The following is a 60,948-nucleotide window of genomic DNA, read 5'->3' as shown; positions in this document are numbered from 1 at the left end:
AATGGCTGTAGCCAAGCTTGGACACTAAAAAACTTGCATCATATGGATAGTAAAACAACATATATGTGTGGTGCTCCGCTTCCTCATTACAAAATCTGAAACAGTGGAGACTTTCATTTTACACATGACGGTATTTGCATGATGGGATGCTTTTGATCCCCCTGAAAAGACTCTGTCTATTCTCCATCAGTGCAATATGTAGACTACATATGGTATAAGCTGATTATAATTCTGTTGATAGTGCACCGGCCTTTTTGCCCTGCGGATGCCCGAGGCATTGCAGCTGCTATTTTATTGACAGTTAAAGGCGATATAGCCTATTAGTTTCACTTCTGTAACATGAGGAACAAATCAGCATTAGGGGTTGAGATGGTTGTTATTATAATATTTTTTTAGGTAGTTTTTGCAATAATAAAGTCTTTTGCATGTATCTGATATTCTGTGTTGTGCTCCAAGCCCATATAAATGTTCACTGGTGTGATTATATGACCTTCTGTTTGATATGGCCTGCCCTTCATCTAGGTTTTTGACAGCTCCTCTCCTCCTCCTCCTCCTCCTCACACAGCCTCTTGTTTCCCACAATGCTCAGCGAACATCACCACCAAGATGGCCGACGCTATGGAGGAATATGAGAAAGAAGCTGGCTGCGTCCCTATTCTCCATCCCGAGGTATGGAGCTCTGACTTCATTCACACGGACTCACGAACACACACTAAACACACTTCACCTACCTGCGTGTGGATGGCTGTATGAATCGGCCTTGTTGTTTAGGAAACTGCGATGCCCCCTGCAAAACCCCCGGTGGTGGTGGTGGTGGTGGGGGGGCGGCAGGTAGCTAACGATGCTAAAGGTGCTAACGCTAGCTAGCCCCCCCCCTCCTCCTGCTGCATAGCAAAGCAAACGCTGGGCAGCTGTTGGTGTTAATGTTAACGATAAGCAGGGCGGCGTTTCCCCACTATAGAAACACCGATTAGCTCGTACACAAGTGTGCAAGCCATGTGTTTGAGAGTGTAACGGAACTAAAGTAATGTTACTGTTTAATCCTTGCAGCCACACGGCGTTAGCTCTGATGCTAACACTGTTAGCTGCGAAGATGTAAGTGGGTTTACTACCCTGTGCTGTCCATTTAGTGCTCTTAAAACATTAATATTAACAGTAACGAGTGTAAAACATCCTTCATATCCGATATTAACCATGTTATTTTGTTATGTTGTCACCCTCTGCTGGCTAACGTTATTCTAAGTGTCGTCCATTCAGCTAATGTTGTTGAAAATGTGTCTCTATGTTTGTATTTTAATCTTTAATAATGATGGAAATACTGTCTTTCTTTAAGTTAACCAGGTCCTTTGGCTCATCTCTTCATTTGGTACCATTTGTGATATATATGTTGTCAGCAAAATGAAGCAGCGTTTGAACCTATCATTGTGTGTTTTACTTGAATTACTGATTGGATTAGATTTAACTTTATTGTCATTGCACATCTTACCAGAAGTGCATAAAAGCATAAAGGTGCTGAGTAAATTGCAAACAAACATTAAGTGAAATTAAGAAATAAACAGGCACTTAAACTATAGTGTGCATTTAAAGTCACACTAGTTATTGAAAAGGAGAATTCAAAGCCATAATGTAGGCTACATGTTAAACAGATATACACACACATAGTGTAGAAGTAGGGCTGGGTTATTTCCCTTAACCCCACCATACAATACGTATCAGGATACAGAGGCCGAGATACAATATATCGTGATATTGATTTTTGATAATGACCATGCACTACAACAGCTGTTCTTTATTGAGAATAACAGCAGAGGCATATTATGAATCCTACATCTTAAAACACTTCAATTCAGGGATCCTAGAAATACATTCAGATGTTTTAATACCAGAGCTATGACTATGTTGTTATTGTGACCTGCACCTTAGGTCAGCTGTCTTTCAAAACTGTCATCACAGCTTTGCAGCCGTATCCATTCTGTAACATTTGCATTGTTACATGTATTTTCAAGTAGCAAATGATGATATATTGGCATATCAATTTTTAGAGCACAGCCCTAGTATACAGACACAGAAATCACAGAATTAGGTATGACTCTGCAATAAAGAGTGTACAGTAACATTGACAAATATGAATGGGAACTATAAGTCACAGATATGTGTAATGTATATGTTCTAAAAATGTAAATAGATATGGCAGGTATTTACAGTTTGAGTAGGTTATATAAAGTTGATATGTGTGTTTGCTTTCTTTATATTCATCATTAACCAGAGGCTTTGCTTTATACATTTAAATCTTGTATATTTGACTGCACATCTTTAATGCTTGGTTCTGGGTAGTTGTTGTTTTGTATATTGAACACAGCCTGGTTATCAATTCATCTCATCTTTTGTCTGGCGGCCAATCTAATCATCTGGAAGAAACCTGCTTGATAAACACACACGGTAGTTTGCCACTGTTATAGTTCGTTGTCTTCCTTTTCTCTCACGAGTAGGGTTTTGCACTTTGAATTGTAGACAGGAAGTCAGGTGAACTGATTTATTGTTCAGCCTGGTCATTTACTGATGGTAAAACTATGTGTACAGCATATCTTTTAATGCCAAGTGAGTACACAAATGAGTTACTGATTATCAAGAGATTTATAAAGATGTTGCAATTATGTTTTGTCTCTATCCTTGAACTTGTGTATTAACCAATTAAACCCAGTATTATTTATAGCAGGTGTAGGCCTAAATCTCTAACCCTTCTTTTGTCAATAACCCTTGAAATTAAAACCATACTTTTTTTTTTTTTTTTTTTTTTTTTTTACAAGTTATTGTTTTACCGCCAGGATTTTCAGTTCAAAAAAATGAGGTGGCAGTGTCTTCAAAATCTAGATGCCTCTCAGCTGGCTAACAATAAACTTAAATGAAGGTGATCGTCTGAAAGTGATCGTCCTGTCGCGCGTTAAGCCTGTAATGCTCTTCAGTGGTAATGTTTCTTTCCATGATGAGCAGTCAAATTACCACACATGGATTTGCCTCCATATTGATATTGATTTTAGGTTCACACATAGCCCCATAATGGAAAACTGTGGTTGAATTAACTGTAACAGCTGCTTTTGTGGTGGCAAATATGTTTTGTTGATCTGGCGGATTTCTTAGCTTTCCTCTAGATTGTACAAACAAAGGAAAACCAAACAAAGGAAGATGGTTCTAAGTAATTTTACCCTTTGTCCCTTGACACTGAGACTCCTTTGTTTTTGAGGTGATGAGCCTGGAGTGTAATTTCATACGAGTAAACAGCCAAAACTTCTGGGTTTTATGCAAGCGGCAGCCTTGAAAAATTAAGCAAATGCACAAGTGTCTGCTTGAGAATGGCTCCAGGAACCCCTGAAGTCACATACACAACACAGTCAAAATAACTGTTTTTACAGCATAAATCAACATGTTTACAGCCTGGAATAAAAAAACTAAATAGGTCTGATTAGTTATTTTCATCATGGATACACACTGTACTGGGGGGGGGGATTTTGTGGTTTATTGGTCCAATAAACCTGACTTGTCTGACAATGAAAGATAAGTGGAAATAAAGGGGAACTGAAAATGTATTACTGAAGTTAAGAATTTTGTGGTTTGACAGTTTGGTTTATGGAACTGCAGTTGAACTGTGACAGCAGTCCCATGACTCCTCAAAACCAGTCATGCTCAGTATACCCCTGAGAACGTCTTGTGCATGAAGCACGCACTTCAGCCATTGTAGTTAACAGTTTATCTTAACTGGATTAAAGCATCTCTGAGGGGTCTTCATTGATCTGTATACATACTGTAATTGGTTTTTCTACCGTTTTCCTTTAACAAATGTGCACACCTAGCCTTCTACTCATTTTCATTTAAACAACACTAGTCTTTCTCTCTGTGTTATAGATACAATAGTTCCTCTCAGTGGCAGAACACACTGTTAACTATTTAAGATGGAGAGGCAGGGCCTTCTAATTAATGGGAATGTACTTACCGTGTGTTCTTTACTCCCTTCACACTATCAGTTGTTGGTGATTCCTTCCTTCCTGTGTTTGTTTCTCAGAATTTCACTTCTTGACCTGGCAGGGAAGCATGAGAAATGTCAGACTAACTTAGTGTATGTAGTCTTGTTAGTTTAGTTTCAGAGTTCGAGTCTGAGCAAGTGACTCGGGAAGTTTTATTTTCATGCATGGTGTGCAGGTGTTTATTACAGCATAATCCGAATTTGAATCGTGCACCATAGAATCAGTGATTTGGTGTTGTTTTGACTGTAAATACAAGACTTCCACTGTGTCTGGGCTTTTCCATTGGATATTTTTCTCCAATCTTGCATGAATTGAGAGGCACCAAAGCCCCCAGATTCTTAAAGTCATTAAACAGAGACCCTCACAATATGACCTTTTGGCTCCACATCCACTTGTCATGATGAAGGATTACGCTTGAAGGAATTCTTATGATAAATGTTGTTTATTTGCCTCTATTTATCTACAGACTTTGCCCAAAGTTGCTCCTCCTTTCAGCAGGGTGCTGCTTGGAATCTGGGTCATCTTGTAGTTGGCTGTGGCTGAATGTATGAGGCACCTGAATTGGAGCAACAGAAATTTAGCTGAAACCCTCAGAAAGCTGTGCACTATTTTGTTTCTGTGGACCAGTTTAACATGTCAAGTGCAAACAGTTACCCTCTTGAGGAATGTTAGCCACAAACTCCAATGACTTCATTTGAATATGCTAATGAGTGTCCCTGTACAAAAGGCATATAGAGCTAGAGAACCTCAGCCGTTTATTTGATAGTTAACTTTTTGTGCAAATTGGGCTGATGGTTTTTGTATCCTTTGAGTGGTACTGTGAAATCCCTCAATTAAATCAATCATGATTTCCCGTGCTTTCTCCTGACACATGGATACAAACTGTGCCTTGATTATGAATCCATTTGAAGTGTCTCTCATACCAGATAATGGTCATTTCTTGCTGCGTTCTCACATCAGCTCACTCTGACATGCTGCCGAAAAGACACTAGGGTGAGAACTCCGGGTAAAGTCTGAGTGAAAAATGTGGCTGTTTGCGTTCACACACACACACACACACACACACACACACACACACACACACACACACACACACACACACACACACACACACACACACACACACACACACACACACACACACACACACACACACACACACAGCTCTTCCTGGAAATATCAGGAGATTTTCTGCAAGTGTGAAAGCCCTATAACAGTGGATAGTCCAAGCAGAGTCGTTATTGCAGATCAAACAAAAAAGCTGTTATGGTTCATTTATTTAATTGCTTCATGTATTTTTAGGGCTGAAACCTTGGGGTTGATTCAAACCGTAAGTCCATGGGTCCACAATAGACTTAGATCCTGACAATTGTATTTTAGCTGCTCAGTGCACAGAGGAATGCACCACCAAACCGACATGGTGGTAAAAGCCTGTCTCTGTCGCTCTTTGGTGGAGCATCTTGGGCTTAAAAACGTAGCTGCTGCTAACTTGTTCTAGGTGCTCGGTTACTATTTAGCTTTGAGTTCCTGCATCATTTGTGTCATTATCCCCAAAGAGTCTCAGATTCATCCAAAACATGAGAACTCAGACGTATGTAAAACCTGTAAAACACTTAAAGGGATACTTCACCCATTAGCATTAATCTTTGTATCATTAGAAACCTGGTAGTATTTCTGAATGGTCGTGCATCTCTCCCTCATTTTCCCCTGAGATGAGAAATCTTTGTATTTCTGAGCCTGAAAAGGAGCTTCCAGTGACTCAAAATGATGATTTTTGCGTCACTGGAAGCTGTTGCGGTTAGCGGGGTGAAACTACAACGCTAGTTCCTCATATTTTCGACCACTGAAGCTACAGACCAATCACAGATCAGTGGGTGGGAACTCACTCCCAGAATCGAAACTTAACGTCCGCCATATTGCTTGGAAGCTATGCTAACAGGCTCTATGGAGAAAGTTGATCATGGCAAAAAAAATATATAAATATAGCGGCAAGACGACTGCTGCCGACAGGCTGGTCTTGTGCTTTGACTGCTGTGGCCGCCGTGAGCCCGGCCTCTCGACACAAGACCGGCCTGTCGGCAGCAACTGTCTCGTGGCTATATTGCTGCCACCGGCTGCTGCCAGCTCAGCAGCCGAGACATAAGGCCTGCCTGTCGGTGGCTGTGAGGACGAGGAGCCGGGGCCGGCTCGAGCTGGGGCGGACTGGTAGTGTCGGTGCTCTCACTGTTTGTCTATGGACACAGACATAGAGTCTGTTTTCTGACAGGAATTTCCAAGATCAATTCTGGAAGAAATCTCTGAATCAGTTGAGGAAACGGTCTTATGTATTGAAGTAAATATGTCTGTAAATGTTTTTATTTCTATATTTCTACTGCTATACTGTATATTTTGGAGAAACTGTATCGATCGAATTTCCCTCTGGGATTAATAAAGTATTTCTGATTCTGAACTAGAGGACCTTAGTGGGAGTGGCCTGCGGTACTGTGCATTCTGGGATTTGGTGTCTTTCATCAACATAAGCCAAAAAGACACTTTCTGCCTTTTCACGGCCAAGAAGGCACCAACTTCAAAATGTATTTCACATTTCTACATATATGACCCAATGTCAATACAGATTCATGTGTCAACGGGTGACGTATCCCTTTAATGAAGTCGTTTCACTCTAAAAATCCGACTTAACAAGCTGAAACTCAGCTTGTTCTAATTCTGGCAACCTTGCTGAACAAAATCAGTCACTTGCTTGAATGAAAACTACAGCAAAGTGACTTAAGACGATAAAAATAATATGCCAGAAATTTTTGAATGTCCTAAAACCCAGTTATGATTACAAATAGTGATAAATGTGCATCTTAGAGGTAATACATTAGACTCCTGTAGGCTGAGTCGGTGGAGTAAGCCTTATTCTTTTATTGAAGAGCCAAATCGGATGGTACATGGTCGGAGGTACAGCTCTTACTTTTCTGCCAATCCTTACCTTATTGTTGTTGCGAAACAGAGATTTGGTTATCTCTTTGTTCTGGTGCTCTGATTATGATACTACTACTACTACTGCTACTGTTAATGAATAAACATGCATTTTCAGAGACGGTGCTGTCTAGCATTTTGTTGCTCAAAGCACGTGACCTCCACCTCCCTGAGGAGAGGTTACCATCTGTCCCACTGACCTGCTCCATTGACAAAAGCCAGGCCTGCTGCCCCCCTGCTCAGAATGTGTTCCAACCTGAAATCAATACATGAAAAGGATAATATGTTTAAGTGACAATATTACCAGTCCTCCTGTTTGCCAAGTTATTGTATGCATCATATGTAAGCAGGAACATAATTAAGAGGTGAAAAAATCCACTAGCTGCAATTATCACTACTGTTACAAATGCCATCCTCAGCTTTTTTTAGATGACAGGAGGGAGAGAGGAGCTGCAGTGACCGGCAAGGGGTCAAAGGTTAGCTTGAGATGGGGAAAGGGAGTCCCATCTGGTGTGTGAGGGTTTAGAGTCCGGCCCTCTTCCCCCTCAGACAGTCATCCTGTGATGGTGCACGTTTTCTGTCATTAAAATTCCCAGGTGACTTCAGTTTGTCAGTCTGAAGAGACACAGTCAGGGTCCGAAATTAACTTTTTGACTCACAGGCCAAGGTGGCAGGTAGATTAAAAAATTCTTTGTTTGTTTTTTGTTTTATTTGTAGGCAGTAGTAACAGACTTTTTGATAAAACATTTACCGGATAGCCCTCTGAAAAGTACTCGCCAAACGGAAAATCTACCCTATCTATTTGGCGGGTGTTACTTTCGGACCCTGGACACAGTGCAGTCACTATCATCATAAAGAGACTCTTATCAACACTGTCCTCTCTCTGCCAGCTAAACTGGTCTGAATAGTACATGGGGGGAGTTAAAACAGATTGCATAGAGATTCATAAATGACCAAAACTTGGCAGTGAGATGTACAATCACCTCCTGGCAACACTGACACTTTAAAAATACAAGAATTAAAACAGAACAGGAGGGTCACTTACAAACCCCCTCTAACACATCCTCCTCATACTGTAGTCTCTAAAATAAAACCTCTCCTCCACTGATCCTAGCTTCTTTTCCTGTATTTGTCCCTTCTGTTGCCATGGTAGTATCACAGAAAGATTACACTTATTCTTCTTTATGAGCAAAGATTTGTAAAGCTCAGGAGATAGGAGTAGGAATTTAAGCTTGTTCTGCTGTCAGAGCGAATGCATGAGCTTTAGATAACAGCCAACTTAAATTGAAAGAGAGCTGATTGCTGTTATTTCTTTATTTGGCTGTGTTTACGTTGGTGCACATGTTACACATCAAGGCATAGCATAAAAGATTGACCTAGCTTCCAGCGTGGCTGAATAAGTGAGAGACAAACCATTTAAATTGTTTGTTGATTCTGTAATCTCACATCATTTCATCTGATAACAGGATATGCTAAATACGAAACTGGGTAATTTCAGTTAAAGTTTTTAACAACATAGAGCACCTTGCTTGTTACGTGATCTATGAAAACTTAATGAAACAGTCCAGTTATGTACCGATCGTACCTTTTGATATAACATGTTAGAGAAACATAACATTCTCTGGTAAAATGCAATGTTTAAATCGTTGGAGCTATTCTTGTGACATTCTAAGTTTTATTATTGACATTATGCTTAAAAAAAAATGTTGCCGTTCTGATTTTAAAGGAACAATATGTAACTCTGACGCGTAGTGTTTAAAATGGGTACTGCAGTCCAAATTCAAAAACATTGTAGAGAGCTGTCTCCCCCCGCCTCCTCCTCCCTAGAGTCCATGCTCTCACAGTTTGCAGTGTAGCGGACACCGAAAGCTTCAGTGCTTAGCCAGCTCTGCATCTGTCTTCATACCTTTCAGTGTACTGCCGAGGCTTTTTAGGTCAGACAGAATCATTTATCTGAACCAGTTCACTTGCCTACTGCCATCGCTGCAACACCTGTTGGTTTGCCGTTTGCCTGGCAAACTGAGGGGTGTCCAAAACCTTTGTGTGGGGGAGCCTTAAAACCGCCTACCTTCTCTTGTCAAAACAAATGCAGACAGACCAGTCGTAACTTAGAAGGACAGACTGGCTGCTGCATTGATGTCATTGAAGCCAGCACTTCAACATAGCATGTTTCCTTAATGTCTGATGGTAGAGTAAGGTCACTTTATGATTGAATTCAGTAGATATCTTACGGATTGCTCCTTTGAAGTATACAATGCACACTATCAAAATCACAATAAAGCATGTGTAAGTAGTTCTGCAGAGATATCCTGCACCGTAAAACCTTTATTTTTCCACATGCAAGAAAACACAGTTGTTTGTACCAGATGTCACATCATTATGATTTTAATTATGCTGGGTGCAATCATATCTTTGTAAATATTTGAAAGCACAGAAAAAGGCCTGTAGTTCAATTTCAAGAAAATCTGATTTATAGTTGACAACTGAACAATTTGGCAGAGAAAATAACAACAATTACTGGTAGATAATATCTTGAAATAGTTCAGCAGCCCCAGTGAGTCATTTTCCATCCAAGTGTGAAAAGGAATGAGTGTATGAGATTTTGTCCTGCACCATCTTCTTCTTGCTGCTCCACCAGCAATCCCCCGTGGAGGCAGAAACGCTGGCTCAGCCCGTCCTGCTGGCTATGTAGGGAAGCCCGAGCTAAACTCAGATGTTATATGGTGCAGCTTTAAGTCTCTGTGGGCCTCGTGCCTCAGGCTACCCAACAGCACTGCACATGCCTGTCATCCTCTACCCCCCTAGTGGCTTCCTTAATATTTCTTACTGTTATATATATATCTACCAATAGGTGTGAATGCCTGCTTGAAAGTGGAACAAATGTTTTTATAGGTGGTAATGTTGTTAAACTACAGATTTTTTTTATATCAAGGGCATGTCACTTTGAGCATTATAGCTTTAACTCTTAAAATGATCCAGTTGTTTTTTTCTTTCTTTTGTGTATCTCAGTATTTGCGACTCGATTATTTGTGTGTCTCTGAAATTAAATCAAAGCAACCTATCTGGATTGAGCAGGAGCTTGAGCGCTCATTCACAAAGTCAGGAGTCAGAGAGGAAAAAGCGCCCCGCTCTGTGTTTACAAGATGCGTCCCTCGTTTCTAGGAGATGGAGTCTTAATTGTTGTGTCCTTGATGTTACCATGACGACTAATTGAATATGAGCAGCTCACTGCCCTCATGTGTGACAGATTAGATCTTCATCTGCAACAGGACTGAGAAGCCTGTCTTTGTCCTGCAGCCTGTAGTTCCCTCTTTTAATGGTGTAATTAGTCATATAAATAAAGGCTCAGTGTCTACAGAAAAGATATTTATACATGTCATAACGGTGCATGCACTGGAAGAACTAATAATATAAAAGATGGCTCAACTCCAGCAATCATCGCAGTGTAATCCAGCGTTAATAAAGGTATTTCACCTGTGTTTGATGATTCAACACAAGGCTTTCCTCTTGTGTTTCCTGACTTTACTTCCTGTGTGAGACTATGTGGGTGATTGCAGGCTTAGCTGTGAGTCTTTTTTTCTCCTTCATGGTTTTGTTGCACGTTTCACAACATTTTCTTTGTTGTTAGGTCGTAGCTCATAGTGTAACCTTTAACTCCCACTGTAGTTACATCCTAAGCGTAAAGCGTAGCTGTATTATTGGAAACCATCTGTGTGGGTTTGCAGGCCTTCTCACCCCTGTTGATCGATCGTGTTGCTTTTGGGCACAGCAACTAAAAAGGAAAATTATCTTGAAGAATCAGTTAACAAGCAATTATTTGTGCTATGCTTTGAAGATGTAAAACCCTTTTAAGTCTTTTAGTACATCCTAATACCTTTTATTTTGAAGTTCTCAGGGATTGCATTGAGATGTGCCATATCTTTGATCTGGGTCACACACAGACTGTCCTCCTCTCCCACATCTCTTGTGTAATGTTCTGTAGAAAGGTTCCGTAACATGAAGATGCATAAAGACATGTTCACTTTTAAAGAATAGCCATACCTGTCCACTTCTTTTCTCTTGGTGTGTTTGGTGCGGCAATGTCTTCAACCGCCATTTGTCTGACTCAAACCTTAAAGTATTCAATACACATGATCACATTTGTGATGTTCACACTTAATGGCTGTTGTTTGGAAAAAAAAGCAATACAGCCTCACCTACTCATCTTAATCTCTGTCTGTCATTCTCTTTTCAGGAAATCAAACCTCAGAGTCATTACAACCACGGCTACACCGAGACTGTCAGCCGTAAAAACCATGTTGACGACTACAGCACCTGGGACATCGTCAAAGCCACACAGTGAGTAAATCTGTCGCCATCTGTGTGTTGTCGTCTCAAAAGAACATCAGGACATGCTTGCTGAACTGTAATGAGGGGTTTCAAATCTCAATTGACAAACTATGAACACAAAGAAAGCAGCTTGCCTTGTGGTCAAGCAGAGGGGATCTAAAAATAAATTCTTACTTGACCTATTTCATGCCTGATTGACCTTCGGCATGCACGAGTGACCTCAAAGTAAAATGAGCTGATTGACAAAAAAAAGAATGAAGACACATGCTAGCAAAGCCATGCTGATCAGATAATGAAGACACGCAGAAGAAATAGAGAAGCGTTTTAAGAAAGTGATTTGAAAAGCATTTGAAAATAAACAGACTTTGTGAAAATGGTTAACAAAAAGAATCGAGTGGTTGATATCTGCCAACTGAAGAAGGAAAGTGCAGTTACATGACAGAATGTGAAACAGTTCCATACTGACTAATAAATTCCACCAGAGGCGTGATCGGTCCTTCTCCGCTGCACCACATTAACAGAGATGATCTATGTGTGTGTTTCCTGTGGCTGCGCTGACTCTGTCCTGCAGAAGATTAGCATGGTTTCTATTTTTGCATCAGTTTACCACAGAGCTGATCAAGCGAGACAGGAAGTCAGACACGGAAACAACATTAAAACATTTGTTTTGACGGTTCAGAACAATGCCCGTATGAGTGTTTTATACAGTATTATACCACATGATGGTGTATTATCTCGTGCCATTGGAAGTAAAGTTAAAAACGTGATCTGTAGGTGTTAACGGACGAGGAAGTGCAGAGATGTAACAGAGAGGATCTGGTGGAAGACCTGGGTGAAGGGTGACAAACTCTCCAACAAATGATGGATGGATATAGCTGAACACACATGCTCCTAAAATGACTGTACCTCAGTGTTGCACATAACACTACACATGAGTGACCAGTTGAAGGCACCATGTTTGTTTCTGTGGTTTTCTGATTCAGCAGTTACTGTAGGCGAGGAAGAGGAGAGATGTTGAAATGTCTTCCTGATGAGACAACAGAAGCTTTTTCTGAGATGTTTTAAACAACAGATTTATGTTGTTTTGATTTGAGGTTCTGGACTTTGGTTGAAGTGTGGGAGTCTTGTTTGTGTCTGTTTGTGTGTTTATGATTTATGGTGTGTATTTATATTTGCGTTCTGTCAGTGTGCTCAGGTTTTGTTGATTTAGTTAGTTACTTTTTAATGCATGTGTGTATTTACTCTAAAAATCCGACTTAATCTCTCTCTCTCTCACAGGTACGGCATCTTCGAGCGCTGCAGGGAGTTGGTGGAGGCGGGGTTCGATGTTAGACAGCCAGACAAAGAAAACGTAACGCTCCTCCACTGGGCCGCCATCAACAACAGGATAGACTTAGTCAAGTGAGTCCTTTTTTATGTTTTGTTTCTTTCCGAGGTGACAGAGGAAGAAGCAAATAAGTTAGAGACTTGAGCTTGTAGTTAGATGATATGAAGACTAGCTCTCATATGAACCGTCTTGATACGGTCGTTATTTAAAGGTTAACGCAAATTTAGAAATAAAATCCAGCTTTACAGCCTACAGCTGAATGATATCACTGAAAATAAGTCAGTGTGATGCAGTGAAGAGTGTCAGCTGATTCTGAATGTGTGTGTTTGTGAAGGTACTACATATCAAAGGGAGCCATAGTGGACCAGCTGGGAGGAGACCTGAACTCCACACCTCTGCACTGGGCCACCAGGTAACACACACACAGATAACACACCTGCTTTTTAGTGAAAAAATGTATTCCACAGAGCTCTCATTCATTGACATGTGAAATATTATTCATGCCCATAAAAATAAATATCTTTTCTTCTTCTGTCTTTTGGTAATCCACAGTAATGCCAAAAAAATGAAAAAATGGGTTTATTGCAAAGTGGGTTTACACATACAAGGTTCAAGGTTTCTTTATTGGTCTCCCTAGGGAGAAATTTGTCTAGGATGCTGGGAAATTGCTGCATGGACAATACATCGAAAACAACATAAAAACAGTATTTACAAATGTGCAAAAAAACCATTTAACTTCTCCGTGCTACATTTCACCCAAGCGTCTGCTTGCGTATCCACACACACACACACACACACACACACACACACACACACACACACACACACACACACACACACACACACACACACACACACACACACACACACACACACACACACACACACACACACACACACACACACACACACACACACACACACACACACACACACACACACACACACACACTCACTCACTCACTCACTCCGACAGTCACAGGCGCATGCACGTACAGGGATTCATGTTTTGATTTAGGTGCATACCTCTTAACATAAAGAGCAAAGACAAAGAACAAGTAAACCAGAGAGTACTCATACTGACTAGAAACGTCAATAGAATTAATAAATAATGAATTGGAGTGTGAAAGAACATTGAACAATATTGAAACTGTAGCTGTTCTTTGTTGTAATGAAATGGTAAGAGGAATGTGCACGAGGAATTTACCTCCATGGACTGTGGAAAAATGCTGATTTTATGAACAGAAAAGGTTAAACAATATGCAGTCACACACTGAGAAAGACATCCCTGGAGCAATCTTTGAAAAATATCAAATCCATTAAAAAGACATAAAACTAGCTGCTAGTAAATATGAGAATGATTTTTAGATTTCAATTCTTTGAAAAGATCATCTGTGCCAAATGTAGAGCTGCACTGTGTGACCTGTTCCTACTCGGGTTGTCACAATACCAGAAGTTTGAGCTTTGATGTGATACTAGTTAAAATAAACATACACCCCACATACGGTGGCTATAGTCCTCCATGCGGGCGGCTGGGTTCAAGTTCTACCTGTGGCTCTTTTCCTGCATGTCATTCCCACACTCTCCCGATGTCCTACTCTATCCACTGTCTTATTCAATAAAGGCCCAAAATAAATCTTTCAAAAATTCCTCTCCTCTAGACTAATTCCTCTCCATCGCACCTTTCTCATCAAATAAATGTTATTTCTTTTGTGTTCACATCATTAGAATAATGGGGACTGTGTTGTTTTAAAACATGGTTTAAAAGTATCCAAATATCGGACACTTTGTTAACCTTACTTCCTACATACAAACATCCTCCATTTCATGTGTTGATTTCCTCGTTCCAGTCCTTCCTGCTGATCATAGTGACACAAGACGAGTCACATGAGATCCCCCCCCCCCCCCCCCCCCCCCTGACCAGGCAGACATGGGGGCATGAATCTCTCATCCTGAATTATTGATAAGCTTGACAACAGACATTAACAGACACTCAGGAGTCCTGTGTCACATACCCACTTCCCCCCCACCCACCGTTGACCAATAACCTTTAAAAGCCCCCGCAGCCTCCTCTTCCTCTCGACCATTTAGACACCTGCTGGAGTTAAAGACTGGCTGTTAGAGGCTTTGTCTGCTCATGTTCACACACTGCATGCAATAAACGCCTGTAATAAATTGACTCATATACCACTGAGACAAACGTTAAACAATAAGAGAAGACGGGGACTCATTCTTTTAGTATCACACCTGCATATATGAGGCTACTTAATTTATTGTGCAGGCCGCGCTGTTCAAAGCAGTGGGAGTGGGAGTAAGTGACGCCCTCATCTTTGGATTGTTGAGCTTAGCCTGCTCACCCACTCTGCATCTAAGTGGCCGATCAAGTGAGAGTAGTTTTGGCCTTTTTGACCCCGATCCTCTTAAAGTCTGGTGTCATTTGTTCCTGTACGTTACTGCGTTTTTGAATCAAACTACCAACTACTTGGCTGAATCAAAATCTGATCACTTCCTTTTAAAGGAAACGGCGCATATTACAGTTCAGTTTAAAATATGTGTGTTTAGTCTTTGGTAAAGTACGGAGGAGTAGGATATTTATTAGAAGTTTGTTTTGTGTGTGTCTCCTCACAGACAAGGCCATCTATCCATGGTGGTGCAGCTCATGAAATATGGCGCAGACCCGTCTTTGATCGACGGCGAGGGATGCAGCTGCGGTCATCTGGCCGCCCAGTTTGGCCACACCTCCATCGTGGCCTACCTAATCGCCAAAGGACAGGTAGGGCACAGCAGGATTAATCAGCAGGAGAACTTTCCTTCATACAGTCGTCTTTTCTCACAGCATCAGATGTGGAATAAGATTGATTGGGTCAGAAATCATGATTTATTTGTTATTTCTTACGGATCTGAACAACATCCATTCTACTGATGTCTCTGTCATTTGAGGTTTTTCTGCCAATGTGGGTCAAGTCTGTGTTTTGAAAGTACCGGTGCTTCCCACCAGGGGGGGCCCTAAAGCTTCTCTTTCAGACTCTCCTTCGGCTCCTTTTAATGCATCTCTCCTTTGTTACAGGACGTGGACATGATGGACCAGAACGGCATGACTCCTCTGATGTGGGCGGCTTACAGGACGCACAGGTGTGAACGTTTTAAGTGTTAACACAGTTGTTGTTAGAGCTTTGTTATGAGTCGCTGCTCTGACTTGTTCTGCTCTGGACAAGAATGGAGACTGGGAAACTAAACTTCGAATAATTTCAACCTCAAATAAAGAAACTGATGCCAGGAAAAAAGTCTGACTATTAGGCCACTTCAAAAAAAACGTTCCTGAACCCTCACACAAGCTGGAGCATGCTTCTGCTGACTGCAGACACACAACAACCTTGTCATGTGTAAATGTGCGGTCATTCATCAGACAGACTGCTTACACGGGGAAACAAGTCCCAGTGCTGCTTAGCGTTGTCTGAATTTTCCCTTATGAGCTATTTTTTCAGCGGGAACATCTCTATTTATACTTTAGTGATGTGATTAATCAATCTATGAATCGAGGGATTTCATCATTAGCAGTGAAATATAGCTTTAGCATGTGTATGAGTTTCAAAAATTCCATATATATCATGCTCATTTTTTTTCCTCCTCTGGGCGACAGTGTGGATCCAACCCGGCTGCTCCTGACCTTCAATGTTTCTGTCAATCTGGGCGACAAATATCACAAGAACACAGCGCTGCACTGGGCCGTACTGGCTGGTAACACCACTGTTATCAGCCTGCTACTGGATGCTAACGCTAACGTCGATGCACAGAACATCAAGGTAATCATGTCGTCATGGTTTCATCCACTGGTTGCCCCTATGAATGATGGACAAGCACGTTTTTATTTTAATGATGGAGGATAAATACAGACTGGTCTTCTGTTGGTGTTTAGGGTGAAACCCCGTTAGATCTCGCCAAGCAGAGGAAGAACGTTTGGATGATCAATCACTTACAGGAGGCACGGCAGGCCAAAGGCTACGACAGCCCGTCCTACCTGAAGAGACTTAAGATGGACAAGGTAAACACACACACACACACATCACATTGTACAGTAAACCTTGAAGCTTTTCAAGAAATGTCCAAAGGTAGAATCAAGTGTAACCACCTAATCTTTCACACAAACACACCTCTGTGTGGCTCGCGGTGAAACCCCTCAGTCACCGCTCACACTGACGTGCTCACACAGGCCTGTCCACGCTGAACTTTTGCACTGCAGCAGCGATGTCACGGCATGTCCGGGGGCTGAGATCGCCTTTCAGTCTAAACATGTCACTTTGACAGCCGTTTACTGCTTCTCAAGTCTGCAATCAGACAGTCTGACAGGAAGGAGACGACTCGTAAACGATAGGCTTAACACTACAACTAAAGGAAAATAATGGGACAGGGTAACTGCTGCACAGTCCGGTCCGACCACAGAGGGTTATTCATAGCAAGAGCTTTGAACCGGATTCAGTGTGGAGGTCCCATCCTGTGTTTGTTTGTTTTTATCTTAAAGAAAGCATTCCTTTGGCTGTCTATAAACTTTTGCATCAGACACACAACCACAATATTTATACATCTTTCCCAGGTGGAAGACTGTATAGATATTTCTACTTGTGTAATTTTTTCATTGAAGACCTTGAATGCATTTGTTGAAACTTTAATGTTTTGTCTTTCCTCTCGTTTGCTGGGATGTCATTAGTTAAAAAAGGTAAAGTGTTGATCTAGAGGGATATACAAATAGACCTCTGAAGTCTTCCTTATTTGTTGGATAGAGATTTAAGTGTTCATACAAATGAAAAATAGATTGTAGACAATTTATAGCATTACATGTAGATCTGAGGTTTGTCTCACAGTTAGTGGAGCCCCTCAGTGTCAGACCCATTCTATAGCAGGTAGAGCCTCACAGGCCGGTCGTAGATTTTTGGCATCTCACTTGGTTGGATTGCTGCTAAATTTCCTTTTTAGTGATTCTGTATCTTAGTCAAACTAAAGTAGCAGATTTCAGTTTTGTATTTGTATGTAAACTAGAAATGTGTATAGCTAGCCGTAGGAAAACATCCCTCATCATAGTCAGGCAATTAGACGTCATAACATCCAAATATCTATTTGCAAATGTATGAGTATGAGAAAACTATGAGTATTTTAACTGACTTCCTGAACTCTAGATTCCATTAGAGACTAATAGAAATCAAGACTGTAGGTGATCCCCCTGCAGGTAGATGTTAATCACCATGACTTCTATCACTTTTGAATCAATGGATTTTATACCTTTTATAGATACAAAAGTCTGTAGTCTCTTGTTCCGGTCTGTCTCCTCCAGTACTTGTTCGTCTCTTCTCTGTATCTCCTGTCTTGTTGTTTTTTTTATAACTCCTGCTGATGTACCCTCCGTCTCCCTCCTCCTCCTCCTCTTCCTCCTCCTCCTCGTGCAGGAGTTCAGGCAGAAGGTGATGCTGGGAACGCCCTTCCTGGTCATCTGGCTCGTTGGATTCATCGCTGACCTGGACATCGACTCCTGGCTGATCAAGGGCCTCATGTACGCCGGTGTCTGGATCGCCGTGCAGTTCCTCTCCAAGTACGTCTCTATGACACATCAATTAATGAATTTAATCTCGTATATGTCTTATCATGCAACTCACAATAATACTCTGATTGCGATTTCCTAAAAACAGACGGTCTCGATGAGTTGAGTGATGAACATGCACATATACCTGCGTGCAAACACACATGTCATTTCTGACATTCCACACAATGCATTGAAATAAACATCTTTAAACACACACACTGCACACTCTGCTTTAACTCCGTCACTGCAGCCATCTGGTCCTGCTGGTGTAGTTTGTTGTTCTCTTCAGCTCTACACTACAATAACACACATTACCCAGCGTGTCACCTGAACATCTAGTGACATTCTTTACATAACTACTTGGATAAATAACACTTTGTAACAGTGAGGGCTGCTGAGGGTTAACGTTTGGTTTATTGTTGCTGCTGCCAGACTGAACCGTTCAGATCAAACACTCAGGTTTGCATCTGTCCACATGTGAAGTGAACACATTTAACATCTGCTGGAAGAATGCCTTGATGTAGGAAACGGAGATGATACAGGCTACGCAGTATCTGCAGTGGGAGGGAAGCCAGATTCTAAAATTCAAACTTGCTATATTTTTACAAAAACAGCAGCAATTAGAGCCAAGACTATTTGTATGACAGTAAATCAGAAATACAGGCTTTACTAAAGAAGTGGAAGATACCACTTTGACTGGGAACATGTTGATCTCTGATGTAAAAGTTGTTTTCAGACACAAGTAGCCATAGAAAGGAAGAAGGTGTGACCTTTTTGATCCCGTAGATGTCAGCCTGGTTCTCCAACAGGAAACCAAAACAAACTGCTGTTTGGCCACGCCTCCGCTTACTCTCGTTCTGAAGCCTCCGCTCTCCTCCAGCGACACACCTCCAACCCACTTCCCCCGCATTCTCACAAATGAGTTATTATATAGAACGCACCATTAAGCGTAAGAGGCAGACAAAATTGTTCTTGACTCGAGATGCAATTGCCTAAAGCCTGCATTGTTGTGTTAGCAGGCTAATGTTAGCACACTATATATGCAATATATTTTTATCAACTGGAGGGATAATCATTTTGATAATTCTGCTGATAACTAACCTCTCTCTCTCTCTCTCTCTCTCTCTCTCTCTCTCTCTCTCTCTCTCTGCAGGGCTTTCTTCGACCACTCCATGCACAGCGCTCTCCCTCTGGGGATCTACCTGGCCACCAAGTTCTGGATGTACACCACCTGGTTCTACTGGTTCTGGAACGATATCCTTTACTGTCTCAGACTGACGCCATTCACACTTCATTTGTCCTCAAAGAACTGTCTATGTTTTCACTGAGAGTGGGATAAAAAGATTCTCTCATATCTGTCCAGGAAACATGACCACACAGACAGCTGCAGATTGGCTTAGCTTAGCACAAAGGTAGAAAACAACAGGAAGCTGCTGTGGACTCTGTCCAGATGTAACCCGAGTACAACTCTGAAGATCACTTATTTAAATGTTAAATTCTCTGTTTAGAAATATGCATGGTGGGAAATGTTTCAGGCTACATTGTGATTGTATAGGGATATAAACCATCATATTTTTTAGCAGTTGCCAGGCAACCAATAGGCACGACAGGGAGTCAAACTTCCTGACCAACAAGTAAATTCACCAAGTAAGAAGAAACAGATTTTTCAGTGTGACCAACATGCAGAATTAAGTGTTTTCCTGATGTCACATCTTACGCTTCAGTTAGTGTGATGGATGAACTCATTTAAGTCTTATTACCACTTTTGGCAGTTCAGTGCTTTTTTTTTTCTCCTCTGGGAGTTTGATTCAGAGCTGTCTTCAGTTTGAGAGAAGTTAATTGGCTGGTTTCTTGCTTGAGGAATCTTATGGTAAATATACCATATAATGGTAAATAAACTCCAAATACAATCAAGAATTTAACTGAACAAGAATGTGGACCTATTCCCCGACACTGCATGCAACATTTCTCCCCAAGTCGAGCTGCAGTTCAATCCTCTGAGGCTCTTTCCAGCCACTCAGAGTGATAGATGGGCTCTTCTGTCCACCTGTTTTATTCGTTTCCACCTATAATCCACTGATGTGTGAAGTATGCCAGAGCTTCAAGAGCTGGCAGTCTCTGTTTACTGGAAAAAAAGAGGCATCGACTCACAGTTTGAAATGGGGAATTCATTGTTGGCATTCTGAAAGTCATGCATCATAAGCCAAAAGCTTTTCTGAATGTGTTTGGTTTGTTTAAGAAAATCTCTGACAAATCTTGGCTTGTAAAAATATAAATGTACTGATGAAGCATTTTTATTGAAGAAGACGGACGGATTATCGGGGAAAGCACTTTTGTTGGCTGGATTAAACTTCTGTGAGATTGAGTTACAGGCCAGTTGCAGGGGATTCAAGTTGAAATACTGGATAGAGTTAAGAGTAGATGACAGAAAAGTGAGCTGAGAGTGTGTTAAAGAAACTCCAGGCTGGAGTGCAGAACATCCCAAGACCTCTTCAGAGATCGATGTTGAAGTCAGAATGTAGAAAAGTTTTTGCATTGAAATGAACACGAGTGATGCACCAGAGATTAGTGCGTCCAAACTGTGGTTTAAACCCAACCAGAGGACTCTGAAGAGTTTGTGTTGGCCTCAGCGGGGCTGCCGTCACATTTCATTTTGTTCATGGAAAAATAATTGGGAAGCTGCTAATTGCAGGAGTTGAGAGGGGAGGTGTTGTTTGTGGAGGACATTTAATTTTGTGCTTCATTGCCCCTCTAATGGGGGGAGGGAAGGGAGAGTAAAGATGTCGTTGACCTGAGCCTTTTTGAAGAAGAAAACTGCCCTGTGTATTCTTTTAAAAAAAGATGCTTGAGGTTTGTTTTGAGCTTGTTTTTACGGGTGTTTGGTGCATCTAGGCAACAAAAAAGGAAGGACTATCCTAAAAGGACGTCTGCTGCCTGAGCCAGGTTTTTGCATTAGCATTCTTCTTAATTGATCTAAGATTAGGTGACATTGCATCCTGTATTGTGGTAAATGTTTGTTCATACATCCAAAGTTGCCTCTTGGACTTTCGGCTGTTCTCTTTTACATGTGAGCACAGTTAGTTCTTTCAGGCTTCCCGTTTGCCCTGCAGCCTTGGAGTCAGTCATAAAGCCCGAGCGTCTGCCATCGATCTCTTTCCAGGTTTTTTTGTGTGTCTGTGTTGAGATGAAAGACACGATGTTTCATGCTCCCGACAGCACCAGGAAAGTTTCTCTCCTGGCAGCGATGCAGACACACGTTATCTGATGTGAACTCAGTCAGTGTGACAGTTGGTTCTTGTCCAGCAGCATTCTCTCGTGTGCATGTTATTTGCATTAACTTATGCAAAGCAAGCGATTTTCCACATCAGGAGCGCTGTAGCGTACTTGATTTTTAACTCGAGTTAATCATAAATTCTATTCTCTATCACAAGTGAGACTGTTGAGGCAGCTACCAACAAGTGATAGTGATGCCATAGCTGAGATGAAGTTGAACCTGCTGTGAAGTAATTATTATTTGAAACAGCCTTTATTCACTTTGTTCACATTCAGCTTTGTAACTGATGGGAAATGCATCAGTGGTGTAGTGGTTAGTGGGCGTGCCCCATGTACAGAGGCAGTGTTCCCCCCGAGGGGAATGCAGTGATGAGGAGCAATGCCCCTTTCTCAAATAAATGAATGAATGAGACATGTTAGTGTCAAATATAATCCCATTTTAAATCATCATGCATCCTCCTCTTTTTTTTAAAGATTTTTATTTTTGATATTTGGGCTTTTCTTTGCCTTTATTGGAGAGACAGGACAGTGGATAGAGTCAGAAATCAGGGGGAGAGAGAGAGTGGGGAATGACATGTAGGAAACGCCGCAGGTCGGAGTCAAACCTGGTCCGCCCACTCGGACGACTGTAGCATCCGTACATGGGGCTAGCGCACTAACCACTGCGCCACCAGAGCCCCATCCTCCTTCTCTTTGAAAGAGAATCGGCTTTAGAATAAACTCCACCTGTTTGCATTGATGTGCCAAACTCTAAAAGTAGTGAAAGGACACATGTTCATTTTTCATTTTCTTCCACTCACCTTCTGGATATTTGTTCAAATCTGTCGAGAGGAGCTGGAGGTGTTTGGTTGAAGAGTAATGATGTTTTTAACCTCGTCTTATGTTCTGCTTTGTATTCTTTGGAGAAGCATCATTTGAGTCTCTCTGACCCGTCAGCACATAAACTGTGCACTGCTGAGGGTCTCTGGTTGAGCTCCAGCAATGTGAGTGAACATTTATTGAAGTTGGATTTGAAGTGAAGAATATAAAACCTTTTATTTCCAAGATTCCAACATCTGGTTTAAAGAAGTCCTGACATGATCGTCTGCTGAAATGAAAGAGAGTTTAATTTGTTGTTAAGCTTTTATTGAATACCATAAACCAAACGTTTAACAGTGTGCAGAAGGATATGTGAGATAACAGTTTTCAGCACCTCTTTGTTATCCACCAGTTCTGACCCACTTTCTGCCTTTGTGAGCTCAGTCTCCTCCTCAGGCCTGAGATCAGATCGGATGATGAAGGGTGGAGCCGTGTGACGGTACTTTGTCTCTTTTCCAGACGGGGATCACAGTTTTTCAATCTGTAGTCTCCGCTCCTAAACGCTTCTTCCAGCAGGTAAATGTCTCACAAGAAAGATGAAGCCGGAGTGAAAGAGGTCAGGGCAAAACTTTGAGCTTTTCAACAACAAAATACCAGATTGAAAATATATAATAACTGGCAAACGCTGAGAAATCCCCATCAAACTTCATATTAAGAAACAATTTGGGCGTCTATAGCTCATTTCTGTATTTGTAAAAACTGTAGGGGGGATGTTTGTTTTATAACACAAATGTTTTGATTATATGATGGCTAATGCCGAGGTCATACAACACGTTATAAACAGGATTATAGCCTGATTTAGCAGTGGTGGGGTTTTGTCTGATGTTTTAATTCTCATGTAGTGTGTCATCATAAACAACAATCAAGGCCACATCTGGGATGCCTCACAACTCCCGACTGAAAGTCTAGCTTGTTTGAATTTTGATCTTCCTTCTACGATGTGTTCTTTCACGTCTTTAGCATCGTCCAATGAGAGTACAGAATGCAAAAGTCACAAACATAAACTTACATAAAGGAGAAGCAAAAGGAGAATGATGAAGTTGTTTAGATGGAACTATGAGACTGAGAAAAGTTTGTCGAGCTCTGGCTACAACAAGGCTTTTTTTGTTTGTTGACGGTCTTCTTTCCTGTCGTCCCCTAACCCAGTCCCTCTCTCCTTCCAAGGTCATCAGGTCGGTCCAGACGATTGGTCGGGTACCACCGTGTAGTCTGTCATGTTTGTGATCTCCTAATCTGACAGTGACCATTGTAACAGGACAAACAAGATCATGTAGTTTGACTGCAGCATAAGAGGGTGACATCACTGAGACTACGTCCATGTTTTATACAGTCTGCCTCTGACCCTCCTGTTGGGCCTCTGCCTTCAGCTGTTAGTGAAACCTTTACAAAGATAAACTGCTGTGAACACGGAGGTGATGATTTGCAGCCCGTTTGTCTGAGGCCTTAATCGATAACTTGATCCACCTCTGCGTCTCCTCGGGTCACTAAGTTAATAGACCAATGAGATGCTCTGGGGAGTTTTTCTACTTAGCAGGTCATTTCAGGAGGGGTTGATGTGGAGACCCTGCTTTTTCTGGAGATACTTCTGAAGATCGGTGGTATCGTTTGTTCTTCAGACGTGTAGAGGCCTCTTATCATTCTGTCAGTGTGAGGAAGGTACTCATCAGTGGAGTCATGACAGTGATGCTGGATGACCACAAGGCTGTGGGGGTCATGTTGGTGCATTTTATATGTGACTCTCCCTGCATTCATGTGGAGTTGGTCACATCAGAAAAACACATTTCCAAATGTTATGAAATGTTCATGAACACCTGCTCAAGTGGGAACAATGGAAACAATTAAGATACTTTCATTAACTAAATCATTGCATGTTAACTTTTTGCTCAAATATAACTTGTAACAGAGTCTTTCCACACAACTTCTTTGTAGCGTCCACTCTGTTTTTTTGTTGTTGTTATAACATTCCCACTTTGCGAACTGAAAGCACGTAAACACACTGAAGTCGGAAGAACGCCCTCCCAACTCTTAAACTGGGACCATCGAAGAGCCCCTGAATGCAGCATTATATCTGCTAGAAGTGACTAACATTCAAACAGACTTGTAGCACTGAAGTCCTTTGTTGATGTTGTAGCAGGTTTGACACTTCACATTTGACAACATACAACGTCATAAAAAGCAGAAACAAGAGTCTCTGGTGATAAACAATAAGCAATAAAATGTCAAAACTGATTGAGCTGCTTGAGCCAACAGCACCGATGTTTGTTGGAAAGTCAATACATTAAATGAACTTCAAATTTGGATCAACAATTTTTTTAAATGCAACGACCTTGGCAATCGTCCACCTTTGTCTTCAGGCTAAGAAGTGAAAGTCTCACTTACCAGCGTTGTGAGTCGTTAGTTTCTGACCTGCAGTGATGATTCGGTCCTACTTGACATCAGCACACGGTGTGGAGCCGTACACTGTCTGCCTCTCTCTGTGTCACTCTGCTGCTTTCCAGTTTCAGATGACTCATGATGCACACCTGCAGGACTAACTCGCTCAAACTCTGTCTTCTCTGGGACAGCTGTGTGTGTTGTTATTGTTTGTTCATGAGATGAAGTCATGATGAGCTGTTGTGAAATGATCCTCGTCGTACTGTGTGAGCCGTGATGACAGTGAGCTGCTCCCTGCGTCACAACGTCTCTCTCTGTCACGTTACCGTGAAGTGAAAATCTGACTCACACTGATGGGATTGTAGTGACTGAGCAGACACGTCTTTTATACACATCAGCTTTAAGTTGTTTAATTGTTTATTGTTTGTTTTGTTGCCATTTCTGGTCGAGTATTTCAGGGCCGGGTCTCAGAGACACTAGGCTAATCAACGTAATGTCTTAATATGTTACTCCATTATCCAACAAGCTTCATAACTTAATATCACTTTATAGAAGAACATTTGATTATTTCATTGAATAATTCTTGGGGAGGTCATCAGAAGGCCTCAAGCCAGAACACACCAGTCTGATAAAGTTGATCTTTGTACTACAAGTGTTGCTGCAGCTTTTTGACCTCTTAAAGCCTTTCTCTCTTCATGCACCGTGGTAGCTGGTGAAGCAAGAAAACCTGACTCTGTTTCTACATAGAATCATTCCTGAGCGGACAGAACCAGGCATTCTGTCCCACTGCTCTGTTTGCTTTATGTGACATTTCCTCTGCTTTGAAAATGTAAACAGGGAACATTGAGTAAATGTGATTTCGTCAGCTGTAGTTTTTTTTTCCCAGCTGATATGTGAAAATATTCTGTCCCATAGCTCCATTTGCAGTATGCTGGATTAGCTGTGTCGGCTCTTTTTGCAGTTACCTATGTGTTTAAGACGACCATCAGTGAATGAGTCTGACGGTGAAGAAAACTTAGTAAACAAAATCATTTTTTTATTTCAAATGTATTTAACCAGGAGAAACCTCATACAGATTAAGAATCTCATTTATTAGAGTATCATGGAAATTAATTCTCTGACAACTTGTGGAGCCAGATGTTCCTGATTTCTGGACTGCATGTTTTACATTTCAAATGATTTGTTACGACAGGATCTTTTGAGGCAACTTGAAACAATCAGGTGTTGAGGGTTTGGTAATGCCTTGGTTGCCTGAGTCAACCGTCTCCGTAGCGACCAGCAGGAAAAAGCAGTTGGAAAACCAAGATAGCGGCTGTTTCATATAAAGCGCTCATAAATAAGAATGTTATCTTCTTGTTTATCTTTGGGCAAGAAAGCAGAAAGTATATTTTCCAAAATGACAGATGTGTTTTATTATTTTGAGATCTTTAAAAGACTGTTTGGACAGAGACGTGGTCACATGGTGCTTTGTCCTGGGAGTCATCTGTGTGGTTAGAGGGATGTCATTGAATTGTGGTGAAAGAAAAACAAAGCTGTTTGTGTCTCTGTATTTAGAGTGACAAACAAAAACAAGCCAGAGGAAAAAAAAACAAGAACTGCCTTCTTCCTTAACCGCGCTGCACATCTCCCCTTCGCCACCGTCCACGTCCCCTTCCTGATCAACACGCTGGCTCTCTTCTACAACTTCGGCAAATCCTGGAAGTCTGACCCGGGAATCATCAAAGCGTCAGAGGAGCAGAAGAAAAAGGTGACCGCGTTCAAATATGACTTCAGATCTATCATGCTGTACATGTTTTCACCCGCACACACAAACATACACACACACACACACACACACACACACACACACACACACACACACAGACACGCCATGTTGGATAATTTCCAACATGGCGGGTGCTCCGTGGTTGACTCTGGCCCGCTGCCCTCTCTCGCCCCTCTCTCCTCTCGGCCTCTCGTTCTCACACTGTATTGGAGCACAGCGGAGGCTCTTCTTCTTCACCAGGCCTCTGATTGATGAGGAGCTAAATTTAGCCTACATTGTTAGCGCAGCACTCACTGCTGTCAAAGCCGGGCAGCCGCCTCACATCAAAGGCCTCAGAGCTTTCCTCTCCTCTTCCACCTCTTGTTCTCCTCTCAATAGTTTGTTTAGGATTGTTAAACGTCAAGTTTTTTTGTCGAGCTAAGCTTTGAAGCAGGCTGATTTAAAAAAATAAAAAATAAATAAAAAAAAAAAAACAGAAGGGGAAAATGTTCATTGTGAAGATGAGATAAAAACCAAAACATGTGTAAAAGGTATTTTACCTTAAAATCTGAATAGTGTAAATCCCATCGCAGCTTGTAAATCAGCCGAGCGTCAGTCCTGCATGTTCACTCTGCTGGAGGCTCCATCCTCGGCCTGTTCACTGTCAGTAGGTCTATTGTGTCAGCGCCAAATAGACCTTGGCAAGATGATTTTCTGTGTTCATTCATTTTTCTGCCATGTCTCAGTCTGCTTCTCTTGTTTGTTTGTTTTTTAAATCTTGTTTTTTGTTTTTTTGTGTTTCCTCCCGACAGACGATTGTGGAGCTGGCAGAGACAGGCAGCCTGGATCTGAGCATATTCTGCAGCACCTGCTTGGTAAAAAATCTGACTTCTATCTCACAACACACACACACACACACACACACACACACACACACACACACACACACACACACACACACACACGTTAGACTCTGAAGATCATTGCATAAATAACAACTCTCTTCTGCAGATACGGAAGCCCATCAGGTCCAAACACTGCGCAGTGTGTAACCGCTGCATCGCAAAGTTCGACCACCACTGTCCCTGGGTGGGCAACTGTGTCGGTATGTGATAAACACGTGCACCAAACAAATGCACCAAGTTTTCTTTATGTGGAATGACAGAAACACAACTGGAGGATGAAGGAAACACAGAGAAGGAAAAATATGTTGTGCAGGAAGCAAGTGTGCGTGTGTGTAGTCTGTAAGAGGATGTCTGAAGCAGACAGGAGATGGTGGGGAGGCAGCTGGTCAGGAAAACTCAGAAGGAAGCTTTGAAACTATAGAAACTATCTGAACAAACAGACCAACACACCTCTTCACTACAGAGTCCTGGAAAGAGATTAGAAAAGCTCCTCCGATGATTTAATTATCTCATAGTGCAGTCGAATTCTTTGTACTTCATGTCCTCCTTTAGAATATATTTAATTTGTTGATCAGGTTGTAGTACAGTATGTTTCCTGTCTTTGTCATCTGTTAAACTTTCAGCTTCTCTGAGTTTCTGCGCTGTATTGAGAACTTTTTCTATTTCTGATTTATACATGATGGACCTGAGAGAAAGGAAATCTCCTCTTTTCTTTTTTCTAAAATTGAAATTGATCATCATCATCAGCTATCATTTGTGTGTGGTGCTAATGAGACTGAAGACGTCACATGCCAAACATCCAGAAGAGGTGTTTTCTTTCATCTCATCTGACTCTGTTGTTTCTCCTCTACAGGAAGTGGGAACCATCGTTACTTCATGGGTTATCTCTTCTTCCTGCTCTGCATGATCTGCTGGATGATCTACGGCTGCATTTCCTGTGAGTAAAAAACAAACATCATCCTTCTCCTGTTTTTCTCATCACTTATCCTGTATGCCCAGCTGATTCACGTTCTCTCTCTCTCTCTCTCTCTCTCTCTCAGACTGGAGGATCCACTGTGCCACCAGTTATGCGAAGGACGGTTTCTGGCTCTACCTGACCCAGATCGCCTCCTGCTCTCCCTGGATGTTCTGGATGTTCCTCAACAGCATTTTCCACTTCATGTGGGTGGCCGTGCTCATCATGTGTCAGCTCTACCAGGTGTGCACATAACTTACAGAAACACAATGATAACTTTAGTTTTTGTCTTTATAATATAAGATCCACACATGATCCCCCTCTTAAGGAGGATTTGAATCTCTTCTTTATATCTGTTTGCTTTCCTTGAATGTTTCTCAGATCGCAGCTCTGGGAATCACCACCAATGAAAGGATGAACGCTCGGAGATACAAGCACTTTAAAGTCACAGCCACGTCCATCGAAAGCCCCTTCAAGTAAGTTATCTCCTCTTTTTTTTTATAAACTGAAGTCAGAACTACATCTCAGTATTTCAGCTGGTTTCAGAAAAACAAACTGTTGTGATGCAACCAAGTAAAAACACAGTGTTGTCACTTAATCCTCTTCAGACTGCTGTTTCAGGGCGCCATAGTTACGCCTTCAATCTTGTTTCATGGTTTGCGAAATGTTTCAACTATTAAAGAGAAGTGTCTTTTCTCGCTCAGAAACAGAAAAAGTTTATTTTAAATATTTTAGTTTTTAGTTACTTTTAGGAGTCTCCATGGTAACCACGTCCTCAGAGGCTAACTCACTTAGCTGATTGAGCTACAAATGAACCTCGACTGAGAGGCCGGATGATTAATTTGTTGTTTTAAAAGCATGAAATCAGAGCGGAACAAGCAGGAATCTGGCATTCATTTGAAGATGTTTGTTGATAGAAATCACTCTGTTACGCCACTTTCACTGTGACCACCCGGTAAGTTGCAAAAAAAACGACCTTATTTGACCGGGTGACGGGTGATAATTTCCAACCTTGATGCTTACTTGTGTGTTTTATACTTTTCATGATTTTATAAATAGATAAGAAGATCATAGGAGATTCTTTTTGTCCTTTTTTGTTGTTGGTTTCTTCAGTTGAGTTTAGTTTTATAATAAGTCTGTAAAATGATGAAGATGATGAACCATTGTTTGAAGTGATCTCACCGATGATGGCTGAAAATCGTCTGTGGCTCCGCTGTGGTTTTAAAGACGTTATCTACAGAAAGTGAAACATGCTCTGGAAACGTTTCATTTTTAAAAACACTGGTTAAGAAATGCTTACAGTAAAAAAAATATATATATATTGTATGATCAAAGTCTAAATTCTTATCTCCGTCTTTGTCACTTTTCAGCCACGGCTGCTTCAGAAACCTCATCGATTTCTTCGAGATCCGCTGCTGCGGCCTGATGCGGCCCGTGGCGGTGGACTGGACCACGCAGTACACAGTGGAATACGACCAGACGTCTGGCTCGGGCTACCAGCTGGTGTAGAGGAAGAAGACGACAAAGAAGAAGAGGAGGAGGAAAGAGGGGGCAGAGGAGCAGGGGGGGGAGTCGAGTGTCGCTGTGTGGAAGGAAGTTTGAATGGATCCCCGCTCCCTGCACCCCCACCCCACCCCCCCACATGGCGTTCATATCAGAGCGATGCTGTTCTCGGGAGCGCTTGCTTTTTTTGGACCATCTCTCCCTCACCGATCAAAAGACTGGAAAAAAAAAATCAGCCAGGACTAGCATGCTGTAACGGGGCGACACCACACCTACTACCCGCCTCTGACTCCGCCCCCAAAAACCAACAACTTTACTACTATTACTACTACTACTACTATTCTACAACTTGGGACTTCATTACTGTACCTCCGCTGCTTTCTGACCCCTCCGCCTCGTCTCTTCTCCCGAGCCCTTTGGACGGTGCGATGCTGCCAGGCACGAGCGGAGAGGAGAGAGGGCGAGCGAGAGGATTTTCAAACGTGACGCCGTCAAAGAGAGCGGCACCTTAAAGTGGCAGTATCATTCTTTCTCCTTTCCCTTATATATTATCCTTATTTATGGTGTCCCCGTTGATGTGCCCTGTGTGTATTTCTTTGGTTTCTGATTGGTTCAGGAACTTTGCTGTTCCTGTGAGATTTACCCGTAGTGGCCAGCGAGGCTGAAGGATTTGTTTTTTTTAAAACCATGAGTTTTTTTTCTAAGTGTGATCGAGATAAGGGAATGTCTTTTTAAGGGTCTTGATTTTGCACCGTGATGAGTTTCGACTCGAGCTGATGAGGATCCGCCAACATTAGTTGAACTTATCAGAGAGGAAAAATGTTGGAGCTGCTGGAGGAGTCCAAAAGTTCTCACCTGCTGACGAGAAGCTGCGACCACAGAAGATAACATTTTTGCAAGGAAAAAATAACAAAACAAAAAACAAAACAAAAAACAGTTGTAATGCAGTATAAACGCAGGGCGAAGCACGAGAACTCCGACTCCTCCAGCGGCGACCACCGTGTATACGTGACAGAAAATATCCTACAGACAATGTGATACAGGTATATTTATTTTAAAACTATTTATAGACAAAGTAATTATGTGCTAGCGCCATCATTTTTACATTTCACACCATTTTTAGCTGAGTAGGTTTTTATGAGGAAAAAAAAAATATGGAACGAGTACCTGTAGCTGTTTGAGGTGGAAGAAGCCCGGGACCTTGACTGCGGTGCAGGTACAGTGAGTGTATTTATTAACAGCAGAGTTTAAAGAGAAGAAGAATGGACAGACGAGTTTACAAGGACAGGTCATTCCATGTGTTTCTCTCAACAAGCTGTAAAGTCTTATATGTTTTGTCTTTTGTCTGCCTACAACATTGCACTGATTTTTAGTTTGTTTTGTTGTTGTGTTGTTTTTTTTGGGCCGTTTCTGAACACACGGGCTCAGCACGCCGACTCTCCCGTATGTTGACAGAGAGGAAGAGGAGGAGGAGGAGGGGCCTATCAAACATGGCCGACTCCATCACTCCCTATCTGGACCTCTCGCACCATTCCCTCCCCCCCCCACCTGTGCAGTCGGCTCCACGTTAGCATTAGCAGCAGCAGGATGGACTGAAGTGTAAAGAATGTGCATCTGTACATAAACAATATATTTCTCTGTAATGTTTTTCTTTTCGTCAGTGTTAGCCCCGAGGTGCTCCTTCCTTGACAAAACTTCATTTTTGTTTTCTTTTGGGGGTTTTTTTGAGTTTGGGGGTTTTCTTCCAAGCGAAACGCCAAGAAGAAAACCAAGTGACTATACTCCAAGTGTATGACTGTAGCTTTTAGTGATGTCCGACACTGCTGTCTATAGGCATTTTAACCCTTAACCCCCCCCCCCCCCTCCCCCCCCTGCCAGGAAACTCCACTGCATGTACGATGCTTGGGACAGCTGGGCTCTCGCTGTATATCCCCCCCCGTCAAACCCGTTTTCATCACCATGGTGACAGCCCGGCAAGCCACGTGTTTGTATATAGTGAATGTTAAGTATTTGCAAGTACTTTTTCTGTTCATTTGTCCGTTGTTTTTTTTTTTTTTTTTTTTTTTAAATGAGTTTCCTTCCCTCAAATCCAGTGTTTAGTGGAAGTTCTTTCTTTCAAGGCGGCTGATCTCACCGTCGGGCCGTCCTGTGCAAGTGTGTAATATATCTGAATGTTTCATGCTTGTGGACTCTGTAGTCATCATAAAGGGTTTTGTTTTTTTTATTTCTATGTCATGTACCGCTGGGTTTGTTATACCACTGGATGTACAAATTGTAAAGCAAAGACACTAGAGAACTAAGGCAGATGCCGACTTCTTTTTTTTTTTTTTTTTGGTTTTCTAAAAGCTGAAATGTGATCATGCAATAGTTTTAAGGATAGACGGAGGTTATATTACATTTAAAAGGCCTCTGGAAAACTTTTTGGGCCTCATGTTTGCATCATCAGAAGAGGACGGTTATGTCATCATTTCACCGATCATTCCCCCAGACTCACAAAACGAACCACTGATGTCATTTCTGCCCTAAAAACACAAAAAACAGCAGCTCCTCTTTTGGAGGTCAAAGGTTTTTACTTGGTTGTAGATATCATATCAGTACCCGTGACTAACTCCTTGTGTTGTAATAATGCCTTCAAGGTGATTGGACGAGGGTTTTTTTGTGTTTTTTTAGGGCAGATTTCAACACTCAAGCTCAACCAGGACATGAACTCAAAGCCATTTTCAGTCCTCACTAGTTCTTCCAGCAGCCCTTAAAAAAGTCTCTGTTCTGTCTCCCCTCTCATCATAAAATCAAATAAAAAGGATAAAAAGCACATTATCATTTCCAGTGCCTCTCTGCCCACCTCCAGACATCACTGTTACTCCGCTTCAGATGTAAACATATGGGCATGGTTCAGTTTTAATGGCTTTAATAATAAAATACAGTCAAATGTGAACTTGTGGTTTCATCTCTTTATTTGTATCACAAACACCTATTAAAACATAAAAGCATTCTGAAAGAGAAAAAAAAAGACGAGATATTAAGAGTTTAATGTTCATGTAGGAAAGAGAAAACATATGAAGGTGTGACTGTCTGTTCAGAAAAGAAAATCCAGTTGGTCCATCACTGAGCGTGAACAAGAGCGCCGGCTCCCTGGCCGTATCCGAATCCTTTGGGCCCGAAGTTCTTGGCGTAGCACGCTGCAGAGAAAGATGGATAGAGAAGAAAAACTCTTAAACAAGCTGCAGATTAAATTGTAAAACTTGCTCCCTTACATTACTGTGAAATCTCCGGTCTGCAGCTCAGGATGTTTCCGGAAGAAGACAGAGAGCCATGTGAGATAAATCCACAGATTGATGGCATTGTTGGATGCTCAGGTGAAAAATTCCTCCTTATCAAACTCACAGCTAATATCCATCTGTGGACATCTGCATGTGTTCTGTTGAATCATAGTGTGCTTATGACCCCGTTTCCACAGTCAGGGGGACAGTGAGCAGCTCTGTTAGTTTGACCAGACCACTGACGACCAACACTGACACCACACACACACACACACTAATTATCTGCGACCCCAGTGAGTACAACAGTGTGTGTGTTTAGTTTGAAAAGGCTGTTACATAAGAGCCAGACCAAGCAGCTCAGCTTGTGCTGACATGATCTCATCAGCTGACAGCGGTGACCTCACTGCGACAGCTGCTCCCTGTACAACTCTTTAAAACTCACAAATCATCAATGCTTGTGAATAGCTGCTTACTCAGTTTTAAGAGCAGGCGCCATCAGTGATGTCATAATTACTAACAGTGCAGACAGTCTGGGCTCAGCAGCTGTATATTTTGACCTGACTGAATCATAAGACAGTAAATCATAAATCCAACAGGTGAACTCGTGAGTGTTTTGCAATCGGTGAACCTGCAGGGATTTACGTTGCTGCTGCAGCAAGTCACTCCTTTTCTATAAATGTGCTTTTAAAGGAGACATATTAACGACTTGTACAGTGTTTTTGAACATATATTTGGGTAACCTGAGTGTCTACTGACCCACAAAATGTGAAATAAACCCATCCAGTCCTTTGTTTGTGGTCTGCATAAGTCTTGCAACACAGAGATAAATGCTCTGTTTCAAATGTGCTCTCCTTGTGATGTCACAGTGGGATTCTGGTAAAAAAAAAAAGCCTCCCCTCTCCTGATATCTCCACCCATGGACTCCACCCCCAGCCTAGAACAAAACTTTTGAGCAGGTCCCCTATTTTTATTCTCACTAGCGAAGGATGGGGGGGGGCTCATTGCATTTAAAGAGACACACACCAAAACGGAGCGTTCTGAGAGAGCTGGTTTATACAGGGTCACAAACCTCCTCTGGTGCTTGATTCATGTTATATTTTGACCAAAACACAGCACAGATGTTTCATTTAGACTTAGGTTTAGGGATTGTGAGAGCCCCCTTAAGGCTGTAAAATCTGTCCTAGCATTTTTGGCTCACACTGGTCCCTCACAAGTGGCCAAACATGACCCATAATTTAAACAGAGTCATGGATATCTTGAAATACAATCAAAAGGCGACAACATTGTTTTTATGGAAGGAGCACGCAATTTGAAATGTAAATATTCACCATCAATCCTGTTTCTTTGATCTTGGGAAGGACAAGTTAATTGTGCAGCCCTAGTTAGTTAGTAGACATCTAGCGAGAAGCCCCTGTCACTCAGAGAGGCTATGCACTCCAGATATCCAACCAATTTTTGTGCAAATGTCGTAGTAAAGGCCCAACACATTCTAGTGAAAACATTTTTTGCTGTTGGATAACTGTGCAGCAATCCCTCACGCATTGAGAGTAATGCAGCGTGAGTTTAAACGTCTGATGAATAAAGCAGCTTTTCATCTGACTTTGTTTTATTCCTGTCTGTCTTTGAAATCTACATCATGACTTAATTACTTAAGTTGTTACAGAAATATTGTGTTGTGATGCTGAAATCAAACATCACAGGCGCACAGTATGTAGTTTATGTAGATTTTGTCTCAGACAATTAACTCACCTTTGCAGTAGATTTCTCCGTCTTTCTCAGTCTGAGTGGTCGACTCCAGGCTCTTGCCACATTTTGCACAGCGGAAGCAGTTCTTATGCCACGGCTAGGAGAAAGAAGACATCATTTCAGTGACATCCAAATAATCAGTGAGTATGTTATTCTTCTTTTCTCTAGTTCTTGACTCAAACAGCTTTATACACAGGACGGGACGTCCATGTAAACATGATGTAAACACAGCTCTGACAACAACACAGCTGGCAGGACTCGAGCTTCTCACTCATTGTAGACAGTCATGACTGAGATATTTACAGAGGATAGACTTTGATTTCTGCTGTATTTATGTGTAAACTGTCGCACACTCTTCCTTTAAACTGGTCCAAAAGGAGGATAAAATGTGACCTTTATGTTTTACAGCATTAAAACAAAACTCAAGTCAGGTTTGAAAAAATATATTGTGTTTATGGTTATTTAAAGTTGATAATTGCAGGTTGTTCATAAAACACGTGTGTCATGATTTCCTTCATTAACTCCATCAAAGCAGCTAAGAATATCTTCATTAAAGGGAAATTACAGGTTATGCTTCAGATTTCCTCCCGTTGGGGAAACACGCTAACAGCTCATGACATCACCTGCTGTAAATCAGCTCATGCATGAATCCTCTGAAATTGTTCACTCACTTTTCCTACAGGAAACAGAAAATCTGTGCTCCTCTGCGGAGAGGTTTTTATGAGTCCTCACGCTGGGTTTCATTGGGTTTTTATCCCCGTCGAACTAAACATCCTGACTTTTTTTTTTTTAACTCTGGAGTGAAAGTTTCATGACTTCATCTGCTCTAAATCTGCGTGTCAACAACATCTGGCAGAGAGCGCAGTGTCCAGACGATTAGAGGCAGCTGTTAGGAAGCCAGCATCCAAACTGTATGGACTGGGTTCAATCACAAGAACAGGATTTGGGTTCTGTCATTAGGAGCGACCACACCAGAACCTCCTGCATGTGGTTCAGGACTGTTAAAGGCATGTGTGTTCAATCTGCTCAGACATGTTTCACTCCTGTGGTTTGTGATGCACATCGTGGTTCTGGGGCGGTTTAAGGGACAAAATATGCTTCATTTTTCTCAGGGCAAGTTTAAAGCTAAAGACTCAGCATGATTTTTTTAAAAGCTTAATGCTAAAGACTCAGCATGACTTTTAAGACCCAATATCAGGGTTTGGGTATCAAGTAACGAATCTGCCCACCCTGGAGAGAACAAGGTACCAGCTGCCCCTGTTTCAAACGGTCCTTGGGCAAGACACTGAACCCCGAAATGCTCCTGAAGTCATCACTATTAGAGATGGGACCGATCTGATCTAAAATCGGTCCCGGGTCCGATATTGACGTAATCTATGTATCGGATATCGGACTGGCGGCGCCGAAAGATGTTTGGGCGCTTTAAACCTTCTCAGCTCGTACAGTTCACTTTGAAAACATTCAGACTGAACTGTGAGAAGTGTTTACAAACCGTCTCCATGACGACGTTCAGACGAGATGGAACAGCTCCTACTATAGAGTTTGATCAAAAGTTCAATTCTTACACTATTGTTTAAAACTTTTAATTTGAAAACCTGACAGTTGTTGCTGCTTCCTGTTAGCCCAATGCCATGTCAGGTTTACTACAGCGTTGTGTCAGTCTCTGCCATCAGTTTGTGCAGTAAATTTAATTCTAAGCCAACAACACAACCATGGAAACACATTTGTTTGTATCAGCGAGCTTATTCATTCGTTCACTACTCACATCTCATGACCACGGGTCAGGATTGGGATAGAGATCAGCTTTTCTTCTAAACTGCCTCCTCACCACAACAGTTTGGTATAAAAATCTGCATAATACCAATCAGTCTTTCGATTACACAAGAGTTTTTATCCTGACATATAAACAGGACCTCAAGATATTTGAACTCCCCTTCTCTTGAGGCCAAAATTCAATCACTTACAAAAGGAGCTTTGCCCTTACATCTGGTCAAAACAACAAACTGCATAAATTACCAAGTGTCATAGCAATCACAAAATACCTCCAGAGAGCTGAGACTTTAGCTCCCTCGTTTTTTCTTCCTGCAAAATGACCCAGAATGCCTTTGACAGAAGCATGGAGCTAAACAGATTTGCAGACTGCTATCTCAATTGTTAGATTACCTGATCACACTATTTAAGAGATTAACTCATTAGCCTCAGTTTTGGTGCATTCCTATCAAAGGTCGGTTATAACCCTGTGAAGCCAACGTTACATCTTAAACATTGAGCAACACGTGCAGTTCATCAGCAGGAAAGAGCAGCAGAAGCACATTCTTTAATGCCGTCGCATCAGACCAGATTCCCAAACGCAGCCTATTTGTACACACTCTGTTAGTGTTGTCATGACAACAGATTGATTCTCACTCAAGCCTAGAGTCATCATTTTTGCAACTTGGCTCGACCAGTGAAAGCTAAATGGTCCACTTGGCCGCCGTCTGGACAGATTGATGAGCTGTGTGTGTTTCTATCCTGCACACAAAGCTTTTTGTTTCACCCTTCAGATAGAGATGAACACTCATAAAAGATTCATTAAAGTGCAACGTTAAGATGAGAATAATCAATTCATGCCGTAGCCGAGGGATGAATATGGGATTCGGCATCTTGGCCATGAAGTCTTCGACATGTGACAGGAGCAATAGCTGGGGATCAAACCCCCCGACCACAAAGCTACAGTTCTGCTTGCAGATACATTGATCAAAGTGAATCTCATAATAAGACACTGATGGGAGCCATCGTGCCATTACTTTAATACTCAATGTTGATTTTGTGGCAGGAAAAAATCTGTAGTTTTTCATTTTGAGTGCAAAACTAAACCTTGTAATGGAGTTTTTTTGTGCTGTAGTATTTCTTCTTTCACCAAAAATGTCCCTTGAATGCTTCTTTCATTGCTGGTGAATACTGGTCGCATCTTTAAGCGTTGAATTAAATTTGGAGAAACAATGTGATAGTTTTAACAGAGTGTAGTCGATGGTTTAAACGCTCACCTTGCCCGCCCCCATGATCTTCTCAGCCGCGTAGACAGAGTCTCCACATCGGGCACATTTCTCCGAACCTCCAAACTTCTGCGCATATTTGGACGGGTTGGGGTTGGTGGTCGGTTTGTGAGTGTGTGTCCTTGAGGGAGAGAGAGTGAATATATATAAACGTAAGTATAAATTAGCATATTGCTTCTGAAACAACACAAAAACAATGGTCACTCTTCTGGATGTTCTCTCTGTACCACAGCCTCCTCTGCTCTTGTGAAAACATTTACTCAGTGACCCAGGAATGACCCAAAACACTGAGCTGTGCGGTAATAAATACCTCAGTTATTCTTTAGTCGAACATTAATTAGAGAACGTTGTTACAACTTTATAAATGATTACAACTTGTTTTCAAAAAAGACAAAAAGTCCAGAAATAAACCTGGTGGCACCTCCTCCTCTACTGTCTCTCGCCTCTGTCCTCAGCCAGTGGTGGGAAAGTGAACGGGGCACCCTGGGGCCCTGGAGCCGAGCTTATCGGAGGGTGACTGCCAGCCCCAGTGGCCCCTGAATGAAGCTCTTTGTGGCGGAGGACAGAGAGGAGGGTAAGAGGGCTCCTGCTGGTTGCATAATAATCTCTTTCATAACAGTCATCACCTGACGTCTGGAGCAGGAGCAAACAGTCAGGGTGTGTGGGTCTTTGTTTTCTTGTTTTTTGCTGCTTTTACATCCTGTATTAGAGGGGTATATATATATAAGGTCTTTGTGAGGTGGGAGGCCTCAAATGTTGATATAATAATTAAATCTGAACCTGTGAACCCAATGGTTTTAGCTTTAAAGCACAGAGCTTTGATTATATCTTCTTTTCCCCAATATCAGCCTATATGAGTCTTTTTCAGTGTTTTTCTAAACATTAGATACACATTTATTAGAGTTTTTGATTAGCACCAGGTGTCTGTTTGTCATTTAAATATTTCAAGCTGAGTTATTTTTTAGTGCTTTGAGTCCCATCACCTTAGTTCCTAACCATAACGTCAAAAAGGTGAAGGAAAAAGGCTGAATTTTAGCTGAATTAAATTCAGCGACAGCTTGGCTCACAGCCCTTCCAGAGAGGGTGAGATAACAGGGGCAGCAGTAGCTCAGTCTGTACAGTCTGCAGGGACCTGGGTTGGGAACCAGTTCAAGTCTCAAGTCTTCAAATCGGTCTGGTAGCTGGAGAGGTGCCAGTTCACTTCCTGAGCTCTGCCGAGGTGCCCTTGAGCAAGGTACTGAACTCCCCACCAGCTCAGGAGCGCTCGCTGTGAGATGCTGAGCCCCTCACTCTGACGTCTCTCCTTTAGTGCATGTCCATAGGATCCTGTTTGTTTCAGTCTGTGTGTGTTCAGCATGTTCAACAACAGAGTGTAAAAGTGAATTTCTCTCATGCGATAAATAAAGTATATATCGTAATCTTAATCACTCTATCTGTTTTGGTCTGCGGTTAATTTCTCATGACCAATTAATACTGACATATCTGAACTTCCTGAGGACTTATTAACAAACTACCAGCAGCTCAGCTCTCAGCCCGACGCATCGTGACATCCTGCGTCAGCTGAAAAGCATCCGAGAAACAATGTGAAAAGCCTTTAATCATTGTTTCTAGCAGTTGTATTCACTCTGGAGGGGGGAGTCCTCTCAGTATGACTTAACAACCTTGTGAAAGATGAACACTGAAGGGCTTTTTTTGTGACTGAGTTTGTACGTTTACAGCCTGCTACGCTGTTTCTCCTGCACTGTAAAGTTCAGAGAATTTTTGAATAATGATTTGTATATTCGAGGTCAAGGGCCAGGCCTTCCAAAAGAAAGGGAAGAAGGAAGACAAACAAGTTCAGAACGAAACGCAGTGAGAGGGGATTTTGTATCCGTCTTGGAGATAATCAGTCCTGAACCGTTACACTCTCCGATCATTACATTTCTCTTCCTTGACGTACTCTGCTCACCAAACCAGCGCAGCTGTATTTGATAAAGCGGTGGACTGTTTACCAAATTTCCCATCAAGATTTATTTCCGGTTGCCTCGTGAAAAAAATTCAACAGCGAGAAGTTCTGGGAAAACAAATCCTGCTTTTCCAGGCAATTTTGAGCCCATCTGTACTTGGGATATGCTATCATAAGACTATATTCAGGGTCTTTGTTCATGTTCTTTTTTGGAGCTATTTGACTTTAACACAATGACTGCATGCTGTTTGGGGACAAAGGCACAGTCAGAGTCAGCAGCCTCGACGTATAAACATCCTTACACAAACAGTGGACCACTGAACCAACTGACCTCTTCAACCTCATGGACAATTTAAAAAAGAGTCCATGTGAAGTCATGTTGCAGTTACTTGGAGCACATGGCTTCTTTGAAACAATGACTGCAGGCATTCTTTGGCATGTTGCCTGAAATAACCTCCAAATTTAAATTATCTTCATTCTAAGTCACAGTGAACCAAAACTGAGCGTCACAAAACTTCATGCAATCATCACTCGAGCAGTAGTTCCAGCTTACTCTTCGTGTTTGATTCCCAGCCGCTCTCCTCGGTCCATGTTGAGCGTCCCCGCGCCCTGACCGTAGCCGTAACCTTTGGGGCCGTACTTCTTCCCGTAGCATGACTTGCAGTAGATCTCCTGGTCATGAATGGCCAGCGTGGTGCTGTCTAAGCCCTTCCTGCAAACCACTGAGGACGCAGAAAGTAAGAAGTGGTTATTAGGCATGAAGACTGTATCTGTGCACATTACCAAGAAATACAATTGAACTCTTTGTCATGAAAATGTTGTTTCTTAAGGAAGACATAAGACGATAGCGCAAGCATTTGTACATTTACAAGAGAAGACTTTACTCCTGAGCTCTCAGGTCTTGTAGGTTCCTCGGGATTGTTGGTGGGGACAGCATGCTGCTATGGACCCCCCCCCCCCCTGTGTCAGTGTGTTAGAAGCCCGGGAGGTCTTGTCCCGGCAGCAGAAGCCAGACTCTCGAGTAAATGGAGCTCCCCTCAACCTTCAGCGACGTGATCTGGCACTACTACCACCCGACATCCCTGACGCCCAGCCTCCACCATCAGACTGTGTCGCTCCCACAACCACCGCCGTCCTCATTCATGCACGGCCTGCTCCGACCTCCACCTCAGCGGAGAGGAAGTGTGGACAACAGGAACATGAGGAATGCAAAGGAGAAATCCTTCCTGCATCGTGGTGCAGAAAATCTTTTACAAAAAGTTTTAGATAATATCTATTCAGCCCAAAAAAGTTGGTCACCTTGTTCCTGCGCTAAAAAAGTTAGAGCTTCCTGTTTACCTCAGCGTTAGCAGCTGACTAAATATGCACGATGATTTTGGCCCCTGGCTGAAGGTTATTTCTAGACTTTAAGCTTCACATTGTGATGATATCAATGATTTTTAAAAACACCTTTTTTCACTCCAGAAACGTTTGACCAATTTAAAACCTCCTCGCTGTAAATATTTATGAACAAAGACATTGTTGACCTTGTTTGGACTTTGAGTTGTCCTGTTGGTTTCTCTTTTTGAACAACAACATATAGACTACCATCACCTGCTTGTAAGTGGAGTCATTTTCTCTCAGGCTGCAGCAGACTGTACATGGAAGTCGGCCACGGCATGGATGGGAAACCAAAGGTAATTCAACAGTCTGGCTTCCATTACACTGTCAGTTTGGTTTGTCTGGAGCATTACATTGTAAAAGAAATGTCCAGTTCTTTCTGTACTTACCACTTACCACTTTCAGATCAAGTGACTTTGACTGATTCAGGTTACAGATCTTCAAAAAGAACAATCCTGTAACTCTTTGCAGGTCTTTCACTTTAGCTGAAATTCAACTCACTTCTTCTTTTTAAGCTTTTGACACCAGAACTGGAGCTAGTTTCCCACAAGAATTCAACTTCAACAGAGTTCATGATTTCAATTCCATCACTGTACAGTAAGGTTGTCAATATATTTGATACTGTGATACTTATCGATTCCACTTCTTTTTTAAACGATGCAATCTCTGTTATTAGAATGATCGCTAGTATTGACAGTTGAGAAGTTAAAAAAAAACTTTAGGTGGCCTAGTGGTTAGTTTGCGCGCCCCTTGTGCAGAGGCTGCAGTCCTGTAAGCCTCCAGATCTTCAGTCATTATTGACCCAGAATGACTTGAAATTCAAGGAGCGTCTGTCCTGAAATGTTTTTTTTTAATCTAAAATGAAACACATGGAAGCAGATTCTACAGGATGTCGACGTTTTCAACTCGACTGCTTGAACTATTGACTCCCAAAAATTGACTCATTGATGGTTCTCTTTTGAAGCTAATTTGAGTTTTTGTAAATTATACTTTGTCTCTCTTTGTGTCTCTGACTGCAACTTTGTGTTTTTTTGCTGCTGACTGTCTTGGCTAGGTCCACCTTGGAAAAGAGGTTCTTAATCTCAATGGGACAAACCTGGTTCTTTAAAGGTTACATAAAAAATAACCTAAAGCTGCCACGAGCCAGGAGAGAGAGAACTGTCTAAATTGCGCAAAACTTGTTTTGTTGCTGCCATGGTATTGAAACAGGTACCGATATTTTTTGATGTCTGCTAGAGTCGTTTAAAGTTTTAAAATCTGGCATCGTGACAAAGCCTGTGTTCTACTCTTGGCGGGTTGGTGCAAAGTAAAGAATGCATTATCTGAGACAACAAAAGCAGTACAGTGGATTACGACCGCACACTGGCTGCTGGGATCAGATGAATTCTTCACACTCTGGCCGACACTGCGTCACTGTGTGATATGGGTTTAAGATTTCACACAACTGGCTGGAAAAAAAGTCTCCACTCATGTCCTCTCTGGTCTCCCCCACCCACTCCTTTAAAGTTTCAAAACCTTGCGTGCTTCTTAGACGATTCCAGTTCAGCCAAATAAAGTCGCCCCAATGTGTTTAATCACCTTTGTTGCAACTGTTTGCAAACAGCTGGATCATTAATCCCTGAGCAAGCAAATCAAAGAGTTAGTGTGGAAAGAGTCTTTTGAATCTGTGTGGCATTTCTGTCAGTATGTTGCTGCCTTTCATGCACATACAAAGTGTTGAATGTCAAACTGAGAAACTGGACGAAAGGGCAGAGAAGAGTCAAGAACATGAAGTTCCTTTTGCCTCAGCATCTCCTCAGTAGGAGTTTGAGACAAAGCTGCCTTTGAATTGAAAACCGCTGGAAAGTATAAACTCATCTGTTGTGTCGCTGACCGCTTCACTCTTCTTCTTGATAGCGGCTAAATGAGAGCGTTTGTATAAATCCTCATCCATCTGCTGGAACATCTCCCTCCTTTGACATTTCAAGGATGGTTCAAGAGCAGGACAAAGCCGCCCCCACCCCGTTCGAGAAACGAACAACAATGCAAGCAGAGAGAGAAATGTCAGCACACGCTCCCTATGATGAGCGGTGGAAAAGATGAATGTGAGCCCACCAGTCTCTCTCCTGACTCATCTTCTTGTGCCAAGGACATAACAGCGAAAACAGACTTTTATTAGATTATAAATACAAAAAACATGTGCCTTTTAATGTAATATCTGCTGTTGGCTGGGCTAACATAATGATATTTAAGACTCTTGAGAGGTAGAGACAGCTTTTAATCTGAGTCTTTACGGTTAGAAGAACACTGTCCCTCATGCATCACATTTGGTGACTCTGTCAAATTATGAAGTTTGCATTTCACTTCACAAAATCTTTTTCCTTATTTTTGTTGTTGTTTTGCAGGAAGGTTTAATTTTGTTGAAATGTATTTTTCAGTAGGGAAATGAAATTGTACTTCTCTTTTCCACAGAGAGTAAAACTCTCTGTGACATGTCGTAGAAATGGCAAGATACACAAATGGCTGGACGTTCAAACAAAGAGAGTGCTTTTAGTGTGATCCCTCTGCAGGGTTTTATGTGTCACAGCTGTACTCACTGCAGAGGAAACAGCATTTGTGGAAAAACTTTCCGTCACACTGCACCTCCTCAGCGTGGTAAACCGTCCCCCGGCACGCCGTACACTTGTTGCCTCCTCCCCAGTTTGGCATCGTGTCAGTGTCTGAGAAGAGATAGAAAGGTGAAAGAAGAGGAAGAAGGATGTGAGTCAGGGATACTCTGTCTGTCCTTATTGATCTCTTGCTTGTTACTCATCTGAACTGTGGAGACTTTTGTTTCACCAAGGAATGATTCTCATAAAACTGAGAGGGGAGGTTTTTCAGAAATGCCTTGATTCCTTTATGCTCTTTCTTTTATTTACCTCGAGGATGTGCCAACAAGTGGAAATGTGTGTCACCATTTATAGAATGGATGTCAACATTGAACGGTCCGGCTACAAGCGGCAACTTTGGAAGTGCGAATAACCAACCTTTCCCTCCTTTCAGGCTCCACCCACTCTTTGAAAAATGGTCACTCCTGGAAAGATTTATTGCAACAGATACAACCACAAAATGGCAATGCCACCATGGTTACATCCATCTCTCTTGTTTCTTTGGCAAACATAGCACCTGATAAATGCAGTGCTCACAGGTATATGACCTGTTTGTTTTTTAACACCTCTTCTGTAAACATTTAGAGAATTCTACTTTTGTCTTTGGGGAGACATGTTGTTGGATTTCTGGTTTTAGTATTGCAGGTTGATTTGAAAAACACCGCTCCAGGCAACAACTTCAATCCAAATAAAAGAAGTTTTGTACGATGCAAAATAGGTCCTCATAAACAACAGGGCACTCTAATACCCCGAGGAATGTTTCAGGGCGCCATGCCCTTAAGGCTTTTGTTGTCTGACGGGTTGTGGCTGCAGGATACACAAAAACAAACAGCAAAGTAGACGCGCGAGTGCGTCGTAAACGCTGTTGTTACCACCAGAGCTCATGTGACGCTCAATTCCCTCCCTGACTCACATGTACATCTGCCTGTTATTACAGACTCACTGCCCTTTTGAATTTATGACAAGGAGGCGTCAATGAGTTCCCAAAAGAGACAGATTTAACATTTAAAGACTGTGATAGCATGCTTTTTAAGACTTGCATTAAAAGGTCCTGTTATTGTGAATGAATTGAAAGGTAAACACAAAGAAAAAGAGACTATTAATCTTGTCAGTCAGTACGATCTCCTCCCAGCTGGATTACAGACTGCAGAACAGGCCCGAGCACGAGAGGGGATCAAAAGACCACAAACATTACCCTCAAATTTTCCCTCAGGGGGTTGGGTGTGATCAGAGGGTTGGTTGGTGTTGAAGTGTGCAGACTGCAGACCAACAAGTCTGCTGTTGATAGAAATGTCGTGGGTTTGGCCTCTGTAGACCACCACAGATCTATTTCAAGTTTAAGAGCGTTTCTGAGCTGTAACACAAAATCCTTAATTCTGCAAATCAAGTTTGAGATCATTGTTGGACATTAAAATGTTCCACTGAACTGAACCAGGACTAATGCAGATTTTACTGTTACTGATCTATTCACAAATGGTGACTCATTGAATTTTTCTTCATGTGGAAACTCTGTAATGGATTTGCATTTTATTAAATTAACTTATAAGGTTCACTGATTTTTTTAACTAAAGTCCATTTGACATTTCTTGTCTAACTTTTCCTGAAACTATTCTCAATACTCTGTTACCCAGTAGAGCTGAAAGTAAGTAACCATTACATTATTTCAGTATTTTAAGAAATAGGGTTGATTCCTGTGGTCCCTTTGCTGTTTTAACAGTTTTTGCTCTCACAAGATTTAATAAAAGGTAAGATGAACCTGTCGTCTCTTTAAGACATAATACATGTAAATGTTAAAGTTGTTCTTTTAGAAGTAAACCTTTTCTGCTGTATTATTTTTGATAAATATTACGTCAACATGTTTAGTTTTTTTCTAGTTTTGTATTAATTTGCATACTTTTTAATTCGCTTCCTCTCCAAGGTGTTTCGTAAAGGCACCACAAAATACAATTTAACAGAATAAAAGCAGTGATAAACCTTGGACACGTATTGTTCAGGGTTCATCTTTAAAAAAAGGATTAACCTGTCTTTTGTTTATTACGCTTTTTACAAAACATGTTATAACTTATTGTTATCACCCTGGTACCTTACATGACACTACAGGTGCTGTTTAATTAGTTTTCTGTGGTCTGATGTAAAGCACTTTGAGACCTGTGTTAGAAAGTCTCGTATCAATAAAGTTTTATTTGATTGCTAATTAGCCATTATAACTAAAACACAAAGCCTGAGGCTGTTGTTACTAATTAGAAAACCCGTTAGCTCTAAGATAGATATCTTGACTTGTTTTAATACCTTTAGACGTAAATATGTTCAATTCCTGTTCGACTTCACAAGCTTTTATAATAACAGACTTTCATTAAAGTTATCTAGAGGCAGTTTTAACGTCATTTCCCGGTTATAACCAAATGTTAAACAATTAGGCACTGTAACAGTAAAGGTCTCATTCATTTTCTTCTAGGCTGACTTAAAACAGACATTAACCCTGATAAAAGTCATATTTTCAGTGATCTGTGTCTTGACAGTAATGTGAAATCGTTTGAGCACAATGTAATAAAATAAAAAAGTTACCTTGTAGAGTTTTAAAAGGTAAGTATCCAGACCACTCTCCTCCTCAGCAGCTGCACACTTTACTCCACTGACTGTGAAATGCCACATACTGCACATATTTACTGTTTCAGTGAAAGGAGGAGGGGTTTTTGAGGGGCGTGAACTCAACACGTTGCGTTCAGGTACGCTCAGGAGAAAAACGATGGAAAATGAACTGTTGCATTCACGTACACCTGCGTAAACAACAATGCGAACGTAATGAATGAATGAAAGACTTTATTTCAAACTAAAACAATAATAAAAAAAAGAAGAAAATGAACAGTGTCCAAAAAAGGAGTAGGTAATAATAAAAAGTATATATGCCTACCCCCTTTCTCAGGGTTCTTCTATTAGTTCATATATTATTCCGACAAATGCTCATATTTACCAGTGGCGATAGACTCCATTGGGACCCGAGGCAAAAGGTCATTTGGGGGCCCCTCAACCTGCATTCATCACCATCATGTCTACCAGTGTCCTGATGCTTTCTCCTCTTCCTCTTTTTTCTCTCCCTGACTCATCGATAAACTTTGGTTTTCACAGAATTAAAACATGCAACACTTAAAAGGGCAATGAGAGTGCTGTCAGCCCTCAGGGGGCCCCTACTGTCCTGGGGTCCCAAACAGTTGCCTGCCTTGCCTATTGACCAGCAGCGCCTCTGTGTACAACTAATGGGGTTCCCCTGTGCTAACTACATTAACCTTTTGTATAATCTATTTCTTCTGTTCATTAAAGGTCATGTCCTCCTTTTTGTAATGATTAGGGCCAATGGCTGTGACCCAAATATAATGGAAGTCTTTAAGTGGATTATTCAGAGCACTTGAGACTTTTGGCAGACCACCTGAAATGACTCTGCTCCAAACTCAAGGACACTTCAGAACACATTTTCTGGTGGATTCTGTGCTTTAATATACATCGCTGCAGGACCTGATGTTGAACACCCTGAATGTAAAGTGTGCAGTGAGCCAGACATTTGTATTTTAATGTATTTTCAAATTAAATGATGTGGATTTTAGCTGGAAAAATGAAGCTGTTCTTCCTGTTGTTATGATAACAGGAAGTGAGGTGGAGACAGTGCACCAACTCCACTTATCCCACTTGGTTTATGATTTCCTTTCCTGTGGGCAGCTGTGTCCATTAGTACACATGCATGTTACATATTGATAATATTATACTCTGGAAATATTGGTGAAATGTGTAGCTATCCTGCCCCCTGCTGGACACAGTTTATCATGACTGAAGGTTTGCGTTTGAAGCATGGGGTCAACATTTTTTTATAGCAGCAAGAAAAACACAAAAATGGAACATTTTTGTGTGGAATTATAACTCAACATCTCAAAAGGCAACCACAGACCACATCCTGATAATAACTCTAAACACATTGGCGTGTCTGACATCTGTTCTTTTGCATCAAAAAGAAAGACTAATGTTTCAGTGCACCAATGTATGTTAACCTCTGCAGTTTTCTGTCCACTAGTTCAACTAAAGTGTGATAATGCATTAGGATTATTATACGCCGTTAATTTGGGTTTACATGTTTCACATTTCTTTCCTGCTTTTATTCAAAATTGGACCCGACTCCTTAATCCCCAAGTAGCAGTTTCAAACACATGGCATGATACATTATGTTGATTTTAGTGCTTTAACTTTAAGATGTATCCCTGTTTGAGGAGGCTAGGTTTGAACTCAATTAAAGATTTAAATACAATGCTGACCAAGAAGCTGATCCTCAAAGACATAAGGCTCCAACAACCCAGCTCACTGATCTGGATCAGGGACCACAACATGGAGTCTGGAGATATATTTCTCCACGGACATGGAGATCCTCGGGAAGATCCCGTCCCATTAACCTCAAACCTGACGGAGCCAACGTCCTCGTCAAGAGAACAAGGAGGAGTACATTTGAGACACATGCATTTATATTTTAGTTGAAAAAAACCCACATTTAATTGTTCCAATTAACCTTCTGTTTGCAAACCATCAAACCTGAGCTTCACAATTATAAGTTATGTTTACTTTGATCCATATAACAGAGAGCCCTGTAAGAATATTTAATCCACTTCATCTTGTGAGCGATCATTTCTGACTAAGCTTCAAACTGGTGATCTGTTCATTGTTTATTCTATTAAATATTGATCATTACAAAGCCATCTATTGTGAATATAAGTCAGACCATGATCTTAGTGGCTGAAAACATGTAGACTATAAGGAAGACTTCTTTGGAGCCGTAAATGTTAGCAGATTATTCTTCATTTAACGATGCAATTATGTGCAGGCGTTGTAGTTTTGTGAAAGCATTTTCATCCATTTATATTTCCCCCACAATGAAAAGAGTTTCATTTAGAGTGAAGATGTTTACAAGACAAAATGAATCAGTGCTATCACGTTCAACACTCATTTGTTTAACGTGGCTGAAGAGAAACACATCACTCATGTGAAAATGGTTTTGTTCCTTCCTCCATCTGACAATGAACTGAACTGATTGTTAATTAGAAACAGCTGATTGAACACAGCCTGCAGCTGTGCAGCATCTGAAACCCTCACTCATTTTGAACCTTTGCCCCACAGTGACAGTCACCACAAAGATCCAACTATCATATTATACTTCTACTGGGGGGAAAAAAAGGAAAATAATGTGTTTGATATTAAACTGGTAGATTTATAAAGACCTTTTATAACAACATAAAATCATGGCTGTAAGAGCAGTAATCTTGTGAAATGTCAGAACTGTGGAGATCAGAATTTCCCCGAGGCCTGGGTACAGCGACAACTCAATGAGATCCAGAGTGCTCGAACTTCAGCTGAGGTCAGTGTTTAGTAGATTAAAAAAAGAAAAAAAAGATAGAGCCTCTTTCATACGAGCTCAGTTTGAAAGGCAAAGTTTTCCAAATCTGGAAACACACCTGGGTTAAATCAGAATAAACCGAATCATCCAGAAAGAATTTCTTGTAGCGGAAACGGAGCTGTAATAAAGAGAAGAAAAAAACCAGATTGTAGCAGGTAGAGCTGCATTTCCTGTTTACCTTATATGGACACAAAGGCTTGAGGTAAGGAAATTGTAAAGGAGAGCCCAACTTAATGAACGGAAATGAAGAGTGTGTTGCATTGAAATTAAATGTTTGGCCATTCGAGGGCAAACAGAGTTGTTTTCTATTATAAAACCAGCAGCGGTGATCCTAGAGTCTGTTGGGGCCCCTCTAGTGTTCATCACCATTATGTTATAAATAATCTGACACCAATGGTGACTTCACAAACTTAAGTTTAAGAGCAACGACGTGAGTACTGTCCCTCTTAGAGACGAGGTGGACATTTTGATTCACTTCTGTGGTTTTAAGTTTGTTAGCTCTTGGGGGGGCCCCCTACTGGCCTGGGGCCCCACGCAGTTGCCTGCCTGCCTTGCCTGTTGACAAACAGCACCTCCTGGAAACAAGACTGGGATTGACTATAATTCCTCTGGAGAATGTGGACTGTTCCTTAGTGAACTAGGAGCATGATCCTCATCCTCAGACTTTTGATTTGATCTTTTTTACCGACATTTTCAAGGATCTGAAACTCTTAAATTGGCTCAAACATTGTAACAGGAATTGAGTATCTTCTTTGGCTTTAGAGAAACATTAATTGACATAAAAAATGTGTATCGGTAAGTTACCCTGTCTCCGGTTGTTATGTTAATAAGCTAAGTCTTGTCTGAAGTTTGTTGCACTAGTGTAGTAGTTGAACTGGGAGTCATTTGGTGCGTGTGCGAGTGCAGTAAGGCTGCTCAGCTATGGCAAAAACAGTCTGTAGTAATATTAGTGACGTGGCGATTCTAGACTCCATTGGGACCCCAGGCAAAAGGTCATTTGGGGGCCCCTCAGCCTTTGTTCATCACAATTATGTCTACCAGTGTCCCAATGCTTTCTCCTCTTCCTCTTTTTTCCCTCTTTATTTTTTCACTCCCTGACCCATCGACAATTTTGGTTTCCCCAGAATTAAAGCATGCAACCCTTAACAGGGCAATGGGAGTGAGTGCTGTCAGATCGGGGGCCCCCTTAGGGTTTCCTAATGTCAGTGCAGAACATTTTTGAGGCACAGCTTTTCAGTCCTCAGGGGGCCCCAAGCAGTTACCTGCCTTCCTATTGACTAGCAGCACCTCTGTATTAGTTTTGTTTGAAAAAGCAAAAGCAGTTAAAGGTTAAAGAACAACATGGAGCAGTAACTGCTTAGTGGTGGTCATGGTCAAACTGTTACACAAGCAATAGTTACTTTTATAGAAGTTGCTTCAAGTGTTATGATCCTGGGTCAGGGGAAGCAACATAGAGGAGTCTTAACAAATACTCAATGAAAAGAAAAGTGGAGGCTAAAGCCATGCTTCTGATTCTGCCTGCAGATTGAGAGAGAAGGGGGAGGAGGTGGACTCAGGCGCAGCAGATCAGAGGTTAATGTATGTCACAGTGCCTCAAAGAAAACAAAACTGGAGCGCCAATAGCCTCGTGGTTATGCCGTGCACTCCATGTACAGTGGCTATAGTCCTCGTCGCAGTGGCTGTGGGGTTTGAATCTGACCCCGGCCCTCTGCTGCATCTCATCCCCTACCTCAGTGGTTCTCAACCGGTCCGGCCTCAGGACCCACCTCCTACTCCTGCGTGAAAAAAAACGCCACCCAATATTTCTGATATTCTTCGACCAATCAGATTTACTCACTGAAAAAGTGTGAGAAACTGAACAAAACAAAGATGTATCAAAAAGTCTGTGGGACACTTTTTTAAAAACAAGTTCTTTTCCAAGCACACATTCGCGACCCACTTAAAATGGCTCCACGACCCACTACTGGGTCCCGACCTACCAGTTGAGAACCACTGCCCTACCTCTCCTAAGGCTGAACTATCTAATGAAGGCAAAAAAAGAAAAGAAAACAATTTAAGGCAGCACCTAACACATAAGTTGCAGATGAAAAAGCAGAGGTTAAAGGGTAAGCTTTATAAATCACTAGTAGCAGTTCTAGAAACAAACAGGGTGTTAGTGGAGTTCTGTGTATTTGTTGTTCTGAACGGTGTCTGTTATTTGGCCACAGCGTACACTTGGCTAAACTATCTGTCTGTATAAAGTTAATTGTCCCATCTGCTGAGGTTTAGTGCACTAAATGCCTCGCGGGGGCCAAACACATCTATTGGCAGCTCTCTCACTCACTTTAGTGCCCATATAAAATATTTGATGTGCTCGGACAGATGGTGTGTGTGTGCGCGTGTTTTTAAAGTGTGTCTCAATCAGCCTGATCTGACCCTGAGGTCACAATTGATGAGTTCAATGTGTTTTTCCCTGATGGAGCTTTATTGGTTGTAATTATGAGTCTGACCTCTGTGTTTACGGTGTGTGTAATTTGAATTTTTAGCCACCTTCACTACTACTTCACCGTTTGAGCAGCTGAAACTTTGCAGCATCTAATTATTTAGTTTTGTCGCTCAGTTTGCAGCGTATTATGATACAGATGAGTGTTATCTGATCACGTTTGCATGGCTTGCTTCCATCTGTTGGTCTATTTTAAATTGGACTTTGAATTATCAGTGGCATCTGTAGTTTATCTAAAGATATCTGTAAATCTGTCGACGTTTGGATTGCCATTTCAGATCGTTTTATTGTAGAATTCAGCAAAAGGGTATAAAGGACGTTTTACCCCTGGAAAAAAAAAAGCGAGAATATATCTAAAACAGTTGGTAAAAAAAGAACCCAAAATACATTCACAAATTCCTTATCCTTATATCACATATTATACAAAATACACTTCATCATGTGTTTCTTAAACTAAGGTGTCCCTAGTCTGTCTACAAACCCCCCAATAATGAGAAAAGTCTATCCTCTCCGTCTTCTGTCTGCTCCACTTTTCAGAAAATGTGTGCTCAAACAGGCCGTTTGGAGATTTTCCCTTCATGACATCACAAAGGGCAGTAGCCCCTCCCCCAGGTGGGTGACACTCCCACAGCTAGGTGTTTCTTCTGCCCTCTGAGTCTGCCTTCTCACCGTAAACAATAGGACATGGAGAGAGAAAGCCCAAGCCCTTCCAGAAAGGGGGGCGTGGTCAGACACAGCTCATTTACATATTTAAAGGTACAGACACAGAAACAGCCTGTTCTGATCAGGGCTGAAATAGAGGGGTTTATAGGCATGATCAAATACAGGATCAGAGTGGATTTAGAACAAGAAACTTCATACACATGTTTTGAGGAGCTCTGAGAATTATTGGTATTAAACTGGTTGAAGGAGGAGCATAGAACTTTTAAATTGAATCCCACACAAGACACAGCTCGTAAGCGTCAAGCATTTTTAATAAAAGTTTGTGACAGTTGTACAAAAGAGAACCGGTTGGTGGCTATAACTACAGAGTGGACAGAGGTTCAGGGAAAGAACGGCTCAGAGGTTTGGACATGCCTACTAAAACTAGCAGTGCAAGAATCATTATTTAAAAAAGAAAACAGTAACATTGTGCATGTGTAAAGTATAAATGACACTATGAATACAATGTACAAATAATTACAGACATCAAACTGTACATGACGCGTCCACTGATCACAGTGGATTATCTGTGCACCCTTTGGTGTGACATAGCTCCTGAATGATTACTGTAAAAAAAAAAAGCACCAGTATTTTGTCTAGAGGAAAGTCATAGGGCTCGTGACCGGGGCTGTTAAAGAAAACCTTGTGGACGTCGACGACTCTCCTCTCTCAGAAAGGTGCCTTTAAGTAAGGCACGTTAACACCTGACTGCAAAAGCCTTAACCTCAGTCTCTGCACCTATGAGTCATGACTAATTAAAAAGGGAGTCCTAGGGCTTTAGATGGAGGATGTAAATGATTCCTTGGTGTTCAAATTAAAGTCTTGGATCTGCTCTGTTCGGTCACTTAATCAGTGAGGGAACAGGCTGTAATGCTGCCCCTCTGAATAAAATCAAAGCTAATTCAACTGATCAAAGTATGTCGATTTTAAAATGTTGTTTATGACACTGACAGGCTCAAGATTGTTTCTTACAAAGTCTAACAACCTTACACAAAGCTTCTTAAAGAAACAAACCTTTGTTATAATAAGATCTTCTTTGGAAACAGCTTTAACGTCGATCTCTTCAAAGCCGCCAAACTCCATCGACAAATGCATGAATTGAACCTTGCGGAACACAAAGATGTGCTGGTCGATGGCCAGTAATCTGGTATTTATTTAAAGTTGTTTGAGTTGGTCAGGATCCACACAATCTTCTCATTCAACACAAACATATAACTTATTGATCATGGCGGCATTAGTCAAATCATTTGTTTATCAGTGGAGTCTGGTGGCTTTGGAGAGAGGTGTTTTAACACAGCGTCTGATACAAAAGGGTTTTTCTGCAGAGATTCTTTCTGTAATTGAGGAAGAAAAGAGACAACAACAATCTGAGCCGGTCAGTAAATAAAGAAATGCACTTTTACTCGACGTACTATCACCTGGTGCATTAGCTCCTGAGGATTACATCAAAGCTAATGTAGCCCACTTTTTTCCGCTTATGCTAAGTGGAGCGATTCTTTACGACCCCAAAATATGCAGAAATAAGATAATTCAGGGGTTAAAAATATAGATGATCTCTTTTGATCATTACAGTACTATGATACTTCAACAAAACCCACGTCTAGTCACAAATATTCAAGTACCTGAGAGCATCATCCCATCACATCCCCTCTCAGTCGTGTTTAATGGCACTGAAGTGTTTGGTCATTTAACCGTTCACCACTTCGGTTTGCAGAAGTTCAAGCTGCACAGGTAACGTCTGAGTGAGTGAATGTGTCTGCTGTGCATCAAATAACCCAAGAACTGTTTGTCTGTTCAGATACCACGATGGCTGTAAACATTAAGGCTTTAGTGATTATTCTCCTTCCAGTGACTTCTGAAATGAGTCGAGCGAATGCTCCGCTAACCTTGGTGAAAATCAGTGATCAGCAGCTAATAAATTTCCTATTATACCTTAACAGTTAAACAAAAAAGGGGCCAACTTCTCACTCAATCACGTCAATATTAGACACATGTTCGTCAAATACTTAGTGCTAAAAAAATGTTTCATTACAGTACCTGTAATCGACATATATTATCTTAATATAAATAGCGTTTGGGCTATAATACATGTGTGATGGGGGGGGAATTAGGTAGCCTCATCATGTTCAAGGGGGAGAATTAAGGCTGATGTACAAAATAAAAAAAATAGAGCAGTGGCCGACTCCCACCACAGGAGGGCACTGTCACATTGGCAATACTGCTTCAGTCGTTGGCTCTGAAATGTGTCCCATAATTGAACCGTGAGGCACTTGGAACTGTTAACACAAAGAACAAGAACACGACAACGGCTTCATCTACAAGTTTAGATGCTTGAAATGTGGTTTAAAATAATTTCAGAAACTGTTTCATATCTTCAGGAAATACGAGTTTAGGTCTGAGTAAATCTCTGGACTAAAATTTGGAAAAACATCCTTAATTTATGACTCAATGACCTAACAGAGCACCAGTGGTTTTGAACCATGTTGTTCACTTTCAGGATGAACACCTGAGAGTTTAAACAGCTTAATGCATCTCCCACCTATCATGTCCTAACAGGTGGGGGGAGGGTGACCCACGTCCAGTCTCCTCTGAGCGGAGCCTCTTTTTCGAGCAGCTGGCACCGCGCTGACTACACTTCCCAGAGTGCCCGGGGTCTGGAAGAAAGCCTTGGAAGCAGACGGCGTGGTTTCCTTTGGAGTATGAGGGGTCTGTGAAGGTAAAAGACGGAGGTTAGATGGGAGAACGATACTCTGTGTGGATTGGCAGATTGCTAAGCAACATTTTAAATGAAGGCTGTAAGGAAGCGGAAGATGCATTCAAGGACTTTCAGATATTGGCAGGGGGCGTGCCACTCACTCTTAGACCGTAATACCGGGAAGTTTGCGGCCGTAATCGGTGGATTAATAATCCCAGTTTGTAAACGCTGCATTAATTCAGCAGGTCGTCAAGAGACAACTCTGTTTGAGAAGAGCAATGCTGGCAGACTTCTGTTTGGCTTTACAGAAGACACAATGAATCCCGACCTAACAACAAAAGTGTCTAGATGAGTCTGTGAGGAGAAATGGTTAAATAGACTCTGCACTTCTTTAAAGCACTGGGTGGTATCTGCTCAACAGCCTGACTGCAGAAAGGTCATTTTAAATCATCAGGATGTTGTCAAAACGTTTGATACTTTGATGCTTATCGACAGCACTTGTTTTGAAATATACAATACATTGTAATACAGTAATTTATACAATAATTTTAATGATTGATTGGATCAAAAAGTACTAAAGCTTTAGAATAACAAGATCTTTAAGTCATATTTTGAGCAAAAGCTGCTGCAAGCCAACGAGAGAGAGAGAGAGAGAGAGAGAGAGAGAACTGTCTTAGTTGCACAAACACGTTGTGCAATCTCTACAGTTTGTAGGAGTTTGGCCATCAAAGAGAAGAAATGACCCAATATAGGGTGCCTCAGGTTTCTTTTTTTTTGTTGCCGTGGTTGAACCAGGTATCGATGTTTGATTTTTACAAGAGTAATATCAAACTCTGGTATCTTTACAACCCTGTCTTCCATGTGAGCTACAGAACACAGATCATTCTCACCAGTGGTTCAGGTGTGTTGACGCTGACGGTCTGCCATGATCCTGAGGGGGAACGTGAAGCCCCCGCAGCTGACCCGTACATCCTGCTCTGCTCCGGGGTGGACGGCGACGGAGCCGGCGACCTGCCGACGTCTGAAGCTGCCGCGAGGCCGAACGGCGCCGTCCCGACCATGAAGTGTGCGTTTGACATGACGGCAGGGAGGCTGAAGCTCAGTTTGTTGTGGGGGTCGGAGCCCTGCTGCTGCAGACCGCTGGCGACCAGGGGGTAGTGGTGGTGGTGGGGGAGGGCCGAGGAGGGCACCAGGATGTACGGGATGGGCAGGGTGGGAACACTGCTGGGGGGAAGCGTGAGGCCGGCTGGTGATTGGCTAGCGGAGAGGAGGAAGTTGAAGCCGTTCAGTCCTGGAGGAGACGAATCGAGAGAACACGGTGGGAAAATGTGTGAATTCAAAGTCTCCATGCATTTCCATAGAGTAAAACAAACAATGGAAAGCATCAGTCACTGCAGGGCTAGGCGGGTTTGAAAGTGATGTGTGTCTACCTGCATTGTTGGGTACATAGAGGTAGTGGGACGGCTGGGCCGGCGCGTTGCTGCTACCATAAGAGATGTCGTTGAGCGCCTGCTCTCTGGAGAGACCTGCAGGACGATCAGGAGAAGTCCTGGAGCTGACCTCTGCTCGTTCCCTCGCCTGGAAGGAAAGCAAACAAACACAGAATAAAAAAACCTGGAACTCATCAAATGACACAAACCAATCTATTAATATTTAACTATGCGTCTAAGATGCTCCACACTAATTGAAAACAATTTATTGAGTGTGAACCGATGTGTGTGCATTTATTAAATGACCTTCTAATAACTCTGGACTTAACGCCTGCCGTGTAAAGGTCTCATGCTTACACTCTTTTTAATCTACCTTTCTTAAAGACCAGGAAATACGAGACTTTTTTCATCAAGATTGTGTGGCCTGACTAATATCCGAGGTTTTCCATTTCCTCTAATGTGTTAAAAGTGAGTGATTTAAGTGTTTAATTACAGCAGGAGTGAGTTATCCTAACCAGGCAGCGTGTAGGATTTCATATTTTTAATTTACCGCTCTGACTTCCTAAATGACTAACAGGATCTTTAGCAGCTTATAAGACATCTTCTAATCACAGGAGCACTGAACCAGAATACAAATGTTAATCATGATTATGTTGTATTTACAACACCTCACCATGTCACATTCCTCTAACCCAGACGTTCCCTTCTTTTTCGTCACCTCCTCCTCCTCCTCCTCCTCCTCCCCTTCCTCCCTCCTTCTCTTCCTCCCCTCCTCAGGCTCCGACCCGGACGACCTCTGCACTTCGGGCTGCTCTGGCGTTCTGTACAGCATGACCACCGAGGGCTGGGACAGGCTGGGCAGGTAGGCCAAGCAGTGTGGGGAGGCGGAGTTTGTGAAGAGGTGCTCTGGGTGGGGGGAGGGGGCCAGCAGAGTGCGGTGGGTGGAGGACGGAGGTAGAGTGCTGCTGCAGGCGGGGGTCTGCTGAGCTGCAGTAGGACGGATCCTGCAGAGACACATGGAACAAAAAGAGAAACATGAGTCATCAAAGTGAGGGGGTTACATTGAGACCTGCACACACACACACACACACACACACGTTGCTTTAGTCCGGGGCTGATCTGAAGGGTCTACATATCTCTATGCTATACTTTAACTGATATGCTGACCTCTAACTCGGCCACTTCTCGACCATGAGACTCCATCTTTGATCCTGTGGGCCACCACCCAGACAGCTTCATGTCTAGTACACGTCTTTTCAACACACACTTCTGTGTCCTCTCTCTCTCCTTCTAAAAACACTGAAGAGCCACAGAGCGGAGGCCGTTGAAGTTTGGACAAGTCTGACCGTAGAAATAATATGAACTTCTGTGTTACTGTTGTATCTGTGGAGCCGTCGACACATTCACACAGGACAAAACGCCATGCACACCCACAGCGTTTGAATGAATGTAGCCTAAAGCTCAACACGCTGGCCAATGCAAACACAGGAAAAGAGTGTAAAATAAAATATGTGAGAGACTAGAGAGTCAACATCTGTTTATAGAGGAGAATCTTATACCTCAGACATTTTAACCTGACGTGTAAATCAAACTATCCGTCTATCCATTTGGATATAAAGTGTGTAGCTTCAGGCCTCGTCCACACAAAGGCAGACAGGGTGTTTTTTTTTCATTTTAGCTTCCCTTGTGCATTTTGGCCTTAGGTCACCGAAAACACACCTTTTGTAAAACTCCATCCAGGGTGAAGATTTTTCAGATATGGCAGATTTAACCAAACTAGTGCTGGTGTTAACGTTGCTCACTGGACTTTTTTCATGTTCACACATAAACAGTTTCTGTCCCACTATGTTGACGTCGAACAGAGGCGCCTGAATCTACAACTTTGTAAATGAAAATGTTCATTGCAGAGGAATTGTTGTTGACTCGACATGCTCATGACAGCCAGTGTTTTCATGTGGAGGAAAATGTTTTTGAGAACTGAGCGTGTGTGGACGGGATTATTATCTTTTAAATACATGTCTAGTCTACATGTGGACTAGACCTCAGTCTGAGAGTTAGCTTGTAGAAGAGCAGCTTCTTATTTGGAGTACTTGTAACAGGTACTTGCTGAAAGACTAAAAGCGTCACTTTTGTGTGTGTGTGTGTGTGTGTGTGTGTGTGTGTGTGTGTGTGTGTGTGTGTGTGTGTGTGTGTGTGTGTGTGTGTGTGTGTGTGTGTGTGTGTGTGTGTGTGTGTGTGTGTGTGTGTGTGTGTGTGTGTGTGTGTGTGTGTGTGTGTGTGTGTGTGTGTGTGTGTGTGTGTGTACACTCACTCAGTGATGTTTTCAAAGTTCAGTCTGTGCACTGCGTTGCTGCTTGACGTCTTTATGGAATAATCCACAGGGTGGTTCAACAGACCTGCAGAGCAAGAAAACAACAAGAATTAAAAAATGTTCAGCTGTAATAAGTTGAAATCTGATTTGTTAAACGGTGACATAGAGAAGCATTTCGAGGCGTTTACCTGTTGGTTCTCTTCGTGGCGTGCTGGGCGCAGAGCTGACCTGCCGCTGGACGCCCACGGAGGTTGGTGCGATGTTGAAAGAAGCGTGGCGGGACATCTTTAGGTTTATGATGTCCTCCCTTGTTATTGGCTGTGTGACCCCGGGCTGAGTGACAGCTGAACGGATAACAGAGGATTATGACATCAATATTTAGAAAATGTGCGTTACATTCAGATGATGTCATAATCGGTCACCGCTGGTTACTGAAAGGATTAAGGAGCCCGTCTCTGATTCTTACCGTTCCCAGAGTTTTGAAACTCCACAGGGCCGAGCCACTTGAAGGCCGGCTTCCTCCCCCTCTCCTCTCGGACGTGGACTTTCTTTATGAGGCCCAGGCTGGTCAGCACGTTAGCGATGTCGTACAGTCGCCGCACTTTAGCTGCAGACACAGAGAAGACGTTTAGATGTACCGTTTTAAAAAATGTATATTCTTCTGTTTTATTACATTTTAGTTTTTGGGATACGTTTCTTACTTTTATACTTGCTGTGACTTGACGAGTCCTGACTCTCCTCGATGAGGATCTTGGCGGCCGTGTCCAGAGTGACGGTCTGAGTTTTAGACACGAGGAACAGCATGACGAACTTCTGGCTCATGATGCGCAGAGATTTGTCTTTCCTGTTGGCTCCCGCTGCAGACGAAGAGAAACACACATGTTACGTCAGACCACAGCGGTCACATGGACACTTTTTGTTGCTTCTGCCCTTGTGGACCCGAATGAATATGTTTGTGTTGAGAGTGATGAATGATATTTGAAAGAAAATGGCTCTATTTTCGCCAAATCGTGGCCATTTTTTAAACTCAAATTGTCTTCAAATGAATCCTAATTTATCACGTCTTTCTTCAGTGCATGTTTTTAAAATTCACATGTTTTCATCGCCTCGACATAATTTTTGCTGCCTTCACTCTTTTTTTTTTTTTTTTAAGATTTATTTTTGGGCTTTTCGTGCCTTTTAATGTAGAGAGAGGACAATGGATAGAGTCGGAAACCAGGGAGAGAGAGTGGGGAATGACATGCAGAAAAGGGCCATGGGTGGAAGTGAACCCAGGCCTCCCGCTTGAGACGAGAGTCTCAATACATGGGACTCGCGCCCTAACCATTGCACCACCAGCGCGCCCCACTGCCTTCACTCTTCACAAGTTGCATCCTTTATCATCTCATCCTTGTATCGGTTTTCTCTTTCAGAACCATAATATCACAAAGGCTTGAATTTTACAGCCTCATTAACACCATGTAATACTCTTTTAGTCTGTTTGTTGTTCTGCAGCTTATTATTTAATGTTACATCGCCCGAGGACACAACACTCCAACCATCCACAACAATACCAGCAGACATTAACCAATTACTTCACAACAAAGACGCTCTCTTTGTCATGAGTACTATTATTATCCTGTCACATCCACGAGTACACACACACACACACACACACACACACACCGGAATAATGAAACTGCGTGTGTGGCATGCGTGAGTGAGGTAGGGTCACCATAGAGACCACGCTTGTATTCACTGCTGTGAGGTTGAGTCTGAGGGGAGACATTATTCAGCTGTCGTTTTAATTTTGTGGCACCTACAATAAATTGTTTTACATGTGCAGAATTCAAATGAAGGTCTTATCCTGTCAGTGCAACAATAACCTTCATCACAGCTATTAAAGCATGCAGCAGTAACAGCATGGAAAGCTGCTCGTAATACAAAAATTAGAAATTAAGAACATGCATGTCTTCTTTCTAGGAGTATCCCTGAACTAAAGTTTTATTTTTTTTTTACCATTGCCGGCGTCTCCTTCTACTCCGTCGTCCTCACATCCCTGCCCTGCCTCCCTGGCCTCAGTAGACAGCTCCATCTGGAGGTGGT

General features: G+C 42.0%; 3 protein-coding genes across 3 annotated transcripts in view; 1 reads left to right on the top strand and 2 right to left on the bottom strand.

Annotated features, from left to right (window-relative positions):
• Positions 1–582: 582 nt before the first annotated feature.
• Positions 583–32,757, top strand: zdhhc17 (zinc finger DHHC-type palmitoyltransferase 17). Its single transcript, XM_065951231.1, has 17 exons — positions 583–669; positions 11,218–11,321; positions 12,591–12,713; positions 12,974–13,051; positions 15,268–15,412; positions 15,707–15,771; positions 16,280–16,442; positions 16,556–16,681; positions 18,078–18,220; positions 19,365–19,467; positions 26,340–26,462; positions 27,272–27,334; positions 27,471–27,564; positions 28,218–28,301; positions 28,405–28,562; positions 28,701–28,795; positions 29,690–32,757. Exons 1-17 carry the CDS (start codon positions 607–609, stop codon positions 29,826–29,828), a joined length of 1,869 nt encoding a protein of 622 aa, XP_065807303.1. The 5' UTR covers positions 583–606; the 3' UTR covers positions 29,829–32,757.
• Positions 32,754–46,465, bottom strand: csrp2 (cysteine and glycine-rich protein 2). The gene is made up of 6 exons (XM_020649530.3): positions 46,381–46,465; positions 43,765–43,887; positions 40,362–40,530; positions 37,855–37,984; positions 34,832–34,925; positions 32,754–33,001 (listed from the first exon to the last, which is right to left on the bottom strand). Exons 2-6 carry the CDS (start codon positions 43,874–43,876, stop codon positions 32,925–32,927), a joined length of 582 nt encoding a protein of 193 aa, XP_020505186.1. The 5' UTR covers positions 43,877–43,887; positions 46,381–46,465; the 3' UTR covers positions 32,754–32,924.
• A 6,216-nt stretch (positions 46,466–52,681) lies between these two features.
• Positions 52,682–60,948, bottom strand: part of e2f7 (E2F transcription factor 7) — a 10,770-nt gene continuing 2,503 nt past the window's right edge. The window contains exons 5-13 of the mRNA XM_020649523.3: positions 60,862–60,948; positions 59,565–59,720; positions 59,330–59,470; positions 59,052–59,207; positions 58,864–58,948; positions 57,226–57,556; positions 56,553–56,700; positions 56,013–56,413; positions 52,682–55,135 (exon numbers count right to left, since the gene is read on the bottom strand). The exon at positions 60,862–60,948 is cut by the window's right edge and continues 153 nt beyond it. Coding sequence (XP_020505179.2) covers positions 54,977–55,135; positions 56,013–56,413; positions 56,553–56,700; positions 57,226–57,556; positions 58,864–58,948; positions 59,052–59,207; positions 59,330–59,470; positions 59,565–59,720; positions 60,862–60,948 — 1,664 coding nt within the window. The 3' untranslated portion in view covers positions 52,682–54,976. The remainder of the gene's footprint in view (positions 55,136–56,012; positions 56,414–56,552; positions 56,701–57,225; positions 57,557–58,863; positions 58,949–59,051; positions 59,208–59,329; positions 59,471–59,564; positions 59,721–60,861) is intronic.

This window comes from Labrus bergylta, chromosome 23, assembly GCF_963930695.1.
Source record: "Labrus bergylta chromosome 23, fLabBer1.1, whole genome shotgun sequence".
Classification (NCBI taxonomy): domain Eukaryota; kingdom Metazoa; phylum Chordata; class Actinopteri; order Labriformes; family Labridae; genus Labrus; species Labrus bergylta.
The sequence above is the reverse complement of the archived record's forward strand: the minus strand, read 5'-3'. Positions and strand labels throughout refer to the sequence as shown.

Coding starts and splice junctions, on each gene's coding strand:
- csrp2 (XM_020649530.3), bottom strand. CDS start 43,876: ATGCCAAACTGGGGAGGAGGCAACAAGTGTACGGCGTGCCGGGGGACG. Junction 34,926..37,854: donor AGATCATGGGGGCGGGCAAG/GTGAGCGTTTAA, acceptor TCTTTCTCCTAG/CCGTGGCATAAGAACTGCTT. Junction 33,002..34,831: donor CGGAGAAATCTACTGCAAAG/GTGAGTTAATTG, acceptor CTTTCTCTGCAG/CGTGCTACGCCAAGAACTTC.
- zdhhc17 (XM_065951231.1), top strand. CDS start 607: ATGGCCGACGCTATGGAGGAATATGAGAAAGAAGCTGGCTGCGTCCCT. Junction 15,772..16,279: donor GCGGCTTACAGGACGCACAG/GTGTGAACGTTT, acceptor TCTGGGCGACAG/TGTGGATCCAACCCGGCTGC. Junction 28,563..28,700: donor TCATGTGTCAGCTCTACCAG/GTGTGCACATAA, acceptor AATGTTTCTCAG/ATCGCAGCTCTGGGAATCAC.